Consider the following 72,089-nt stretch of genomic DNA (forward strand, 5'->3'; position numbering starts at 1 on the left):
TAAAGGAGTAATTTGGAGCCTGAACTCGCAGGCAAATCATTACATCGGGTGATTTCAGTAGAACTGCACAAAATGATCAGATGGACAGGTACTTATGCTGCTGCTATGTACTCCAAAGTTCACTCAGACAAGCATCGATGTTGACAAGAAGTGCCTATATTCATTTGAGTATCAACCGGCGTCAACCAATTGTCAAACTCCAAGTGTTAGGAGAGTGAATGCCAAAAAATATTGCTTGGTGCATAGCCCAGAAAAACGCAGTCCAGTCTTTGGTCCCAACTTGTGCCTTTTGGTTATCGGCACATATGGTAGCTAACTATATAGCATGGAGTCTAAAGATTCCAGACAAGTTGGTTGACATGTATATTCATCTCGCACTTAATCAGTCTGCACGCCAAGGATGCTCCATTTCAGTTGAACTGCACAAAAATTTGGGTGGTTCATTTTCTCAACCGCCTCCTTTCTCGTCTTCAATGTAGAATTTTGGCAAGATACAGGACCAAGATGACCCAGTAAACTGGTTGGATGAAAGTAGTGGCCAAGTTGCTCAAACCTCCCTGGGCACGAGGCCACTATTTGAGGATAAACATACAAGCAAAGTTCAGATTGTCTGTGCTGCCTCTTATGTACTCAAAAGTTTACTCGTACAAGAACTAATTTTAGTAAGAAGTACCTCCGATTGAACACCATTTACCAGTCTGTACCCTAGGTAATTAAAGTTTGGCCATGGATCATATTGGCTGTGATCTCAATCATTTGGATGCATAAACATACTGAACATGCGTATATCTGAATCTTTTTGTAAATTATGTATGAATATTATCGTGTGATCTATCAATCATTTGGATGCATAGATATGCTGAGCTTGTGTATATATGAATCTTTTGAGTTGTTGATTTTGAATGTTGGCTATGGATATGAACGTGTCCTGTGAACCTGAGTTTGATATGAATGTTTACCTTTTCTGTTGTATTTGTGTGTGAACTTGTTAGTATGCCTATTGTGGGGTATAAAACGCAGGTCTCTTATAAAAGTAATGCCGTGTCCAATTTATGTTTTCCCTTCTAACCACCGCGGCTGTGTTGCCGCGCACCCGAACCAGTGAAGTTTCCCACTCCTCTCCATCTGCGACTCCACTACAGCTTAATAAATAGTAACGTCTTCGGTTTTAGCCCGGTTTTCCGTAGATTAACAAGGAAATTCTCTTCTTCTTAATTTATCGATGAGGTAATTCTTTTGCCTCCGTTTCGAAAAAAATAGTAACGTCTAACTGAGCCAGTTAGTTAGATGCGTACACTTGGTGTAGTAGGATATTTATTTAGTTTGATGCATACACTTGTTCTTTTTTGGTAGCCCTTTTCTAATGATGGCTGATGTTTGGTTTGGAAGAGAGAGCTGCATCTTCACTCTTCTGGCCTGCTTACTGCTTCTGTTGCACCCCAGCCCTGGTTGTTGCTGCTGCTGTTTTCAATGTACAATCAGTAGTATATTTTGTCTGTTGGTTGAATAAATGTGTTGTTAGAACAACAAACACAATGTTTTGGAAGTCGTTGCACGGTTCGATCCTTTAGTGCCCCGTACCGTACGTAGCGCATACTATTTATCGTACGGAACACATTTTTTTTGAAACTCGAAACACATTTTCCACTTGTTGATAACATGCAGCCCACTGATGAAGGCCCAATAGAGAAGCCCATAATTAACTGGAAGGGAGGCTCTCACATGAATCCAGCCCAGGTACATGCTCATGGTCCCCTAAACATAAATAAGTAAATAAATAAATAAAGCTAAATGCTCATGCACCAGTTCTTTGGGTTTTGAAGAATACCCAAGCTAGGCCTATTTGTTTTCTCCGAATTACTGGGCTGCAAATCTTTCAAGATGAGGAGGGATGCATTCCGGCCTGGCTTAAGAGTATGGTCAATGTCTGTTAAAAGTAATATCAAAAGGGGTTGAAAATTCCAAAAAATTTATTGCAAATGGGATATAAGTTTCTTTTTTTGTTTTTGTTCTTCACTGATATCCTATATGTATTTCATTGGATTTAACATGACATAGTACTAATTTATTTTTAAATTTGTTTTAGTATGGCTATTAATTTTTGGATTAAGAATATTTCGTTCCCCAGCAAAAAATTGCGAATTTTCAAAATTTCCCACATATTTAGTTAATTTTTTGACCCTGGTACTGACCAGAAAATGGCCAGCAATTCTAAAAATGGAAAACAGGCTACAATAAATTCCATATGAATTAGAAAATGAGTAAAAATTATAAAAATAATAGCAAATGGGCTGTACACGCCACAAATTTCGAGGCTGACTTGTTTATGCAAGGCTTTGTCAGTGAACACACGATTCTAGCAGCAGTTAGTGTTGGATGTCCATCCAACGGCCGGCGTGCTTCTTCAATCTCTGATCTTCCTGCTCCAGCCGCCTAAACTAGCACTGGCGGGACTGCCTGCTCCCTCCTCTTGTGGCCTGCTATGATGCCGCGCAGGATTCCCCGGCCCACCCTACTCCCTCCGCTAGCCTAGCCGCACGCAATCAACTGCCTCCTTATTACGCGAAAAAAATGATTCCTCCCACTGACATCTGGGGCGCACCGGTTGGGAGGCTGACCTGTGGGCCTACTAAGTTGACGCGTAAGCAGGGCTTGTCAACTTAGTCAACAAACGATTCTAGCAGCAGTAACCGTTGGATTTGAATCGAATGGTCCTGCTACTTCTTCAATCGCTGCTCTTCTTGCACCAGCCGCCCAAACCAGCGCCGGGGAGACCGCCTGCTCCTGCCTCCAGTGGCCAGCTATGCTGCCGATGAGGCCTCATCGTCCCCTACTACTCCCACCGCTAGCCGAGCCCTGCAGCGATGGCAGCCTCACACCGCAGCAGAACCAGTGAACCCTCGTACTCCTCTCCGCGTGGGCATCCACTACCGCGTCTTCCCTGGCTCCGCGTTGTCCCCTTTATAGGCCTCGCCGCCGTCCACCGCCTTGGTGCTCTCGGCGCGGCGTGGTGAACGTGGTCAACGACATTCCATCGGAAGAGTACTATAGGTGGAGAGGCTGACAGCTGGGTCCACGACCACAGCCCAGTTTTTTTGTGATTTGCCAAGTAAGTCGCTTTGTCAGCCCTGTTGGGCTGCAAATCTTTCAAGACGAGGAGAGCTTTCATTCGGCAGGCCGAGAAAATGGCCCATCAGTAATGAGAAATGGGCTGTACATTTTTAAAACACATCAAACCAGCAATTAGTTTCAAATATCTTTTCTTCATTTCGAGATTTGAAATTACATTAATTTTTATGTGTGGAGAATTTTTTGGATTTTATATTGATATACATTTATTTTTAAAATCAGTTTGAATGTGAGTCGAAATTTCGGGATTAAAAACAGTTCGGACCGCACCGAAATATGCAAAATTTCGTATAATTTTTTAACCGTGGCCACAATATGGGCTGTAATGCTAACAAAAAGAATATGGGCTCCAAAAAAACCTTAATAATTAGCAAATGGGCTGTAAATTATTAGAAATAAGGGCAGATGGGCTGTATGCTGTTTTCCACAGATTTGAGGCTTTCCTAAAAAAAGGTTGACGCACAAGCAGTGACTGTTGGATGGCCATCCAACGGCCGTCGTGCTTCTTCAATCTCCGCTCTTCCTGCTCCAGCCGCTCAAACAGGAGCCAGCGGGACTGCCTGCTCCCTCCTCCCCGCGGCCGGCTCTGCTGCCGCGCAGGCCTCACCGCCCCACGTACTCCCATCACTGGCCTAGCCATCCCTCTACTCACTCACACCTGCTGTTATTATCCGGCGACGGTAGACGAACCAGTAAACCCTCGTATAGTCGTACTCCCCTCCGCGTGGAAAACAACTGCCGAGTCTTTCCTGCCTCCGTGTCGTTCCCTTCCTAGGCCTCGCTATCATCCACCGTCCTGGTGCTCTCGGCGCGGCCTGGTCAACGTGGTCAACGACCGACCTACATCTGAAGTGGACTTTACGTGGAGAGACCGACAGTTGGGTCCACGGCCGCACGCAAGGAAATGCCTCCTTATTACGCGCAAAATAATGATTCCTCCACCTGACATCAGGGACCCACCGAAAGGGCCTCTGTATTTCACGAAAAAACGTTACCGCCGCTGACAGCTCGGACCCACCAGCTATATCTTCGCACGCAATGAAGTGCCTCCTTATTACGCTCAAAAAAATGAATACCCCCTGCTAGCTGGGACCCACCTTGGTGGCAGGCTGACTTGTGGGCCTACTAAGTTGACGGGGACGGAGGGCTTTGTCAACTTACTCAATATGCACGATTCTAGCTCCAGTGACCGTACGATGTCCATCCGACGGTCGTAGTGCTTCTTCAACCTCTGGTCTTCTTGCTCCAGCCGCCTAAACCAGCGCCGGTCGTGCCTTGTGCTCTTGCCTCCCATGGCCGGCTGCGATGCAGCGGAGGCCTCACCGCCCCTACTACTCCCACCGCTGGCCAGGCCATCCCTCTACTCACCCACACCCCCTGTTATTCTGCGGCGACAGCAGCCTCACACCGCAGCGAACAAATGAACCCTCGTACTCCTCTGCGCGTGGGCATCCACTGCCGCGTCTTCCCCGACTCCGTGTCGTCCCCTTCCTAGGCCTCGCCTCGTCCACCGCCCTGGTGCTCTCAGCATGGCGTGGTCAACATGGTCAAGGAACGGCTTCCATCGGACGTGGACTGTACGTGGAGAGGCTGACAGCTGGGTCCATGGCCACAGCAAGGAAGTGCCTGCTTATCACGTGCAAACTAATTATTCCTCCACCTAACAGCGGGACCCACCAGATGGGCCACCGTATTTCGCCCCCTGACTGCTGGGACCCACCAGTTACATCTTCACATGCAAGGAAGTGCCTGACAGTCGGGACCCACCTGGTCGAAGCGTACGTAGCGTTGTCATTCTGGTCGCGAACGTGTACGTACATATATACTGGTCGATGTAGAGGCACGCACGTGTCGTAGTAGAGGCGGCCATGGTGCAAGAAAGAAAATACGGCCACGTATGTGTACATACGGGCGGGGTCTCGAACGCCTACTCACGCATACGTACGCCCAGGGCTCGTGTAGATGGCTGGGTTGGAACGGAGAAATAACATCGTCGTCGTGTTCATGGGGAGGCAACAGAATGCGTCATGTTCATGGGGAGGCAACGAAATGCTCGTGTTCATCGGGAGGGCTTGGACAGCAGGCGATGGAAACAAGGCCTGGCGTACCGCAGAACGGAGGAAACGGCCTTGTGTTCGACCGGCCACGTTCATCGGGAGGGGTCTGGCGTACCGCAAAACAGAGGAAACGGACCTCCTACGGTCGAAACGGGGGTCCTGTTGATCGGGAGGGGTGTGGCGTACCGCAAAACGGACGAAACGGACTTCTGTTGGAGCGCTACGGTCGAAACGGGGGTCTTGTTCATCGGGAGGGGTGTGGCGTACCGCAAAACGGGACTCCACGGGATACTGTTCATCTCCACCGTCGACCCCCTCCAGCCTCCACGAGCTACTATTCATCCACCGTCGACCTCCTCCAGCCTCCACCTGCGACTGTTCATCCATGGGCTCCTGTTCATCCAGCCTCCACCATGCGCTACTCCACCAGCTACTGTTCAACCAGCCCTCTCCACGGGCTCCTGTTCAACCACCCCTCCACGGGCTACTGTTCATCCTGCCCTCCACCTTCTACTATTCATCCTGCCCTCCACGGGGTGGTCCTGTTCATCCAGCCCTGCACGGGGTCCTGTTCATCCAGCCCCAACCGGCTCGATCGATCGGGGTCCTGTTCATCCAGAGGCAACACCACGGGGTCCTGTTCATCCACCCCCACCGGGAACTGTTCATCCAACACCCCCCCGCAACGTTCACTGTTCATCCAGAGGCAGCATCGATCGGCTTCAGTTAGCAACAGTAGCGAAGGAACCGCTCGATCGGGTTCAGTTAACAGCCATCGATCGATCGCTCGGGTTCAGTAACGCGTAGCCTGCAGTGCAATCGCCCGGGTTCAGTTAGAGCCGAACGCCTCGCTCGGGTTTAGTTAGAGCCAACGCCTCGCACACACGCGTGTACGTGTACGAGAGAAACGCGCATTGCTCGGCCCCCGCCCTCCCACCGTAACCGGGAACTCCCCGAAATTTTCCTCCCCCTCGCTTCTACCACGGTTTTTTCCGTCATGGACAGCCCCAAGAATGTCATGCAGCTGCGTCTCTGGCCCGCCCAGGACAAAAAGCCCATTTTCTGTCATGATTTTCTGTCATAGAAGTAGGAGCCCACCACATCTATGATGATACCGGGTTTTGTCACAATTATCGTCATAGAAGTGTCATATGTATGACAATTTTTTTTCATTCCGCCCAAAATGTCACAGATGTGTCTTTTTTTGTAGTGGTTAGAGTTCTCCTCGTCTCGGTTCATCGCTATCATACTTTCCCCATTCCTGTGTTTTTCAGTATCCTGCGAACAAAGAGGCCCTTAGACTGGTTTAGGTCCGGTCATTTTTTATAAACGTGTTATGTCCAAAATTTAATGAACGTGCTCCGGTTTCTACGAAAATAATCCGTTTTCATGTAGTAATTCATTTATTTATTTATTCTTTTGCGGGGGGTTTGCATGTAATTCGTGAGGTCTGAAATGTAAAGTACCCCGGCATATGCTCCGAGTCATGCATGCACTATGACCCAGATGCACTATGTCCCACATGTCGGCGAAAGGGAGCATGTGGAAATAGCCTAGGAGTACATATATGAGGATAAATGCGTGAAAAAATATGTACTATGAAGTGTAGATGTGGTTCGAAAAGGAGACCTAAAGTGACGACAGGTATAGGTCGCACGCACCCAACTAGTGGTACTAGACGTACAACTACTTTTTCCCTAAAAAAGAGGTACGAGTGCTTAGTACTCCTATTCTATCAATACGAGTCCCATATGACAACATCGTCCGTGCTATCGCTAGCTCTTCTCCCACGTTTCTCTCTTCTAATTCTAAACTCATCCGATGCGCGGTGGGCGGGGTGGGGATTTGCCGATGGTCGGTTTGCTCAACTGCGGCCCCACCTCACAGTGAAAACATTACGACTGGAATAAAAATGCCATATACTACTAATAAAACATTAAGGCGTGATGCAGTGCTAGTTACAGGAGGCAAGAAGAAAGATGCATTCATCGACAGTGTCCACCTCCTCGACTCAGGGCGCCGGCCCGCCGAACGGCAGCTAAGTAGCAGCGGGTTTCGTGGCCAGGTCGACGTGCTTCTGAACAATGGTGTCCAAAGATTCCAGCCGCTGGAAGAAGGCCAATGTATTTCTGTCCTTGCTGGCCTTGTAGTGGCCTATGTAGACGATTTCCTCATAGACGTGGATGTCCAGGTCGACGGTCTCTTGCATGGCGAGGCGCTGCACCGCGAGCGCGGCCTCGAGGTGCACATGTTGGGGAACGTAGCAATTTCAAAAAAATTCCTACGCACACACAAGATCATGGTGATGCATAGCAACGAGAGGGGAGATTGTTGTCTACGTACCCTCGTAGACCGAAAGCGGAAGCGTTAGCACAACGCGGTTAATGTAGTCGTACGTCTTCACGGCCCGATCGATCAAGCACCAAAACTACGGCACCTCCGAGTTCTAGCACACGTTTAGCTCGATGACGATCCCCGGACTCCGATCCAGCAGAATGTCGGGGAAGAGTTCCGTCAGCACGACGGTGTGGTGACGATCTTGATGTTCTACTGTCACAGGGCTTCGCCTAAGCACCACTACAATATTATCGAGGACTATGGTGGAGGGGGGCACCGCACACGGCTAAGAGATCAATGATCAACTGTTGTGTCTCTGGGGTGCCCCCCTGCCCCCGTATATCAAGGAGCAAGGGAGGGAGGCGGCCGGCCTAGGAGGAGGGCGCGCCAAGGGGGAGTCCTACTCCCACCGGGAGTAGGACTCCTCCTTCCCTTGTTGGAGTAGGAGAGAAGGAAAGAGGGGGAGAGGAACAAGGAAAAGTGGGCTGCACCCCTTGTCCAATTCGGACCAGAGGGCGGGGGGCGCCTCCTTCCTTTTGTCCTCTCTCCTCTATTCCCGTATGGCCCAATAAGGCCCATATACTCCCCGGCGAATTCCCGTAACTCTCCGGTACTCCGAAAAATACCCAAATCACTCGGAACCTTTCCGATGTCCGAATATTGTCGTCCAATATATCGATCTTTACGTCTCGACCATTTCGAGAGTCCTCGTCATGTCCCCGATCTTATCCGGGACTCCGAACTCCTTCGGTACATCAAAACTCATAAACTCATAATATAACTGTCATCAAAACCTTAAGCGTGCGGACCCTACGGGTTCGAGAACTATGTAGACATGACCGAGACACGTGTCCGGTCAATAACCAATAGAGGAACCTGGATGCTCATATTGGCTCCCACATATTCTATGAAGATCTTTATCGGTCAGACCGCATAACAACATATGTTGTTCCCTTTGCCATCGGTATGTTACTTGCCTGAGATTCGATCATCGGTATCTCAATACCTATTTCAATCTCATTACCGGCAAGTCTCTTTTACTCGTTCCGTAATACATCATCCCGCAACTAACTTATTAGTTGCAATGCTTGCAAGGCTTAAGTGATGTGCATTACTGAGAGAGCCCAGAGATACCTCTCCGATAATCGGAGTGACAAATCCTAATCTCGAAATACGCCAACCCAACAAGTACCTTCGGAGACAGCTGTAGAGCACCTTTATAATCACCCAGTTACGTTGTGACGTTTGGTAGCACACAAAGTGTTCCTCTGGTAAACGGGAGTTGCATAATCTCATAGTCATAGGAACATGTATAAGTTATGAAGAAAGCAATAGCAACAAACTAAACGATCAAGTGCTATGCTAATGGAATGGGTCAAGTAAATCACATCATTCTCCTAATGAAGTGATCCCGTTAATCAAATGACAACTCATGTCTATGGCTAGGAAACATAACCATGTTCGATCAGCGAGCTAGTCAAGTAGAGGCATACTAGTGACACTCTGTTTTTCTATGTATTCACACATGTATTATGTTTCCAGTTAATACAATTCTAGCATGAATAATAAACATTTATCATGAAATAAGGAAATAAATAATAACTTTATTATTGCCTCTAGGGCATATTTCCTTCAGTCTCCCACTTGCACTAGAGTCAATAATCTAGTTCACATCGCCATGTGATTTAACATCAATAGTTCACGTCACCATGTGATTAACACCCATAGTTCACATCGTCATGTGACCAACACCCAAAGGGTTTACTAGATTCAATAATCTATCTAGTTCACATCGGTATGTGATTAACGCCTAAAGATTACTAGGGTGTGATCATGTCTTGCTTGTGAGAGAAGTTTAGTCAACGGGTCTGCCACATTCAGATCCGTAAGTATTTTGCAAATTTCTATGTCAACAATGCTCTCCACTAAGCTACTCTAGCTAATTGCTCCCACTTTCAATATGTATCAAGACTGAGACTTTGAGTCATCTGGATCAGTGTCAAAACTTGCATCGACGTAACCCTTTACGACGAACCTTTTGTCACCTCCATAATCGAGAAACATATCCTTATTCCACTAAGGATAATTTTGACCAATGTCCAGTGATCTACTCCTAGATCACTATTGTAATCCCTTGCCAAACTCAGGGCAGGGTATACAATAGGTCTAGTACACAGCATGGCATACTTTATAGAACCTATGGCTGAGGCATAGGGAATGACTTTCATTCTCTCTCTATCTTCTGTCGTGGTCGGGTTTGGGGTCTTACTCAACTCCACACCTTGTAACACATGCAAGAACTCCTTCTTTGACTGTTCCATTTTGAACTATTTCAAAATTTTGTCAAGGTATGTACTCATTGAAAAACTTATCAAGCGTCTTGATCTATCTCTATAGATCTTGATGCTCAATATGTAAGCAGCTTCACCGAGGTCTTTCTTCGAAAAACTCCTTTCAAACATTCCTTTATGCTTTGCAGAATAATTCTACATTATCTTTGATCAACAATATGTCATTCACATATACTTATCAGAAATGCTGTAGTGCTCCCACTCACTTTCTTGTAAATAGAGGCTTCACCGCAAGTCTGTATAAAACTATATGCTTTGATCAACTTATCAAAGTGTATATTCCAACTCCGAGATGCTTGCACCAGTCCATAGATGGATCGCTGGAGCTTGCATATTTTGTTAGTACCTTTAGGATTGTCAAAACCTTCTGGTTGCATCATATACAACTCTTCTTTAATAAATCCATTAAGGAATGCAGTTTTGTTTATCCATTTGCTAGATTTCATAAAATGCGGCAATTGCTAACATGATTCGGACAGACTTAAGCATAGATACGAGTGAGAAACTCTCATCGTAGTCAACACCTTGAACTTGTCGAAAACCTTTTTGCAACAATTTTAGCTTTGTAGATAGTAACACTACTATCAGCGTCCATCTTCCTCTTGAAGATCCATTTAATCTCAATGGCTCACCAATCACCGGGCAAGTCAGTCAAAGTCCATACTTTGTTCTTGTACATGGATCCCATCTCAGATTTCATGGGCTTAAAACATTTTGCGGAATCTGGGCTCATCATCGCTTCCTCATAGTTCGTAGGCTCGTCATGGTCAAGTAACATGACCTCCAGAATAGGATTACTGTACCACTCTGGTGTGGATCTCACTCTGGTTTACCTACAAGGTTCGGTAGTAACTTGATCTGAAGTTTACATGATCATCATCATTAGCTTCCTCACTAATTGGTGTAGTAGTCACAGGAACAGATTTCTATGATGAACTACTTTCCAATAAGGGAGAAGGTACAGTTACCTCATCAAGTTCTACTTTCCTCCCACTCACTTCTTTCGAGAGAAACTCCTTCTCTAGAAAGGATCCATTCTCAGCAATGAATATCTTGCCTTCGGATCTATGATAGAAGGTGTACCCAACATTTTCTATTGGGTATCTTATGAAGATGCACTACTCCGATTTGGGTTTGAGCTTATCAGGTTGAAACTTTTTCACATAAGCATTGCAACCTCAAACTTTAAGAAACGACATCTTAGGTTTCCTGCCAAACCATAGTTCATACGGTGTCGTCTCAACGGATTTAGATGGTGCCCTATTTAATGTGAATGTAGTTGTCTCTAATGCACAACCCCAAAACAATAGTGGTAAATCGGTAAGAGACATCATAGATCGCACCATATCTAATAAAGTACGGTTACGATGTTCGGACACACCATTACACTGTAATGGTGTTCCAGGTGGCGTGAGTAGTGAAACTTTTTCACATTGTTTTAACTGAAGGCCAAACTCGTAACTCAAATATTTTACTTCTGCGATCATATCGTAGATACTTCTATTTTTGTTACGATGATTCTCCACTTCACTCTGAAATTCTTTGAACTTTTCAAATGTTTCAGATTTGTGTTTCATGAAGTAGATATACTCATATCTTCTCAAATCATCTGTGAAGATCAGAAAATAATGATACCTGCCGCGAGCCTCAATATTCATCGGACCACATACATCAGTATGTATGATTTCCAACAAATTTGTTGCTCGGTCCATTGTTCCGGAGAACGGAGTCTTAGTCATCTTGCCCATGAGGCATGGTTCGCAAGCATCAACTAATTCATAATCAAGTGATTCCAAAAGCCCATCAGCATGGATTTTCTTCATGCGCTTTACACCAATATAACCTAACCGGCAGTGCCACAAATAAGTTGCACTATCATTATTAACTTTGCATCTTTTGGCTTCAATATTATAAAAATGTGTATCACCACGATCGAGATCCAACAAACCATTTTCATTGGGTGTATGACCATAGAATGTTTTATTCATGTAAACAGAACAACAATTATTCTCGAACTTACATGAATAACCGTATTGCAATAAACATGATCAGATCATATTCATGATCAATGCAAACATCAAATAACACTTATTTAGGTTCCACACTAATCCCGAAAGTATAGGGAGCGTGCGATGATGATCATATCAATCTTGGAACCATTTCCAATACACATCGTCACTTCACCCTTAACTAGTCTCTGTTCATTCTGCAATTCCCGTTTCGAGTTACTATTCTTAGCAACTGAATTAGTATCAAATACTGAGGGGTTGCTATAAACACTAGTAAGTACACATCAATAACATGTATATCAAATATACATATGTTCACTTTGCCATCCTTCTTATCCGCCAATTATTTGGGGTAGTTCCGCTTCTAGTGACCAGTCCCTTTGCAGTAGAAGCACTCAGTCTCAGGCTTAGGTACAGACTTGGGTTTTTCACTTGAGCAGGAACTTGCTTGCCGTTCTTCTTGAAGTTCCCCTTTCTTCCCTTTGTCCCTTTACTTGAAACTAGTGGTTTTGTTTACCATCAATACTTGATGCTTTTCTTGATTTCTACCTTCGTCGATTTCAGCATCACGAAGAGCTTGGGAATCGTTTCCGTTATCCCTTGCATATTATAGTTCATCACAAAGTTATACTAACTTGGTGATGGTGACTAGAGAATTCTGTCAATCACTATTTTATCTGGAAGATTAACTCCCACTTGATTCAAGCGATTGTAGTACCCAGACAATCTGAGCACATGCTCACTGCTTGAGCTATTCTCCTCCATCTTTTAGCTATAGAACTTGTTGGAGACTTCATATCTATCAACTCGGGTATTTGGTTGAAATATTAACTTCAACTCCTGGAACATCTCATATGTTCCATGAAATTCAAAATGTCTTTGAAGTCCCGATTCTAAGCCGTTAAGCATGGTGCACTAAACTATCAAGTAGTCATCATATTGAGCTAGCCAAACATTCAGAACGTCTGCATCTGCTCCTGCAATAGGTCTGTCACCTAGCGGTGCATCAAGGACATAATTCTTCTGTGCAGCAATGAGGATAATCCTCAGATCACGGATCCAATCCGCATCATTGCTACTAACATTTTTCAACTTAGTTTTCTCTAGGAACATATAAAATTAAACGGGGAGCAACATCGCGAGCTATTGATCTACAACATAGATATGCTAATACTACCAGGACTAAGTTCATGATAAATTAAAGTTCAATTAATCATATTACTTAAGAACTCCCACTTAGATAGACATCCCTCTAATCATCTAAGTGATCACGTGATCCAAATCAACTAAACCATAACCGATCATCACGTGAAATGGAGTAGCTTTCAATGGTGAACATCATTATGTTGGTCATATCTACTATATGATTCACGCTCGACCTTTCGGTCTCAGTGTTCCGAGGCCATATCTGCATATGCTAGGCTCGCCAAGTTTAACCTGAGTATTCTGCGTGTGCAAAACTGGCTTGCACCCGTTGTAGATGGATGTAGAGCTTATCACACCCAATCATCACGTGGTGTCTGGGCACGACGAACTTTGGCAACGGTGCATACTCAGGGAGAACACTTTTATCTTGAGATTTCATGAGAGATCATCTTATAATGCTACCGTCAATCAAAGCAAGATAAGATGCATAAAAGATAAACATCACATGCAATCAATATAAGTGATATGATATGGCCATCATCATCTTGTGCTTGTGATCTCCATCTCTGAAGCACCGTCATGATCACCATCGTCACCGGCGCGACACCTTGATCTCCATCGTAGCATCGTTGTCGTCTCGCCAATCTTATGCTTCCACGACTATCGCTACCGCTTAGTGATAAAGTAAAGCATTACAGCGCAATTGCATTGCATACAATAAAGAGACAACCATATGGCTCCTGCCAGTTGCCGACAACTCAGTTACAAAACATGATCATCTCATACAATAAAATTTAGCATCATGTCTTGACCATATCACATCACAACATGCCCTGCAAAAACAAGTTAGACGTCCTCTACTTTGTTGTTGCAAGTTTTACGTGGCTGCTACGGGCTTAGCAAGAACCGTTCTTTGCTACGCATCAAAACCACAACAATAGTTTGTCAAGTTGGTGCTGTTTTAACCTTCGCAAGGACCGGGCGTAGCCACACTCGATTCAACTAAAGTTGGAGAAACTGACACCCGCCAGCCACCTGTGTGCAAAGCACGTCGGTAGAACTAGTCCCGCGTAAGCGTACGCGTAATGTCGGTCCGGGCCGCTTCATCCAACAATACCGCCGAACCAAAGTATGACATGCCGGTAAGCAGTATGACTTATATCGCCCACAACTCACTTGTGTTCTACTCGTGCACAACATCAACGCATAAAACCTAGGCTCGGATGCCACTGTTGGGGAACGTAGCAATTTCAAAAAATTTCCTACGCACACGCAAGATCATGGTGATGCATGGCAACGAGAGGGCAGAGTGTTGTCTATGTACCCTCGTAGACCGAAAGCGGAAGCGTTAGCACAACGCGGTTGATGTAGTCGTACGTCTTCACGGCCCGACCGATCAAGCACTGAAACTACGGCACCTCCGAGTTCTAGCACACGTTCAGCTCGATGACGATCCCCGGACTCCGATCCAGCAGAATGTCGGGGAAGAGTTCCGTCAGCACAAAGGTGTGGTGATGATCTTGGTGTTCTATTGTCGCAGGGCTTCACCTAAGCACCACTACAATATTATCGAGGACTATGGTGGAGGGGGGCACCGCACACGGCTAAGAGATCAATGATCAACTGTTGTGTCTCTGGGGTGCCCCCTGCCCCCGTATATAAAGGAGCAAGGGAGGGAGGCGGCCGGCCTAGGAGGAGGGCGCGCCATGGGGGGAGTCCTACTCCCACCGGGAGTAGGACTCCTCCTTCCCTTGTTGGAGTAGGAGAGAAGGAAAGAGGGGGAGAGGAACAAGGAAAAGTGGGCTGCACCCCTTGTCCACTTCGGACCAGAGGGGGGGCGCGCGCCTCCTTCCTATTGGCCTCTCTCCTCTATTCCCGTATGGCCCAATAAGGCCCATATACTCCCCAGCGAATTCCCGTAACTCTCCGGTACTCCGAAAAATACCCGAATCACTCGGAACCTTTCCGATGTCTGAATATAGTCGTCCAATATATCGATCTTTACGTCTCGACCATTTCGAGACTCCTTGTCATGTCCCCGATCTTATCCGGGACTCCGAACTCCTTCGGTACATCAAAACTCATAATATAACTGTCATCGAAACCTTAAGCGTGCGGACCCTACGGGTTCGAGAACTATGTAGACATGACCGAGACACGTCTCCGGTCAATAACCAATAGCGGAACTTGGATGCTCATATTGGCTCCTACATATTCTACGAAGATCTTTATCGGTCAGAACACATAACAACATACGTTGTTCCCTTTGTCATCGGTATGTTACTTGCCCGAGATTCGATCGTCGGTATCTCAATACCTAGTTCAATCTCGTTACCGGCAAGTCTCTTTTACTCGTTCCGTAATACATCATCCCGCAACTAACTTATTAGTTGCAATGCTTGCAAGGCTTAAGTGATGTGCATTACTGAGAGGGCCCAGAGATACCTCTCCGACAATCGGAGTGACAAATCCTAATCTCGAAATACGCCAACCCAACAAGTACCTTCGGAGACATCTGTAGAGCACCTTTATAATCACCCAGTTACATTGTGACGTTTGGTAGCACACAAAGTGTTCCTCCGGTAAACGGGAGTTGCATAATCTCATAGTCATGGGAACATGTATAAGTTATGAAGAAAGTAATAGCAACAAACTAAACGATCAAGTGCTAAGCTAATGGAATGGGTCAAGTCAATCACATCATTCTCCTAGTGATGTGATCCCGTTAATCAAATGACAACTCATGTCTATGGCTAGGAAACATAACCATCTTCGATCAACGAGCTAGTCAAGTAGAGGCATACTAGTGACACTCTCTTTGTCTATGTATTCACACATGTATTATGTTTCCGGTTAATACAATTCTAGCATGAATAATAAACATTTATCATGAAGTAAGGAAATAAATAATAACTTTATTATTGCCTCTAGGGCATATTTCCTTCAGCACATTCTTCGTCGCGAGCTCTGGCACCTGCAGGGCCACTAGGGCTGAAAGAGCTTATGACCATGGAGGCCGATGAGGGTGGCAGGCAATGAGGAGCCTGTGCACGCGGGCTGGAGGAGTATGGCAAGGTCGTCCGCGTGCTTCTTGACCGCGGTGAACTTGTAGATGGAGTGGACCATCATGTCGTCCATGCGAGAGGCGACGCTGGCGTCGGCGAGGGCTACGACACCGGCGGTTGCCAGCACCGTCTGGAAATGCTGCACGGTGCGGGGCCGCAGGCCGGCGTCTTGGATGATTTGGTACAGCTGACTGCTGCTCGTGTCCATCGCCTCCATAGGTGCTTGTTGCTTTTGGTCACTTGGTCTTGGATTGGAGTGAGCAGTGTTGCGCAGAGACTAGGAGTAGATGGATTGGAGTGGTGGGGGCGCCTTTATATGAGAGTCCAAACTCTGTTGCATTCACACCATGCTGGCTCTATTCCGCTTCTCCAAATAATTCCCTCTGCATGCTAATTGAGGATGTGTCATTGACCATTCAACGTCTCGGGAACCGCTACCCTCTCCCTCCTTGGCATTCAAGCCGTATCAATGTAAATGAGGGTCAAGAAGAGACTAGTCTACATTGTGCACCGCGACCGTGGGGTGCGACACGAACGACACAGGCATGCTGTACCCACTTTCTCGTTTTGAACTCGTGACTTGTAGTAACGTTCAATTTAGAATATACTTTATAAGTTTGGTTGTTGCGCCAATATATACAGCACTCCCTCCATATAGGTTGGGTTGCTGAGGTCAAAATTAGACACAAAACACGATGGTGATGGACCAGTCTACCTCCATCCTGGTTTATTGCTCACCTTCGTAATCTGTGCCAAATTTTGACCATAAATTTGACTAAAAAAGGTTCATGCATGTCACCAAAATTATATCATTGAAAACTATGTTCAAATACAAATCAAATGATATAATTTTTGTTGACATGCACTAACATTTTGTCAGTTAAATCTTTGGTCAAAATTTAGCACAAATTACAAAAGGGACTAATAAACCAGGACCTAGGTAGTACACCAGGTCAAAGATTGTGATACATACTAAATATAATTAATGCCAAATAAGAGCAAGTGATCACACATGTCATTTACGACTGGAATAAAAATGCCATACACTAATAGAACATTAAGGCCACAAGGCGATGCACTGCTGGTTACAGGAGGCAAGAAGAAAGATGCATCCATCGACGATGTCCACCTCCTCCACTCAGGGCGCCGGCCCACCGAACGGCGGCTAAGTAGCAGCGGCTTTCGTGGCCAGGTCGACGTGCTTCTGAACAATGGCGTCCAAATATTCCAGTCGCTGGAAGAAGGCCAACATCTTTCTGTCCTCGCTGGCCTTGTAGTGGCCTATGAAGACGATTTCCTCGTAGACGTGGATGTGCAGATCGACGGTTTCTTGCATGACGAGGTGCTGCGCGGCGAGCGCGACCTCGAGGGGCACATTATTTGTCGCGACCTCCGGCACCTGCAGGGCCACCAGTCCTTCAAAGAGTTCGTCGCCTTGGAGGCTGATGAGGGTGGCAGGCAATGAGGAGCCTGGGCACACGGGTTGGAGGAGTACGGCAAGGTCGTCCGCGTGCTTCTTGATGGCGGTGAACCTGCGGATGGAGTCGACCATCATCTGGCACATGCGAGAGGCGAAGCCGGAATCGACGAGGGCTATGACGCCGACGGTCACCAACACCGTCTGGAAACGCTCCGCGGTGCGGGGCCACAGGTCGGCGTCTTGGACGACCTGGCACAGCCGACTGCCGCACGCGTCCATTGACGCCATGGGTGCTTGTGGATTTTGGTCACTTGGTCTTGGATTGGAGTGGGCAGTGTTGTGCAGACACTAGGAGTAGATGGATTGGAGTGGTGGGGCGCCTTTGTATGAGGGTCCAAACTGCGTTGCATTCACATCGTGCTAGCTCCATTCGGCTTCTCCATTTACTTACTCCTACCTCCGCATGCTAATTGGCTGCGGATGCATCATTGACCGTTCAACATTTCGGGAACCGCTACCCTCTGCGTCGTTGGCATTCAAGCCGTATCAACGTAAATGCATGTCAAAAAGTGACTAGTTAGTAGTAGTAGTATACTCAATATTGTGCACCGCGACCAAGGCGGAGAGGAAAATGAGAGAACTACATATTTATTTACGGTGTAGGTTCACTCATTTTGCTCCATATGTACTCATTTAGAGTGTAGTCTAGTCACTTGTTGAAATCTCTAGAAAGGCAAATACTCCTTTCCGGTTTACAGGGCTATACTAGCAAGTACTACAATAGTGGGCTCACATAGCAATTTTGTCTCATGCAAGAGCCTAGCTATATGCATGATTCAAGGCTCCGCACCACGCCCCACCCCTACACAAAGAATACCACACGAGCATTCGCAACTGCCACGTTCAGGTTGTGCTTGGCTCTTCGCCTCTTCGAGAAGACGAACAATGATGTTACTACTTCTACAGTATCGAATCAACTGCTGCATGTCCGTCCACCGTGTGCGTGCGGGAGTAGTAAGCAAAAGCCTGTCCTCGTTTACGAGCCACCGCGCGCATGGGCGAGGGAGAAGGTGTGTAGTAGTAAAATCAAGCTTCTCCTCGTTGTACGAGTTGACGTGACACATCATAGCACTGGCCCCACATGCTTTCCTCTAAACTTGGCTAAAAGACCCGCAGTGTACAATATATTTGCTGCAACCTCTAGCATTTACCCCACCACAAATTAAAATATATATTCCTATCTTGACCAGATGAGCGTGCAAACTACAATCACCAGGATGACATGTAGGGCCAGAAGATTATTTTAATACAAAAATTGCTTCGAGACGGCCTCATAGCATGGAGCCGACCCCAACAATTTTAAGCTTAGAGGCATGGTACACACTATCCTAGACTACTCTACACATGAAACTGCCAGACAAGCGTCCGGGCTACGCTTGGCTCTTCTCCTCTTCGGGAAGTCAAACAATGATGGAGTACTACTGCAGTGGAGTACTGCTACAGTATGCTTCAGGCCATCTGACACCGAATGAACTGCTGCATGTCCACCGCGTGCGGGAGGGAAAGCATGTAGCAAAAGCTTCTCCTAGTCCTGCTAGCCACCACGCTCATGGGTGAGGGAGTGACGCAGCTTCATTGACTTACTGCTCCTGCCTTTGGGTGTATGACATGTGGGCCCAACTAGTGGCTGGCCCACCTGTCATACAACCAAAGGCAGGTGTAGTTAAGGCACCAGAGATCAGTCCTCGAGGGAGAGGGTGTTGTAATCAAACTTCTCGTTTTTGTACGAGTTGACGCGACACATCAAAGCACTGCACTCGATATATTTCAATAATTTGCGTTTACCGATGCATTAATTACAACGCATGCATGCATGCCGTGACTTTCCTTTTGATACTTGCATGTGTTGATTTAATGCACCTTGAAGTACTAGTATGAAGATGTGACGGTAAAACTTTGTAATGCCCCGGCCCTAAAGTGAGAGATGGTTGTGAACGAGGAGGGCGAGATCATGCCGACGGAACAGGACCCGATGATGGAGCTCTCTATGGTCTCGATGGACCTCACCTTGCTCCATTGCCCCTTGTGCCTCCGCCCCTTGAAGCCTCCAATGTATGAGGTTTGAATACACCTCGTCCGTTCAGTTGATCGAGCAAGGTGCAAGTTTCTTGATTGATGTGATGTTCGATTGATTTGTGTAGTGCAAGGGAGGGCACCTGGCCTGTGCGGACTGCCGCATCGTGCGCCCCGGGAACCAGCGGCAGTGCCAGAAGTGCGAGCGCGGCGGTGGCTTCGACGTGCGGAACACGGCGGTGGAAAACGTCCTCTCCTCGATGAGGGTGGAGTGCCCGCATGTAGGCTGTGGGCTCTACGTCACTTACCACAAGGTCGCCAGTCACCAGAGCATGTGTCCGCTCGCGCCCTGCAAATGCTCCGTGCCCGTCTACGGCTGCGAAGGCTCGCCGTCAGTGCTCTCCCACCACATCAGCATCGTGCATCCCATGCTCGTGCACAGGTTCCAGTACGTCAAGGTGCTCCAGCTGCAAGTGCCACTGTCGGAGCCACGACTCATGCTGTTCGCGGAGGAGGATGGCTGCGCATTTTTCTTAGTCGGTGGCATTCTCGACATCGGCGTACCTATCTCCGTGTTGGTCGTCTGCATCAGAGTGGGGGCGTCCCCACTACCGCACTACGTGGCCAAGCTGTGGGTGAACGACCCGCCGGGGGAGCCCAAAGGCAGGACCGACGCCGTCAAAGTGGAAATGGAGGTGACAAGTAGCAAGGATCCCGGTGACATCGCTGTGCAGGAGCTGACCTTCTTCACAATTCTGCCCAAGCTGCTGGTCGGGGCTGGGTTGTCGAGGACGGTGTCCCTCCACATTCAGATTGACAAGCTCACCTCCTAAATGATTCTACAATGCCTTCTATTTATCTTAGTAATATGATAATATAGGGGTTAGCTCGGTGTACTTTAGCTTAAGAGATGGTGGGTTTTGGTGGCAATGCAACAATTACTTCGACATCAGATCAACAGTTAAAGTAATTTCCAACAATCGAACGGATATTTTGTGTCTGTTGGATATAAAGATCCTTTGGGTAAGAAGTATAATAGCTTATATGCTTGTTTGTTCAGGAAGTGTTGCATACTTGTGCGAGTTGACACGACACATCAAAGTAGTAGCACTACTACGAGTAGTACTCCCTCCGATCCTAATTTCTATGCACATAAGTTGAGGCATAGATACCAAGGATGGCCTGGTTGTGTCTATATATACTTGGACAACTCAACCGACTGCGCACCAGGCAGACAAAGCTCGTGTCATGTGCGGCCCGCACATTAACCAAAACCTCGTGCCTCCAGCTTAGCCTCTGCGTTTTAAACTTCTCAATAGCAAGGCTAAGGAGCAATGGGAAACCTTTCATAGAGCCAATCGGATGGTCGAGAACACTACAATTCGTAGCTACAGATGCGTGTGTGAGAGGGGACGCGTGTGTGCGTGCACCTATTCCCTTCCTGTATAACGTGCTAAACTCAGAGTACAAGTGTATGTGGGTGGAATCAACTAGGGAGCTAGAGATGGTGCGTGCGAGAAGTCCTGAGAGATAGGTGTGTGCATGGGAAACATGGAGAGAGATGATATGTGTCGATGTAATGCATGTGAAAAAAGACTAGTCTATAGCTCGCCACGAGACTATTCCTGTCGAACACCCTGCTACGTCTCCAACGTATCTGTAATTTTTGATTGTTCCATGATATTATATTATCAATCTTGGATGTTTTATAATCATTTTATAGTCATTTTATATCATTTTTTGGTACTAACCTATTGACATAGTGCCAAGTGCCATTTGCTATTTTTTGCATGTTTTTTACATCGCAGAAAATCAATACCAAACGGAGTCCAAATGCAATGAAACTTTATGGAGATTTTTTATGGACCAGATGACACCTAATGGGCCAAGGCTGCGCCTGGGGGTGCTCCGAGGTGAGCACAACCCACCAAGGCGCGCCAGGAGGCCCAGGCGCGCCCTAGTGGATTGTGCCCAGCTCGGGTGCCCCCCGGACCGCCTCTTTGCTCTATAAATACCCCAATATTGCAGAAACACTAGGGGAGTCAACTAAAATCAACTCTAGCCGCCGCAGAGTCCAGAACCACCATATCCAATCTAGACACCATCACGGATGGGGTTCACCACCTCCATTGGTGCCTCTCCGATGATGCGTGACTAGTTCTTTGTAGATCTCTGGGTCCGTAGTTAGTAGCTAGATGGCTTCCTCTCTCTCGTTTGATTCTCAATACAATGGTCTCTTGGAGATCCATATGATGTAACTATTTTTGCGGTGTGTTTGTTGGGATCAGATGAACTTTGAGTTTATGATCAGATCCATCTTTTATATCCATGAAAGTATTTGAGTTTCTTTGATCTATTTTATGCATGATTGCTTATAGCCTCGTATTTTTCTTCCATATTTGGGTTTTGTTTGGCCAACCTGATCTATTTATCTTGCAATGGGAAGAGGTTCTTTGTAGTGGGTTTGATCTTACGGTGATTGATCCCAGTGACAGAAGGGGAACCGACACGTATGTATCGTTGCTACTTGATATGTCCATTTTGCATCATGCTTTTATATAGATATTTATTGCATTATGGGATGTTATTACACATTATGTCACAATACTTATGCCTATTCTCTCTTATTTTACAAGGTTTACATGAAGAGGGGGAATGCCGGCAGTTGGAATTCTGGGTTGGAAAAGGAGCAAATATTAGAGACCTATTCTGCACAGCTCCAAAAGTCCTGAAACTTCATGGAAGTCATTTTTGGAATTAATAAAAAATACTAAGAGAAGAAAATACCAGAGGGGACCCACACCCTGGCCACGAGGGTGGGGGGAGCGCCCTACCCCCCTGGGCGCGCCCCCTGCCTCGTGGGCCCCCTCGTGGCCCTCCGATGCCCATCTTTGGCTATATGGAGTCTTACGTCGAGGAAAAAATTATAAGAAAGCTTTCGGGAAGAAACTCCGCCGCCACGAGGCGGAACCAATCTAGGGCTCCGGCAGAGCCGTTCTACCGGGGAAACTTCCCTCCAAGAGGGGGAAATCATCACCATCGCCATCACCAACGATCCTCTCATTGGGAGGGGGTCAATCTCCATCGACATATTCACCAGCATCATCTCATCTCAAACCCTAGTTCATCTCTTGTATCCAATCTTTGTATCCAAACCTGAGATTGGTACCTGTGGGTTGCTAGTAGTGTTGATTACTCCTTGTAGTCGATGCTAGTTGGTTTACTTGGTGGAAGATCATATGTTCAGATCCATTATGCATATTAATACCCCTCTGATTATGAACATGAATAAGCTTTGTGATTAGTTACATTTGTTCCTGAGGACATGTGAGAAGTCTTGCTATAAGTAGTCATGTGAATTTGGTATTCGTTCAATATTTTGATGAGATGTATGTTGTCATCCCTCTAGTGGTGTCATGTGAACATCGACTACATGACACTTCACCATTGTTTGGGCCTAGAGGGAGGCATTGGGAAGTAATAACTAGATGATGGGTTGCTAGAGTGACAGAAGCTTAAACCCTAGTTTATGCGTTGCTTCGTAAGGGGCTGATTTGGATCCATATGTTTCATGCTATGGTTAGGTTTACCTTAATACTTTTATTGTAGTTGCGGATGCTTGAAATGGGGTTAATCATAAGTGGGATGCTTGTCCAAGTAAGGACAGTACCCAAGCACCAGTCCACCCACATATCAAAGTACCGAACGCGAATCATATGAACGTGATGAAAACTAGCTCGACGATAATTCTCATGTGTCCTCGGGAGCGCTTTCCTTCATATAAGAGTTTGTCCAGGCTTGTCCTTTGCTACAAAAAGGATTGGGCCATCTTGCTGCACCTTATTTACTTTTATTACTTGCTACTCGTTACAAATTACCTTATCACAAAACTATCTATTACCGATAATTTCAGTGCTTGTAGAGAATACCTTACTGAAAACTGCTTATCATTTCCTTCTGCTCCTCGTTGGGTTCGACACTCTTACTTATTGAAAAGGCTACGATAGATCCCCTACACTTGTGGGTCATCACTACTAAGGATAAAACGATGGGTTCTATCTCTCCATAGATAGACCTTGTCTACATCATGTCACTTGTTTCTATGGAACATAATCCTTTGAGGGGCTTGTTCGGGGTATCTTCACCCCAACCAGTAGAGCAAAGAGTTGCTCCTCAACCTACTGAACCTACTGAAAATGTTTACTATGAAATTCCGTCAGGTATGATAGAGAAACTGCTAGCTAATCCTTTCACACGTGATGGAACATTGCATCCCGATTTACACTTAATCTATGTGGATGAAGTTTGTGGATTATTTAAGCTTGCAGGTATGCCCGAGGATGTTATCAAGAAGAAGGTCTTCCCTTTATCTTTGAAGGGAGAGGCATTGACATGTTATAGGCTATGTGATGATATGGGATCATGGAACTACCAACGATTGAAATTGGAATTTCATCAGAAGTTTTATCCTATGCATCTTCTTCATCGTGATCGTAATTATATATATAATTTTTGGCCTCGCAAAGGAGAAAGCATCGCTCAAGCTTGGGGAAGGCTTAATTCAATGTTATATTCATGCCCCAATTATGAGCTCTCAAGAGAAATGATTGTTCAAAAAATTTATGCTCGGCTTTCTCTATGTAATCGCTCCATTCTCGATACTTCTTGTACTAGATCTTTTATGATGAAGACTACTGAATTCAAATGGGATTTATTGGAAAGAATTAAACGCAACTCTGAAGATTGGGACCTCGACGGAGGTAAGGAGTGAGGTATAACACCTATGTTTTATTGTGTTAAATCCTTTATGGATACCGATGCTTTCCATGAATTTAGCACTAAATATGGACTTGACTCTGAGATAGTAGCTTCTTTCTTTGAATCCTTTGCTACTCATGTGGATCTCCCTAAGGAGAAGTGGTTTAAATATAATCCTCCCATTGAAATAAAAGTAGTTGCACCTATTAAAGTTGAAGAAAAGACTATCACTTATAATGATCATGTTGTTCCTACTGCTTATATTGAGAAACCACCTTTCCCTGTTAGAATAAAGGATCATGCTAAAGCTTCAACTGTGGTTAACTTATTAAGACACCTAAACCCCCTGCGCAAATTAAAATTGAACCTAGTATTGCTATGGTTAAAGATCTCTTGGCTGATAATATTGATGGGCATGTTATTTACTTCTGCAATGAAGCTGCTAGAATTGCTAGACCTGATACTAAAAATAAACATAGACCTATTGTAGGCATGCATGCTATTTCTGTTAGAATAGGAGATCATTGCTATCATGGTTTATGTGATATGGGTGCTAGTGCAAGTGCAATACCTCACTCCTTGTACCAAGAAATTATTCAAGGTATTGCACCTGCTGAGATAGAAGAGATAGATGTTACAATTAAGCTTGCCAATAGAGATACTATTTCACCGGTTGGGATTGTTAGAGATGTTGAAGTCTTGTGTGGGAAAGTTAAATATCCTGCTGATTTTCTTGTTCTTGGTTCCCCACAAGATGACTTTTGTCCCATTATATTTGGCAGACCCTTCTTGAACATTGTTAATGCTAAAATAGACTGCAATAAGGATATTGTTTCTGTTGGTTTAGGGGATATGTCTCATGAGTTTAATTTTGCTAAATTTCGTAGACAACCCCATGATAAAGAATTGCCTAGTAAAGATGAAATTATTGGTCTTGCCTCTATTGCCATGCCTCCTACTGATCCTTTAGAACAATATTTGCTACACCATGAAAACGATATGTTTATGAAAGAAAGAAGGGAAATAGATGAAGTATTCTTTAAATAGGGACCTATTCTGAAACACAATTTGCCTGTTGAAATCCTAGGGAATCCTCCTCCACCTAAGGGTGATCCCGTGTTTGAGCTTAAACCTCTACCTGATACTCTCAAATATGCTTATCTTGATGAAAAGAAGATATATCCTGTTATTATTAGTGCTAACCTTTCAGAGCATGAAGAAGAGAAATTATTGAAAACTCTGAAGAAGCACCGTGCTGCTATTGGATATACTCCTGATGATATTAAGGGCATTAGTCCCACTCTATGTCAACACAAAATAAATTTGGAGAAAGATGCCAAACCAGTTATTGATCACCAACGACGGCTAAATCCTAAGATGAAAGAAGTGGCAAGAAAGGAAATATTAAAACTCCTTGAAGCAGGTATAATTTATCCCGTTGCTGATAGTCAGTGGGTAAGTCCTGTCCATTGTGTCCCTAAGAAGGGAGGTATTACTATCGTTCCTAATGATAAAGATGAATTGATTCCGCAAAGAATTATTACAGGTTATAGGATGGTAATTGATTTCCGCAAATTAAATAAAGCTACTAAAAGATCATTACCCTTTGCCTTTCATTGATCAAATGCTAGAAAGATTATCCAAACATACACATTTTTTGCTTTCTAGATGGTTACTCTGGTTTCTCTCAAATACCTGTGTCAGCTGATGATCAAGAAAAGACTACTTTTACTTGCCCTTTCGGTACCTTTTCTTATAGACGTATGCCTTTTGGTTTATGTAATGCACCTGCTACCCTTCAAAGATGCATGATGGCTATATTCTCTGATTTTTGTGAAAAGATTTGTGAAGTTTTCATGGATGATTTCTCTGTTTATGGATCCTCTTTTGATGATTGCTTGAGCAACCTTGATCGAGTTTTGCAGAGATGTGAAGAAACTAACCTTGTCTTGAATTGGGAGAAGTGCCACTTTATGGTTAATGAAGGTATTGTTTTGGGGCATAAAATTTCTGAAAGAGGTATTGAAGTTGACAAAGCTAAGGTTGATGCTATTGAAAAGATGCTGTGTCCCAAGGACATCAAAGGTATAAGCAGGTTCCTTGGTAATGCCCGTATTATAGGAGGTTCATTAAGGACTTCTAAAAATTTCCCGGCCTCTGACTAACCTATTACAAAAAGATATTCCTTTTGTCTTTGATGATGATTGTGTAGAAGCATTTGAAATACTTAAGAAAGCCTTGATTTCTGCACCTATTGTTCAGCCACCTGATTGGAATTTACCCTTTGAAATCATGTGTGATGCTAGTGACTATGCTGTAGGTCCTGTTCTAGGACAATGAGTTGATAAAAAATTAAATGTTATTCAATATGCTAGTAAAACTCTAGACAATGCCCAGAGAAATTACGCTAGTACTGAAAAGGAATTCTTAGCAGTTCTATTTGCTTGTGATAAGTTCAGACCTTATATTGTTGATTCTAAAGTAACTATTCACACTGATCATGCTGCTATTAAATATCTTATGGAAAAGAAAGATGCTAAACCTAGACTTATTAGATGGGTTCTCCTGCTACAAGAATTTGATTTGCATATTATTGATAGAAAGGGAGCTGAGAACCCCATTGCAGACAACTTGTCTAGGTTAGAGAATGTTCTTGATGACCCACTACCTATTGATGATAGCTTTCCGGATGAACAACTAGCTGTCATAAATGCTTCTCGTACTGCTCCATGGTATGCTGATTATGCTAATTACATTTTTGCTAAATTTATACCACCTATTTTCACATACCAACAAAAGAAAAAAACTTCTATGATTTAAGACATTACTTCTGGGATGACCCACATCTTTATAAAGAGGGAGTAGATGGTGTTATTAGACATTGTGTACCTGAGCATGAACAGGAATAGATGCTACACAAGTGTCACTCCGAGGCTTATGGAGGACACCATGCTGGAGATAGAACTGCACATAAGGTATTGCAATCTGGTTTTTATTGGCCTACTCTCTTCAAGGATGCCCGAAAGTTTGTCTTGTCTTGTGATGAATGACAAAGAATTGGTAATACTAGTAGACGTCAAGAAATGCCTATGAATTATTCACTCGTTATTGAATCATTTGATGTTTGGGGCTTCAATTTTATGGGACCGTTTCCTTCCTCTAATGGGTATACACATATTTTAGTTGCTGTTGATTACGTTACTAAGTGGGTAGAAGCTATTCCAACTAGTAGTGCTAATCATAAAACCTCTATTAAGATACTTAAAGAAGTTATTTTTCCGAGGTTTGGAGTCCCTAGATATTTAATGACTGATGGTGGTTCACATTTTATTCATGGTGCTTTACGTAAAATGCTTGCTAAGTATGATATTAATCATAGAATTGCATCTCCATATCATCCACAGTCTATTGGTCAAGTAGAACTTTGCAATAGAGAGCTTAAATTAATATTGCAAAAGACTGTTAATAGATCTAGAAAGAATTGGTCCAAGAAACTTGATGATGCATTATGGGCTTATAGAACTGCATATAAAAATCCTATGGGTATGTATCCGTATAAAATGGTTTATGGAAAAGCATGTCACTTACCTCTCGAACTAGAACATAAGGCATATTGGGCCATTAAAGAGCTCAACTATGACTTCAAACTTGCCAGTTGACATTAGCTCACTTGATGAATGGAGAACCCAGGCTTATGAGAATGCCAAACTGTTTAAAGAAAAGGTCAAAAGATGGCATGATAAAAGGATACAAAAGCGTGAGTTTAATGTAGGTGATTATGTGTTGCTATACAACTCTCATTTAAGATTTTTTGCAGGCAAACTTCTCTCTAAATGGGAAGGTCCTTACGTCATCGAGGAGATCTATCGTTCTGGTGCCATAAAAATCAACCACTTCGAAGGCACAATTCCGAGGGTGGCAAACGGTCAAAGAATCAAACATTATATCTGAGTTAATCCTATAAATTTTGAAACTAATGTTATTGAAACCGTAACCCCGGAGGAATATATAAGGGACACTTTCTAGAACGTTCAGACTCCGAAAAGGAATAGGTACGTGGTACGGTAAGTAAACCGATTCCAAAACAGTTCTAATGGCAATTTTTCTCCGTTTTGGAATATTTAAGAAAATAGGAAAATAAGAAGCAGACCGGAAAGGACACGAGGCTTCCACGAGGGTGGAGGGCGCGCCCCGTGCCTCATGGTCACCTCGTGTGCTCTCCGGACTCCGTTTTCTTGCATGATACTTCTTTTGGTCGGTAAAAATTCATTATATAATCTCCCTAAGGTTTTGACCACCGTATCACGCAAATATCCTCTGTTTTTGTTTCAAGTTGCTTCTACTGCATATTAGAGCAATATGTCATCCCAAGATTCAGAGGGAGAAAGCTATGTAGCTGATTACCTTGCAGATCATAAGGTCTACGGGGACTTGGAGCATTGTGGTTGGACCACGGAGGAAGAAGAAGACTATGAGCCTAAAGGAGATGATGAGACGAGCTCAGATGAAGATGAAGTCCCATTACCTCAACCTGGGGACATGCATGTGGAGTTCAAAAAGTCAAGCCTCCCCAATAGAGCAAAGAAACCTAAGATCGAGTTTATCCCTTTTCGCCTCTTGCAGGAAAACAAGCAGGAATTATGCAAAAAGATACTAAGCCTAGAGCAGGAGATCGATGACCCGAGGGATCAAAATTCTATCCTCAAGCGCAAATTAAGGAAGAAGCCTATGCCATCAACAAAACCAACACCTTCTTCACCAACAAAGAAGAACTGAGCATCGGGTATGGGCACTCCCCTTGGCAACTGCCAAGCTTGGGGGAGTGCCCCGGTATCGTATCACCATAACTTTTATCTTTACCGTTTTTCTTAGTTCGATCCTTTTGATAGTATCTTGATCTAGTAGAATAAATTTTTAGTATGATCTAGTTGTGAGTTTTGCTTTATGATCTTCCTATGTAATCGAGTCCGTAAGCTATATATAATAAAGATTAGTGTTGAGTCAAGGGCTTGATTATCTTACTATGATCTTGAGGGAATAAAATAAAGAAAAAGAAATAAAAATAAATAAAGAGATCATATGGATCTTATGGAGAGTTATGACTTCATATATAAAGAGTATGATGAATAAAAGTTGTTGAGAGTGGACAAACATAGTTTTGGTCATCATTGCAATTAATAGGAAGCAATAATTAAAGAGAGGTTTTCACATATAAATATACTATCTTGGACATCTTTTATGATTTTGAGCCCTCACTAAAGTATGATATGCTAAAGAGTTGACGTTGGACAAGGAAGACAATGTAATGGGTTATGTTTTCTTACATCTGAGATAAATTATATTGTCATGGATCATCCAACATGTTGAGCTTGCCTTTCCCTCTCATGCTAGCCAATTTCTTTGCACCAAGTAGAGATGCTACTTGTGCTTCCAAATATCCCTAATATAAACCCAGTTTTGCCATGAGAGTCCACCATACCTACCTATGGATTGAGTAAGATCCTTCAAGTAAGTTGTCATCGGTGCACGCAATAAAAATTGCTCTCTAAATATGTATGATCTATTAATGTGGAGAAAATAAGCTTTATACGATCTTGTGATGTGGAAGAAATAAAAGAGACGGACTGCATAATAAAGCTCCATATCACAAGTGGCAATATAAAGTGATGTTCTTTTGCATTAAGATTTTGTACATCCAACCATAAAAGTGCATGACAACCTTTGCTTCCCTCTGCAAAGGGCCTATCTCTTACTTTTATCTTCTACCTTATATAAGAGTCATGGTGATCTTCAACTTTCCTTTTTACATTTTATCCTTTGGCAAGCACAATGTGTTGGAAGGATCCTGGTATATATAGCTAATTGGATGTGATTTTTCATGAACTATTATTGTTGACATTACCCTTGATGTCAAAAGTTGGGAGGCAAAACTAAAAGCCCCTATCTTTCTCTGTGCCCGATTAAAACTTCATACCCACAAATATTGCGTGAGTGTTAGCAATTGTGAAAGACTAAATAATAGTTGAGTATGTGGACTTGCTGAAAAGCTCTTATATTGACTCTTTCCTATGTTATGATAAATTGCAATTGCCTCAGTGACTGAGATAAGAGTTTGTTGGTTCTCAATGAAGTTTATGATTCATACTTGAAATTGTGATTGAATTGTTACTTTAGCATAAGATATCATATGACAATATATATATATATATATGTTGCTGTTCTAAGAATGATCATGATGCCCTCATGTCCGTATTTTATTTTATTTTTATCGACACCTCTATCTCCAAACATGTGGACATATTTTTCGATTTGGGCTTTCACTTGAGGACAAGCGAGGTCTAAGCTTGGGGGAGTTGATACGTCCATTCTGCATCATGCTTTTATATTGATATTTATTGCATTATGGGCTGTTATTACACATTATGTCACAATACTTATGCCTATTCTCTCTTATTTTACAAGGTTTACATGAAGAGGGGGAATGCCGGCAGCTGGAATTCTGGGCTGGAAAAGGAGCAAATATTAGAGACCTATTCTGCACAGCTCCAAAAGTCCTGAAACTTCACGGAAGTCATTTTGGAATTAATAAAAAATACTGAGCAAAGAAAATACCAGAGGGGGCCCACACCCTGGCCATGAGGGTGGGGGCGCGCCCTACCCGCCTGGGCGCCCCCAGCCTCATGGCCCCCCTGGTGGCCCTCCGATGCCCATATTTGGCTATATGGAGTCTTTCGTCGAGGACAAAATTATAAGCAAGCTTTCAGGAAGAAACTCCACCGCCATGAGGCGGAACCTTGGCGGAACCAATCTAGTGCTCCGGCAGAGCTGTTCTGCCGGGGAAACTTCCCTCCAGGAGGGGTAAATCATCACCATCGTCATCACCAACGATCCTCTCATCGGGAGGGGGTCAATCTCCATAGACATCTTCACCAGCATCATCTCATCTCAAAACCTAGTTCATATCTTGTATCCAATCTTTGTATCCAAACCTCAGATTGGTACCTGTGGGTTGCTAGTAGTGTTGATTACTCCTTGTAGTTGATGCTAGTTGGTTTACTTGGTGGAAGATCATATGTTCAGATCCATTATGCATATTAATACCCCTCTAATTATGAACATGAATATGCTTTGTGAGTAGTTACGTTTGTTCCTGAGGACATGGGAGAAGTCTTGCTATAAGTAGTCATGTGAATTTGGTATTCGTTCGATATTTTGATGAGATGTATGTTGTCATCCCGCTATTGGTGTCATGTGAACGTCAACTACATGACACTTTACCATTGTTTGGGCCTAGAGGGAGGCATTGGGAAGTAATAAGTAGATGATGGGTTGCTAGAGTGACAGAAGCTTAAACGCTAGTTTATGTGTTGCTTCGTAAGGTGCTGATTTGGATCCATATGTTTCATGCTATGGTTAGGTTTACCTTAATTCTTCTGTTCTAGTTGCGGATGCTTGCAATGGGGGTTAATCATAAGTGGGATGCTTGTCCAATTAAGGACAGTACCCAAGCACCGGTCCACCCACATATCAAAGTATCGAACGTGAATCATATGAACGTGATGAAAACTAGCTCGACGATAATTCTCATGTGTCCTCGGGAGCGCTTTCCTTCATATAAGAGTTTGTCCAGGCTTGTCCTTTGCTACAAAAAGGATTGGGCCATCTTGCTGCACCTTATTTACTTTTATTACTTGCTACTCGTTACAAATTACCTTATCACAAAACTATCTATTACCGATAATTTCAGTGCTTGTAGAGAATACCTTACTGAAAACTGCTTATCATTTCCTTCTGCTCCTCGTTGGGTTCGACACTCTTACTTATTGAAAAGGCTACGATAGATCCCCTACACTTGTGGGTCATCACTACTAAGGATAAAACGATGGGTTCTATCTCTCCATAGATAGACCTTGTCTACATCATGTCATCGTTTTTATTGCATTACACTGTTTCTCCATGAACTTAATACACTAGATGCATGCTGGATAGCGGTCGATGTGTGGAGTAATAGTAGTAGACGCAAGCTACTAATCTTGGACGTGATGCCTATATAATGATCATTGCCTGGATATCATCATGAGTATTTGAAGTTCTATCATTTGCCCAACAGTAATTTGTTTACCCATCGTTTGCTATTTTTCTCGAGAGAAGCCACTAGTGAAACCTATGGCCCTCGAGTCTCTTTCTCATATTATTTGCCTTTGCGATCTATTTTTATTTGCCTTTTATTTTTAGATCTATTAAATCAAAAATCCAAAAATACCTTGCTGCAATTTATTTTATTTGGCGTTCGATCTATCAATATTTACAACTTTCTCCCATCCGTTTGCCAATTTCTGGTGCCGTTACCCGAAAGGGATTGACAACCCATTTTACACGTCGGGTTGTGAGTATTTGTTATTTGTGTGCTGGTGCTGTTTACGTTGTGTTTCTTGGTTCTCCTACTGGTTCAATAACCTTGGTTTCATATCTGAGGGAAATACCTACCACCGCTGTGCTGCATCATCCCTTCCTCTTCGGGGAAATACCAACTTAGCTTTAAGCGACATCAAAAGGAATTTCTGGCGCCGTTGCCGGGGAGGATCTTCCACATATACCAGGTTCCTAATCACAAATCTCATCTCCTTGCAATTTACATTATTTGCCATTTAACTCTTGTTTTCCTCTCCTCCACTTCACAAAAATTTTCCGTTTTTATTCGCCCCTCTTTTTCGTTCACCGTTTTCTCGTTGGGTCTATCCTTTTGCTGGCAATCATGAGTGATTTCGGTATGGCACCAACAGATTATGGCCTAACTCCTAAGATAGGACGTACGGGCAATATGGATGCTAAAACTTTTATCTTGGGGCAAGGGAATGTTATACGAAAGGAACGTATCCAAGAATTTTTCAATTGTGTGGGAAATCTAAGTCTTGATGATGCTCCTATACTTAGAACTACTAGATCTTATGCGCATGCTATTTCAGCACTAGTTTTGAAACTTGAAAATAAATTTATCCATACTCAACCTACTTTGCAAAGTTTGTTTTTTGAGCTTCCCATTATAAAGAATCCAAAAGCTAAAAAGTTAGCCACTTCAATTCTTATGAATGAATTTGACTACATAATATGGGAAGCTAGGGAAATCTTTGATTTTTATGGTATGAATCGTGAAAATCCTGTAATAGATGAAATTCTTTACAATAGTGATTATGCGTTAAGACATTTGCTTGGGGACAATAAGATCTTTGATGAGAACCTTAAAAAGGAAGTCCTGATCCTAGATGTAATTCAACAAGTTTTTAATAATGCTAATCAACATTATTCTTGGATTGTTGCCGGAAATCAACGTGGTTATGGTAGTGGGCAACTTAATAATGCTAAAGTTTCTATGGATAATATATTTTATGTTCTTTTTACAAAACCCCATAATGAAAACACCTCTAAGGGAATTAAGAAAAAGGGTGACAAAACTTAGATCCTTGCTTTATGACTAGCTAAGGGCGTAAAACTATAGCGCTTGTTGGGAGGCAACGCAATGAAAAAAAATTATTTATTGCTTTTTGCTTCCTGTTTTTGAGTGTTTGCACTATTAGGCTACTGTTATTATTGTGTTTTTATGTTTTAGTTAGTGTTTGTGCCAAGTAAAGCCTTTAGGATCTTCTTGGGTGATAGTTGTTTGATTTTGCTGAAAAAATAGAAACTTTTGCGCTAGCGAAAATTATTCTCATTTTTAACCAGAGAGCGATAAAATACCAATTCCTTTTGCAGTAGATCAATGTACAAATTTCTCAGGTCGTTCTAATTGTTCAGAATTTTTGGAGTTACAGAAGTATTCGAAACACCCAGATTACTACAGACTGTTCTGTTTCTGACATATTCTATTTTCTTTGCGTTGTGTGCTTGTTTTGATGGCTCTATGGTTTTCTTTGATGAGTTTTTGCCATAGAAAAGTTGGAATACAGTAGATATAATGCAAGAACAAAATATGAATGGGTTTGATACAATACTTATAGTAGTGATTTGTTTTCTTATACTAACGAATCTCACGAAGGCTTTTATTGAGTTTTGTGTGATTGAAGTTTTCAAGTTTTGGGTTATCTTACGATGGATGAAGGAATAAGGAGTAAAAATAGCTTAAGCTTGGGAAAAAAGAGCAAGCAACTAAGCTTGGGGATGCCCCCGAGTGGCATCCCCTCTTTCTTCTAACGACTATCGATATTTTACTCGAAGCTATATTTTTATTCGTCACATACTATGTGTTTTGCTTGGAGCGTCGTGTATGATATGAGTATTTTCTTGTTTTATTTTGTGTTTTAAGTCTTGATTCCTTTCGGGACACACCTATTTGAGAGAGCCAAAATTATTCCAAGACTTGTTAGAATTGCTCTCTATGCTTCACCAAAATTTTTATGAGCTATGGACTTGCTCTAGTGCTTCACTTATATCTTTTTGAGCACGGTGTGCTTAGTATTTTTGAAGAAATGCTCTCTTGCTTCACTTAGATTTATTTGAGAGTTAGTAAAATTTTCAAGAAGTTCTCTCTTGCTTCACTTAAATTTATTTGAGAGAAAGAAATGTTATGCTCATGATCTTCACTTATATTTGTTTGAGCTTATCAAAAGAAACACATGAAAATTAGTTCCAAAGTGATAGATATCCAACAAGGATATAATAAAAACTTTCATGAAGATTGGACAAAATAAACTTGATTCTTAGTAATTGTTTTGAGATATGATGATGTGATATGTGAGCTATGTTGATGGGTAATTATGCTTCAATAAGAATATTGGTGTTAAGGTTTGTGATTCCCTATGAAGCACGAAAGTCAATAACTATGCAATGAAATTATATCCTACTTGTGGTGCATTGTTCGGTATTAATTGTGCTTAGTGCTCGCTTATGAGATTATTCGTTTCTTGGTTGGTCACTTCTCAATCTTTTGCTAGCCTTCATTTTGCACTAAGTATGATCTCTACTTGTGCATCGCAATACCTTTAAACCAGTTTTGCCACATGAGTCCACTATATCTACCTATATGCGGTATTATTTAGCCGTTCTAAGCAAATTTGTATGTGCCATCTCTAATTTTCAAAATAAACTTCTCTTTTCACTACAAAAAAAGACACATCCGTGACATTTTGGGCCGAACGAATTTTTTTCTCTGTCATACATATGACACTTCTATGACGATAATTGTGACAAAACCCGGTATCATCATAGATGTGGTGGGCTCCTACTTCTATGACAAAAAATCATAATAGAAAATGGGCTTTTCTTCCTGGGCGGGCCGGAGACGCAGCTGCATGACATTCTTTGGGTCGTCCATGACGGAAAAAACCGTGGTAGAAGCGAGGGCGAGGAAAATTTCGGGGAGTTCCCGGTTACGGTGGGAGGTCGGGGGCCGAGCGATGCGCGCTTCTCTCGTACACGTACGTGAGTGTGTGCGAGGCGTTGGCTCTAACTGAACCCGAGCGAGGCGTTGGGCTCTAACTAAACCCGAGCCATTGCACTGCAGGCTATGCGTTACTGAACCTGAGCGATCGATCGATGGTTGTTAACTGAACCCGATCGAGCGATTCCTTCACTACTACTGCTAACTGAAGCCGATCGATGCTGCCTCTGGATGAACAGTGAATGTTGAGGGGGGGGGGTGGATGAACAGTTCCCGATGGGGGTGGATGAACAGGACCCCGTGGTGTTGCCTCTGGATGAACAGGACCCCGATCGATCGAGCCGGTTGGGGCTTGATGAATAGGACCCCGTGGAGGGCAGGATGAACAGTAGATGGTGGACGGCAGGATGAACAGTAGATGGTGGAGGGCAGGATGAACAGTAGCCCGTGGAGGGGTGGTTGAACAGGAGCCCGTGGAGAGGGCTGGTTGAACAGTAGCCGGTGGAGTAGCGCGCGGTGGAGGCTGGATGAACAGGAGCCCGTGGATGAACAGTCGCAGGTGGAGGCTGGAGGAGGTCAACGGTGGATGAACAGTAGCTCGTGGAGGCTGGAGGGGGTCGACGGTGGAGATGAACAGTATCCCGTGGAGTCCCATTTTGCGGTATGCCACACCCCTCCCGATGAACAGGACCCCTGTTTCGACCGTAGCGCTCCAACACAAGTCCGTTTCCTCCGTTTTGCGGTACGCCACACCCCTCCCGATGAACAGGAACCCTGTTTCGACCGTAGGAGGTCCGTTTCCTCCGTTTTGCGGTACGCCAGACCCCTCCCGAGCAACAGGACCCCGTTCCAAACATAGGAGGTCCGTTTCCTCCGTTGTGCGGTACGCCAGGCCTCGTTTCCATCGCCTGTTCCGTCCAAGCCCTCCCGATGAACACGACCACGCATTCCGTTTCGACCTAGCCGGTTGGCTCCCACGCGTTCCGTTGCCTCCCGATGAACACCACGCATTCTGTTGCCTCCCCATCAACACGATGCATTCCGTTGCCTCCCCATGAACACGACACATTTCGTTGCCTCCCCATGAACACGACGACGACGCTGTTCCGTTCCGACCCAGCCAGGTACACGAGCCCTAGCCGTACGTATGCGCGAGTAGGCGTTCGAGACCCCGCCCGTATGTACACATACGTGGCCGTATTTTCTTTCTTGCACCCTGGCCGCTGTACGTATGTGTACATGCTACATGGGCGCCTCTACTATGACACGTGCGCGCCTCTACATCGACCAGTATGTACGTACACGTTCACGAGTAGAATGACAATGCTATGTACGCTTTGACCAGGTGGGTCCCGACTGTCAGGCACTTCCTTGCCTGCAAAGATGTAGCTGGTGGGTCCCAGCAGTCAGGGGGCAAATCGTTTTTTTCCCGGACGCACTTCCTTGCATGCGAAGATGTAGCTAGTGGGTCCCAACAGTCAGGGGGAAACGTTTTTTCGTGAAATACAGTGGCCCGTCCGGTGGGTCCCAGCTGTTAGGTGGAGGAATTATTATTTTCCGCGTAATAAGGAGGCATTTCCTTGCTGCGGCCATGGACCTAGCTGTCAGCCTCTCCACGTACAGTCCACGTCCGATGGAAGTCGTTCCTTGACCACGTTGACCACGCTGCGCCGAGAGCACCAGGGCGGTGGACGACGGCGAGGCCTAGGAAGGGGACGACACGAAGGCAGGGAAGACTCGGCAGTTGTTTCACATGCGGAGGGGAGTACGACTGTACGAGGGTTTACTGTTTCGTCTGCTGTCGCCGGAGAATAACAGCAGGTGTGGGTGAGTAGAGGGATGGCTAGGCCAGCGATGGGAGTACGGTCGGGTGGTGAGGCCTGCGCGGCAGCATAGCCGGCCGCGAGGAGGAGGGAGCAGGCAGTCCCGCCGGTGCTTGTTTGAGCGGCTGGAGCAGGAAGAGCAGAGATTGAAGAAGCACGTTGATTGTTGGATGGACATCCAACAATCTATGCTTGTCCGTCAATCTTTTTTTAGGAAAGCCTCAAATCTGTGGAAAACATCATACATCCCATCTGCCATTATTTCTAATAATTTACAGCCCATTTGCTAATTCTTAAGGTTTTTTTGGAGCCCATATTCTTTTTGTTAGCATTATAGCCCATATTGTGGCAACGGTTAAAAAGTTATACGAAATTTTGCATATTTCGGTGCGGTTCGAACTGTTTTTAATCCTGAAATTTTGACTCACATTCAAACTGATTTTAAAAATAAATGTATATCAATATAAAATCCAACAAATTCTCCACGCATAAAAATTAATGTAATTTAAAATCTTGAAATGAAAAAAAAGATATTTGAAACTAATTGCCGGTTTGATGTGTTTTAAAAATGTACATCCCATTTCTCATTACTGATGGGCCATTTCTTGGCCAGCCGAATGAAAGCTCTCCTCGTCTTGAAAGATTTGCAGCCCAACAGGCCTGACAAAGCGACTTACTTGGCAAATCACAAAAAATCTGGGCTGTGGCCGTGGACCCAGCTGTCAGCCTCTCCACGTACAGTACTCTTCCGATGGAAGTCGTTCCTTAACCACGTTGACCACGCCGCGCAGAGAGCACCACGGCGGTGGACGACGGTGAGGCCTAGGAAGGGGACAACACGGTAGTGGAAGCCCGCGCGGAGAGGACTACGAGGGTTCACTGGTTCGGCTGCGGTGTGAGGCTGCCGTCGCCGCAGGGCCTGGCCAGCGGTGGGAATAGTAGGGGGCGGTGAGGCCTCTGCAGCAGCACAGCCGGCCACGAGAGGCAGGAGCATGCGACACGACCGGCGCTGCTTTGGGCGGCCTGAGCAAGAAGACCAGAGGTTGAAGAAGCACTACGGCCGTTGGATGGACATCGTATGGTCACTGGAGCTATAAATCGTTCATATTGACTAAGTTGACAAAGCCCTTCGTCCCGTCAACTTAGTAGGCCCACAAGTCAGCCTCCCAGCAAGGTGGGTCCAAGCTAGCCGGGGGAGTATTCATTTTTTGTGCGTAATAAGGAGGCACTTCCGGTGGGTCCGAGCTGACAGCGGGGGGGGGGGGGCATTTTTTTCACGAAATACGGCAGCCCGTCTGGTGGGTCCCAGCAGTCAGGGGGAAACGATTTTTTTCGCAAAATACTGGTGGCCCGTCCGGTGGGTCCCCGCTGTCAGGTGGAGGAATAATTATTTTCCACGTAATAAGGAGGCACTTCCTTGCTGCGGCCGTGGACCCAGCTGTCAGCCTCTCCACATACAGTCCATGTCCGATGGCAGCCGTTCCTTGACCACGTTGACCACGCCGCACCGAGAGCACCAGGGCGGTGGACGATGGCGAGGCCTAGGAAGGGGATGTCGCAGAGCCGGGGAAGACGCGACAGTTGATGCCCACGCGTAGAGGAGTACGAGGGTTCACTGGTTCGCTGTGGTGTGAGGCTGCCGTCGCCGCAGAATAACAGGGGGTGTGGGTGAGTAGAGGGATGGCCTGGCCAGCGGTGGGAGTAGTAGGGGGCGGTGAGGCCTCCGCCAGATCGCAGCCGACCACGGGAGCCAGGAGCACGAGGCATGACCGGCGCTGGTTTGGGCGGCTGGAGCAAGAAGACCAGAGGTTGAAGAAGCACTACGGCCGTTGGATGGACATCGTACGGTCACTGGAGCTAGAATTGTCCATATTAACTAAGTTGACAAAGCCCTCCATCCCTGTCAACTTAGTAGGACCACAAGTCAGCCTGCCACTAAGGTGGGTCCCATCTAGAAGGGGGTATTCATTTTTTTGTGCGTAATCAGGAGGCACTTCCGGTGGGTCCGAGCTGACAGCAGGGGGAACCTTTTTTTTGCGAAATACGGTGGCCCGTCGTGTGGGTCCCAGCAGTCAGGGGCAAATGTTTTTTTTGCGATATACTGGTGGGCGTCCAGTGAGTCCCTGCTGTGAGGTGGAGGAATAATTATTTTCCGCGTAATAAGGAGGCACTTCCTTGCGGCTGTCATGGACCCAGCTGTCAGCCTCTCCACGTACAATATTCTTCCAATGGAATTCGGTCGTTGACCACATTGACGACGCTGCGCCGACAGCACCACGGCGGTGGACGACGGCGAGGCCTAGGAAGGGGACGACGCGGAGCCGGGGAAGACGCGGCAGTGGATGCCCACACGGAGAGGAGTACGAGGGTTCACTGCTTCGGCTGCGCTGCCGTCGCTGCAGAATAACAGGGGGTGTGGGTGAGTGGAGTGGAGGGATGGCCTGGCCAGCTGTGGGAGTAGTATGGGGGCGGTGAGGCCTTCGCGGCAGCACAGCCGGCCACGGGAGGCAGGAGCAGGCGGCACGACCGGCGCTGCTTTGGGCGGCTGGAGCAAGAAGACCGGAGGTTGAAGAAGCACTACGGCCGTTGGATGGACATCGTATGGTCAGTCGAGCTAGAATCATGCATATTGACTAAGTTGACAAAGCCCTTCGTCCCCGTCAACTTAGTAGGCCCACTATACTGGGTCCCAGCTAGCAGGGGGAGTATTCATTTTTTTGTGCGTAATAAGGAGGCACTTCCTTGCGTGCGAAGATATAGCTGGTGGGTCTGAGCTGTCAGCGGCGGTAACATTTTTTCGTGAAATACAGAGGCCGTTTCTGTGGGTCCCAGATGTTAGGTGGAGAAAATCATTATTTTGCGCGTAATAAGGAGGCGTTTCCTTGCGTGCGGCTGTGGAACCAGCTGTCAGCCTCTCCACATACAGTCCACTTCAGTTGCATGCCGGTCATTGACCACGCTGACCACGCCACGCCGAGAGCACCAGGGGGGTTGACGATGGCGAGGCCTAGGAAGGGAACGACACGGAGGCAGGGAAGACTCGGCCGTTGTTTTTGTTTCCCACGCGGAGGGGAGTACGACTGTACGAGGGTTTACTGGTTCATCTGCCGTTGCCGGAGAATAACAGCAGGTGTGGGTGAGTAGAGGGATGGCTAGGCCAGCGATGGGAGTACGGTGGGGCGGTGAGGCTTGCATGGCAGCACAGCCGGCCGCGGGGAGGAGGGAGCAGGCAGTTCCGCCGGTGCTTGTTTGAGCGGCTGGAGCAGGAAGAGCAGAGATTGAAGAAGCACGACGGCCGTTGGATGGACATCCAACAGTATACATGCCATCTGTGGAAAGCCTCAAATCTGTGGAAAACCGCATACAGCCCATCTGCCATTATTTCAAATAATTTACAGCCCACTTGCTAATTCTTACGGGTTTTTTTGGAGCCCATATTCTTTATGTTAGCATTACAACCCATATTGTGGCCACGGTTAAAAAATTATACGAAATTTTGCATATGTCGGTGCGGTCTGAACTGTTTTTAATTCCAAAATTTCGAGTCACATTCAGACTGATTTTAAAAATAAATGTATATCAATATAAAATCCAATAAATTGTTCATACATAAAAATCAATGCAATTTAAAATCTCGAAATGAAAAAAAGATATTTGAAAATAATTGCCGGTTTGATGTGTTTTAAAAATGTACAGCCCATTTCTCATTACTGATAGGCCATTTTCTCGGCCAGCCGAATGAAGCTCTCCTCGTCTTGAAAGATTTGCAGCCCAGCAGGCCTGATAAAGTGACTTACTTGACAAATCACAAAAGAACTGGGCTAGCCATTTTCAGAAAGAAAAAAAACTACTGGGCTGGTCTGTGGTAAACATAAAAGAAAAGGCTGTCTAGACAGGCCAGAGTGTCCCGCACAGCCCAGTTGACACCCTGCTTCCGTCTCAAAACAAATTAGATAAATGCCACTCCAATTATGGCGATTCATAAAAATGCCACTGCAATTTCCAAACTTTGAAAAATGCCACTGCAATTTTTGCAAACTTTGAAAAACGCCACTGCAGTTTGCAAACTTTGAAAAACGCCACTGCAGACTTCGAAAAATGCCACTAGAAATGGCATGAAATGGCATTTTTCAAAGTTTGGAAATTGCAGTGGCATTTCTCGGATACAACAGATTTGGAGTGGCATTTATCAAATTAACCCAAAACAAAAATAACTGGGCGAGCTGCTGGGTCCCTAGTGTCAGCCGCTCATTGTGCAATTCTCTCGTTTATTGACTACGTTGACAATGGCATGGGACCCAGATGTCAGAAATCTACTAGGAGGAGCCATTTTTTATTGGCTTGAAATAAGGAGGCACTTGCTTGCGTACTGCCATGACCTTGGCGGGTCCCTGCTGTCATCCTCTCCACGTACAGTACCAGTTAGTCATGCTTCAAAACTGATCGGCACACCATTAAAAAATAAAGGTCCATGTTTCGTTGACATGTGGTCCCGTTCCAACATATCAGTGAGACGACTGCGAGTAGTAGGAGTATTTCCGAATGGACGTGTAGGCCGGGGTGCCTCTTCGTGAACCGTGGCAAACTCGCAACCGTCCACCGACTCTTCGCCTTTCCCTCTCGATTTGGAACTGCTGTCGCACGCTCTTCCTCTCCCTCCTCCATTTTCCTTCAGCCCTTCACCCTTTCTTATGCCATTGTTCGATCATCTTATCCATGGAGGGAGCAATCCAGAAATGACCCCGTTATTCTTGCCCCGATCTGAAAGATGACGTGGTGGAGGAACTCATTGATCGGTGCGACGTCATCACCTCGGCTAGCATGGCAGGTTCATTCAAGCCCATTCTCGACTCAACTAATAACATCATTACAAAGAACTCAAGATTCAAGGAGCGGTTTGATCTCCCCTATCTTCTTCGCCATGACCCTGATGACTGGCGCCGGCACGACAGAGGCCTCGCCCTGTGCAAGTTGATGCCGCTTGATAATGATATGTATGATGTTAAGATGCCATCGCTTGAGGGTGAGGCTTGGGCAGGTGCAAATGGATATTGGGTTGTTTACATTGGGTCCAACTGCGAGTGGGAACTTGTGAATGTGTACACTTGTCACCGGGTTCCACTTCCAAAAATTTCAGCACACTGCCCAGAGGTTGAGCACACCGGTAATGTATGCGCGTTCAAATACGATCATGGTGACTGTCTTCTACGGAAGATAGAAATTTGTCGAGTTCCCAACCGCTCTTGGAATTACAACAACTATGAATTTGTTGCTATCTTCGACAAGCTTGTTTCCATCCTTAGTGGTTTGACTCGATGGACATTGCTCAAAAATCAGTTTCTGTGCACGAATGAGTACTGTGATGCAATTCAATACGAGGGCCTTGTGTTTGCTGCCACCACTCATGGCACTCTTTTTGCATGGTATCCTCGTAGTTTCGGTACGTTTGTCTTCCACCGTAATTATAATTGTTTCATCCACATGCATGCGGGTTAGCAAGTTTCCCTTTACTAATTAACCTTCTTCTTGTGTTTCCAAGGTCCTGTGAACATCCCACCACCTATACTTGAAAATTTTTATAACCAAGGGGGAGATGCCAATGGTGATGATCACGAGCAGCGCCCATATACTCTGTGGCGCCTGGCAACTAATTCCGATGGATCACCTCTTCTTGTGTGTATACAACCCACTAATGATGTTACTGCTAAGGAAGTAGGTGTCTCCCATGGTCGCACTCTTCGGACCTATTCCAACACCCGTTGCATGGTATTCAGGATGGATACTAGTGTGCTCGCGCCAACTCCTTCTCCCTCACATAGAATTGATAGTCTTGGAGAAAACTCGCTCTTCCTTGGACAAAACTATCCGATGATGGTGAAAGGCGATCCAACTGCTGTTGACACATTTATGAGAAGCAACTGTGTCTATACCTCGGTCATTTGGGTGGTTCCCTACCCTGGTACTGATATAGTAGGCCACTTCAGCCTGGATGATCAGTCCTGTGTTGGTCTCCAGATCGACAACGGATGGCCCGTCCCGGAGAATCACTTGTGGTTCAAAGCAAGCGTTTCCAATCCTGCGGAATGGTTGAGTTGAAGTTCATATCATGGCTTGTTATTTGTTGTGTGGTGAAAACTTTAGTATTTATAATGTATCCTCGTTGTCGATGTGGGTTGATGACCTGTTGTATGTAATAAAATGATATGCCTGTGATAAACTTACTAAATTTATGAATGGCTTTTGAGTCGCTTCTCTGAGTGAGTGGTGCGACAAGGAAAAAAATATTTTCCGAATACATAATTGTACGTGCATTGCAACAGGTTATCAGATGAGGCCAATCAACAATAGTAGTACACTATTTGTACTAGCTTCACATGCTTCGCGCGTCGGGCGGGTGTTTTTACTGTAGCCATATGTTAATGGGTTCGCCGTACGTAACTAGCACCTCAAATCCTCGATACTAGTACTATATAGTAGGAGTAAGTAGTAGGAGTAGTAGGGTGGCATGGGCCAGAACAAGCATTCACGTCCAGGAGTATGGCACATGCCACCACCACGACATCCATCTGACACCATATTATTTCTTGGAGTCCGTGCTAGAGCAATCTCTTCAACCTCGTCGTTTCTCTAACTTCAGCCATCGCGCGGCGGGAGAGGTGGGGGTTTGCCGATAGTCAGTTTCCTTAACTGCGGTCCCACTTGTAAGGCCAACTCCAACGCACGACCCCAAACGCACCTCCGTGTTGCGCGAACTCCAACGATAATTTTGACTAGAAAAGCAAGACCAAAGAAAACAAGAACCACAAGAATACATTTTACTAGTCCTGGAAGTTGGATTAGTGCCTTCTCGATGCATTCATTGTTGATCTGCGGAGGCTCGATCTTGCGTGCTTCTTTCTTCTTCGAGTGTAAAGAAGTAGATGTTGCATCCTCGCATCTAGTCTCATGTCTAGCCTCTATTCTAGTAGGAGTATCAACAAGTGCACTAATCTCATCCGAGAGCAGAACCGAAGATTTGGTCGAGTTCTTCCTCCTTTTGCCGACACGTGGGACATCCAGCATCCAGCTCGTGTCATGAAAGAAAATAGAGTGGTAGTTGAAGCCACGAGATGTGCATCTTGGGTTAAACTGTAAATAGAATCTTACTACTCTTGAGTAACTCCAAAAGCGGCCACCGAAGATCTTTATTGGATTTGTTTTTCATCACCAGCACGTCGAGGTGAAAGATGTGCAGGTTCAATGGGTCCTCTTGCGTTTTCACTGACATGTGGGGCCGCATGTGAGCAAACAGACAATGGGCTCCACGCATCCGCTGGCTGGCTGAGAAGAGAGATAGAGGAGGATGAGCACCGACTGCAAGAAATTTGTTCTATGTACCTCGATATAGGCTCAATATAGTGGGGTGGCATGGGCCATAACTAGCATTCACGTCTAGCAGTACGGCACACGCCACCCACACGAGTCCCATCCGACACCAATTTTCTTGGAGTCTGTGCTACATCCATCTCTTCTCCCTCCTGTTTTCTCAGCCATCGCGCAGTGGGCGGGGTGGGGGTTTGCCGATAGTCGGTTTGCTCAACTGCGGTCCCACTTGTAAGTGAAAATGCAACACCGCACGCATTCCAGCTTGAGCGGCGTGCCGGACCAACCGTGTGGGGGTGCGACGCGAACATGGCAGGCTTTTCCTTTTGAACTCGTAACTTGTAAAATTTGTTTCTCCTCCATGGCGCGACCGATAGATAGAAAATAACAATTTTTCCTAGAGTAATGAGAAGTTTGGTTCTGGCGCCGTTCATGCATGGAGTATGTACGAAAATTATGAAGTTGATGTGAAAGGTAAGATAATTACTGTAGTATCATATACTACTACATGGATTTGACGGAAAGATAAAAATACATATGGATCCATCAATGTTCAATGACATCCTCACGCCCTAGTGCGCCGGGTCACCAACCGATGTGTGAGGAGTAGCGGCGTTGGCGGCGAGCTCAACGTGCTTCTGAACAGTGTCGTCCAAGGTTGCCCTGCGCTCCAAGAAGGCCAGCGTCCTATCGTCCTCCTCTTGCATGTAGTAGTCCTTGTGGACGATTTGCACGTAGACGTGGGTGATTATGTCGATGATGTCTTGCTGCGCCAGGCACTGCGCAGCGAGCGCGACCTCGAGGTGGACATTCTCCGGCGCGACGGCGGGCAGTCGCAGGGCCACCAGTGCGTCGAAGAGGTTGTTACCATAGTGGCTGTTGAGGGTGGCGGGCATCGCAGAGCCTCGGCGCGTCGGCTGGAGGCTTACGTCAAAGTCGTCCGCAAGCTTCTTGACGACGGTGAACTTGTCGAGGAAACCAATGAGGACCTTGTCGAACAAGGAGACAAAGCTGTCGTCCAAGCGGCCCTTGCCCTGGCGGCCTCAAGCAATACTACCTGGAGACGTTCCTCGGTGCCGGGCCGCAGGCCGGCATCGTGGACCATCTCGCACAGCCGGCTGATGCTCGCGCTCATCGCCTCATGGGTCTAGCGTAGCTTCTAGTCAACTGATCTTGCGATTCGAGTGATCACTCAGCCCTAGGTTAGCGTGCGTAGGTGTGTAGGATTTCGTACTACTCCTCGGCCCTCTACTGCACCTACCTTTGGCTGTATGATAGGTGGGCCAGCCAGCCCCTGGGGCCATGTTTCATTCACCCAAAGGCAGTTCCTCACAGTGAATATCCGTTGGTCAAATTATTACGTGCTCCTCCTCACAGTGAAGTGACAAGACCCTGCGCCAGAGATGACACCTGAGTATAGGCACCGTGTTCGGCATACCATAGTCAGCCTCACCGTCTGCAGTCACTATCATCATGGCTGTAGAGCTAGCCTCCTTACAACTAGCCCTATTCGACATAATTTCCCGTGCGTAGATGCCCGTGCATTGCACGGAACACCAAGATTGGGTGAGGGAGTCCTGGATTAGGGGGTGTTCGAGGAACCGGACTATACCTTCAGCCGGACTCCTAGACTATGAAGATACAAGATTGAAGACTTCGTCCCGTGTCCAGATGGGACTTTCCTTGGCGTGGAAGGCAAGCTTGGCGATGCGGATATTCAAGATCTCCTACCATTGTAACCGACTCTGTGTAACCCTAACCCTATCCGGTGTCTATATAAACCGGAGGGTTGTAGTCCGTAGGCAATCAACTCCATACACAACAATCATACCATAGGCTAGCTTCTAGGGTTTAGCCTCCTTGATCTCGTGGTAGATCTACTCTTGTACTACCCATATCATTAATATTAATCATGCAGGATTAGGGTATTACCTCCATCGAGAGGGCCCGAACCTGGGTAAAAAACATCGTGTCCCTTGTCTCCTGTTACCATCCGGCCTTGACGCACAGTTCGGGACCCCCTACCCGAGATCCGCCGGTTTTGACACCGACATTGGTGCTTTCATTGAGAGTTCCTCTATGTCGTCGCCTTTAGGCCCGATGGCTCCTTTGATCATCAACAATGATACGGTCCAGGGTGAGACTTTTCTCCCCGGACAGATCTTCGTCTTCGGCAGCTTCGCTCTGCGGGCCAATCCACTCGGCCACCTGGAGCAGATCGGAAGCTACGCCCCTCGCCATCAAGTCAGGTTTGGAAGCTTAAACTACACGGCTGACATCCGCGGAGACTTAATCTTCGACGGGCTCGAGCCACGGCCAAGCGTGCCGCACTATCTTGAGGGGCATGATCTAGCTCTGCCCCCGGACAGTGTCCTGGAGGCCGCACACGCATCGGTTCCGACCCCTAACGCGGAGCCTATTGCGCCATTTGAGGATGAGCGGTTGGACGTCATCTCGGGGGCTGCGATCCCAAAAGCGATCGAGCCGAACGCTAGCCCCGCACTCTGCACGACCCGTGACTCCGAGGATCCGGACTCCTCCCCGGACTACGAAGCCCCCGCGCCCCTGCCAATCGAATCCGATTGGGCGCCGATAATGGAGTTCACCGCCGCAGACATCTTTCAGCACTCGCCTTGTGGCGATATCCTGAACTCTCTCAAGTCTCTCTCCTTATCAGGAGAGCCCTGGCCGAACTACGGTCAGCAAGGATGGGATACGGACGATGAAGAAATTCAAATCCCACCCACCACCCACATGGTAGCCACTGTCGACAATTTAAACGACGTGCTCAACTTCGACTCCGGAGACATCGACAGCATGGATGACGATGCAGGAGATACCGACGAACCAACGCCCATAGGGCATTGGACAGCCACCTCATCTCACGATGTGTACATGGTGGATAACCCTAAAGGAAGCGACAACGAGGAAAAAGGGGATGGGACGAGAGATCGACCCCCCGAAAAGCAATCAAAGCGTCGGCGTAAACGCCGACCCAAGCCCCGCCTCGACAAAAACCCAGCCATAGAGCAGGACGAGCCGGTAGACGACGAGCAGGCCTTAGAGCAACCGTCCGAACCGGGCAACATGGATAGAGAAACCGAACATCCCTCCTCCAGCGAAAACGGCATTCCAGACGACCTCACACCGAATAAACCTATGGAGCAGAAGAATCTCCACGAGAGGATCGTTGCAACTGCACGCAGCCTAAAAAAGCAGAAGCGGAAGCTAAAAACAGCGGAAGATGCACTCCAGATTAGATGGAGCAAAGTAATCAATACCACAGATAAGTACGGTGACAGTCGCCGCACTAAAAGCTATCCGAAAAGAAGGCTACTGCCTGAATTCGACGAAGAGGCCCTAGAGCCCTCGCATTCAAAAAATGAAAAAGCCACACGGTCGGATAGACGACCCCATAAAGCGGCAAGCGGCGCCGCACCTAAATCGGCATGCGACCCACTTAAGGATTCACATCATGGCCTAGTCAGGTCCATTTATGGGCCAAGAAAGCAAGCTCTCGTAAGCAATGCTATGAAGCCATCATCAGAATCCGGCACACCCAAATACAGGGGCACCGCACACCCCCTATGTTTCACCGATGAGGTCCTGGACTATGAATTCCCAGAGGGATTCAAACCCGTAAACATAGAGGCATATGATGGAACAACAGACCCTGGAGTCTGGATCGAGGATTATATCCTCCACATACACATGGCTAGAGGAGATGATCTCCACGCCATAAAATATCTACCCCTTAAGCTTAAAGGGCCAGCCCGGCATTGGCTTAAAAGCCTTCCAGAAAACACAATTGGAAGCTGGGAAGAGCTCGAGGATGCTTTCCAAGCAAACTTTCAAGGGACCTATGTCTGTCCTCCGGATGCAGACGATCTTAGTCACATAACTCAACAACCCGGAGAATCAGCTCGGCAGTTCTGGAATAGATTCCTCACTAAAAAGAATCAGATAGTCGACTGTCCGGACACCGAAGCCTTAGCATCTTTCAGGCATAATGTCCGAGACGAATGGCTCGCCAGACACCCCGGCCAAGAAAAGCCAAGAATAATGGCCGCACTAACAAGCCTCATGACCCACTTTTGTGCAGGGGAGGACAGCTGGTTGGCAAGGTGCAGCCCCAGCGACCCAAGTACATCCGAAACCAGGGATGGAAACGGAAAACCGCCCTCCCAGGATTAAGGACCGTCGCTGGACTAAGGACAAAAGTCTGAAGAACATGGTAGTCAATGCCGGATTCAAAGGCTCACGACAAAATCAGGAAAAATCGCCCTCCCAGGATAATAGGGATGATCCATCCAACCTAAATAAAATCCTGGACAGGATATGTCAGATACACAGTACTCCCGGGAAGCCTGCTAACCATACCCACAGAGACTATTGAGTTTTCAAACAATCTGGCAGACTCAATGCCGAACACAAGGGGCTCGACACACCAAGGGAAGACGAGGACGAACCCCAAAAGCAGAGCACCAGGAAACAAAAGAACTTCCCACAAGAAGTAAAAACAGTGAACTCACTTCACATAACAAAACGTGCGGCGCCCGTAAAGGTACGCACCACACGGCCCATCCCCAAAGGGTCCTGCCATTGGTTGTCAAAACCGATCATCTTCGATCAGCTAGATTATTCTAGGAATATCAAGAATGTAGGCTGGACTGCCTTGATACTCGATCCAATAATTGACCGACTCCAGTTTTCAAATGTCCTTATGGACGGCGGCAGTGGACTAAACCTGATATATCAGGATACAATCCAGCACATGGGGATAAACCCAGAAAGAATCCACCGTAGCAGAACCTCCTTTCAAGGGGTAATACCTGGTCCGGACACCCATTGTACGGGTTTTTTCCGGCTCACAGTCACATTCGGCTCTACCGATAACCTCCGCCGCAAAAAGCTGACCTTCCATATCGTCCCGTTCTCAAGTCGCTATCAAGCACTACTGGGACGCGAAGCTTTCGCTCACTAACGCAATACCGCATTATGCATCTCTTACGCTCAAGATGCCCGGTCCACGAGGCATCATCTCTTTGAAGGGGAAGCACTAAAGTGCGCCTCCCCAAGCGGAGGACTGTGCGGCCGCTTTGACAGCCCCACAGCAAAATGGCCTCATCGGCCAATAAACTTCAAAATAGGTCATTCAAGACCACGAACGCGGATAGACGAGTTCGGTGCAAAATCATCATTGATGCAGGCCTAGAAGCCATATACCCCCGCACCAGGGGCTCCACGCATATACAATAAGAGACAATAAAGCTCAATCTCATATATCTTACTTTATACCTTGCTTATTTTAAACTTTTTCGGCGCGACCCATTTTAAACTCAGTTCCTCTCTTTTACAGATGAATGTCGTGCGGCGCCCGTCCAGGATACGGCACAACGGAGACACAGGCGCAGACGTGTAGTAGGGACCCGTCCTAAAGGATTCTTTTTAGATTAAGACCCTGTGTAAACCTTTTTTACTGTCTCTTGTTGCTACACATCCCCTGGTTTTTCTTTCTAATATAACCAAGGAGGAGGCTGGCGTCTTGGCATGTGGCCACGTCAGAATTTTTGCACGTACCTGGACACTAGGGGCTTTTTAATAAAGAGTGTTGTTTCGCCCGCACTCATAAAGACCGAACACCTTAGGGAGTGTTCGGCGTCGCGAGTTTTGGCATTATATGCATCAGCTCTGAATCATGTCTTTGGTCAAATGTTGGGTTGCCCGGCTCCTGAGTTCGGCTACCTTACGTTCCGCTCTATCGGCTAAGGTAGCACCAGGAGAACTACTGCGATTGTGCCCCCGGTTCGGCCAGGGCGAGCACCTCAGTAGAGAAAGCCGAAAACTAACTGTCATGATGTAGCTTGAGACTGGTCAGCCACTTGATGACCTATCAGAATCTATCGGATTCCTCCGCTTTAACGAAGGGCCACTTCCCGGTCAGGCACATACGCGCCCCGAACTCGGACGAGCGCAGTTGCCACCAAAGAGCTACCTAAATAGTCTCACTGTCAAACTCCTATGGCTAAGTGAAAGTGTTAAAGCATTATAGTCCGGTTGCCTGGCCCGCTGCGCTATCACCTCCTTTGTAGGACCAAGACGTTGGGTTAAGTGTGAAAATGCATCTTCTGCGAGCACCCCCGCACTATGTGCGTGGGGGCTGAAGCCAACGACTGCCATGTTTCAGATTTTGTATATATATATATATCTTAAAACAACCGCACAGGAGGAGTTCCCAATACTTGGAGGCACAAGTATAAAAAAGGCCACTACAGTTTATCAAAATATTACTTTATAAATACATATGCTATCATAACATAGCATCTTTCGGGCACTGCGTCTCTCTTACACGAGCGCCTTCAAGAACTTCCTGAAAATAGTGCTCGAAGGGTACTCGGCCTTTGTCCGAATCTCGGGACGCAACAACGGTGGTCTCCATCTCTGCCCAGTATGTCTTAACACGGGCAAGAGCCATCCTAGCGCCCTCTATGCATGCTGACCTCTTCATTGCATTTATACGCGGCACCGCGTCAAGGAATTGCTGCACCAAGCTGAAATAACTCTTCGGCTCCGATCTCCCAGGCCACAGATGACCCATGACGTACTTCATGGTGAGTCCGGACAATCTATTCAGCTCGGCCCATTGAGCCAGGTGATCGTCCACTGCCAGTGGACGCTCTGGATTGTGGAACTGTGACCAGAAAAGCTTTTCCACTTTGCGATCTTCTAGATCTCGAAAGTGTTCGGTCGCATCAGCAGCACATGCTGCCAAATCCAGATAGGTGTCCTCCACACTCCACATCCGGTCCAACGGAGCAAACTTCGGATCACAAAACTTCCTCCGCAGCATAAAGGGCTTTCCAGCCGCAATCTGTTCGGCCTGACGCAGCTCCTCTTTCGCAGCTCTCATCACAGAGCGAGCGTCCTTGGCATCGGCAACGGCCTTCTCTAAGTCCGTCTGTCTCGCCCGGTCTTCTTTCTCAAGAAGTTTGCAACGGTTTGCAGCGCTCTTTAACTTCTCGGCCATCTCGGCCATCTCTTCTTTGCTTTGGCAGTGAGCAGCCTGTTCGGCTCTCAGCTCTTCAAGGGCCTTCTCGGCAGCCGCATCGCTTTTTCTGGCTTGCTCCTTATCTCGGGCAAGTTCTGCCCTAAGATTCTCCACGGCGGCCGTACCATCTGCGTCAAGCACACACATTGTAAGACACTGGCATGAAGCTCCTCTTACCTGATGCCGCCGGAAGAATTACATACCTTGAGCCTCATCAAGCCGCTTATTGACAAGCGCGATGTCGGCATCTGCCACGTCCAGTTGCCGCTTTAGTTTGGCCACATCATCAGTTCGGCTTGATTCCGGACACCTCGCCACCTACATTCAAAGGCGACATCTTAGACCTGGGATTATGATCCTCTGCGTGCAGTCATTTCTTGACAACACGCAGAGTCTCAGTGGCTACTATCTACACAGGGCGCATCTTACCTATGCGCAACTGACAAAAGTGTACATTATCTAACGTACCTCAAAACCCGTCAGTAAACTTTTGACGGCCTCATGCAATCTGCTTTCTGCGGATGAAATCCTTTCAATCACCGTGCCCATCAATGCATGGTGCTCCTCTGAGGTAGAAGCTCACCCCAGCAGAATCTTTAGCTCCTCCGGCCGAGCACCAGACGGTGCCGGACTTGTCCTATGGCCTCTTTCAAAGGCCGGACGCGGAGAGCCTTGGCGGGCCACATAGCTATCTTCCGCCCCTGCCGGATTCAGAGAAACCCTCCGCGACGACACCTCAGGGTCGCCCGCCTCGCTAGGCGGTACGGCAGGGGGAGGCGTCCCGCTCTCCATCATCTTCGGAAGAAGATCCCCCGAAGACGAGCTCTGCTGAGAAGGGCTGAGGTCCGAGCTACAAGGTAAAATTTCGGTTAATCTTCTCAGATATAAATCAAGGATTTCTCTCATCCCTCAAAAGGAAAACCTCTCTCTACTTACGGCTCGTTGGAGGGCTGATCCCCTTGAGGGCATAGTCCGACCAAGGAACTCCCCGGCGTCGGACCCTCTCACGAGGACTTTCTCCCCCGTTTCGAAGCCATGGTTTCCGGGTCGTCAGAGGCGGCTCTCTTCTTCCCCTTAGGAGAGGAATTGTCGGTTCCTCCCTTCGGAGCAGCCTCCTTCGAGGAGGCCATAGCTTCCTTGTCCTCCCCCTCCAAAGGCATTATCTCCAGCATCCTGACCAGCACGGGATCCGGCTTGGTTTCAGGAAGGGGAGCCAGACACCTGATCAGCTTTGCCTTCGCTATCCACTCCTGTTTAAAAGGACGGCTCTTTTAGGGGCAAGTTTATGACAATTATACGGATAGAAGGTCCGGGTACAAGGTTGCTTACTTGAGTATCCGGGTGATTGCAGCTTAGGCCCGCGTCCTCGGTTAAATCCGAACAAATCTCTTGTGATCCGAAGAACAGTCTATACATCTCCGCGGGCGTTGTGCCCATAAAATTCTGGAGAGCTCGCGGTCCCTCTGGATTAAACTCCCACAGGAGAAGGGGGCGACGTTTGTCGGGCAATATTCGGCGAATCAGCATGACCTGCGTCACCTTGACCAAACTGAGGTCTCCTTCCAAGAGATCCTTAATTCGGCCCTGTAACAGGGGCACGTCTTTGGATAACCCCCAATCTAATCCTTTGTTGACCCATGATGCTAGCTGTGATGGGGGACCCGAGGGAAAGGCAGGAGGCGCCACCCACTTGGCGCTCCTAGGAGCGGTGATATAGAACCATTCTCGTTGCCACAAGCCGAGCTCCTCTTGAAAGGAGCCCTCGGGCCATGGAGCATCTGCATTCTTACTTATGACAGCGCCTCCGCACTCTGCGTGCCGTCCCTCGATCGTCTTTGACTCCACTCCAAAGGTCTTGAGCCATAATCCAAAGTGAGGAGTAACATGGAGGAACGCTTTGCACACAACGATGAATGAGGAAATATGGAGGATGGACTCTGGAGCTAAGTCATGAAATTCCAGCCCGTAATAAAACTGCAGCCCCCTCACGAAGGGATCCATCGGGAAGCCTATCCCCCGAAGGAAGTGAGACATGAACACTACGCTCTCACCGGGATGGGGACTGGGAATAGCCTGCCTTTGAGCAGGCAACCTATGCGGAATTTCGGCGGTCAAGAACTTAGCCTCTCTCAACTTTAGCACATCCTCCTCCGTGACGGAGGAGGGCATCCATCGGCCTTGAAGGTCGGAACCGGACATTGTCGAAGGTCCGAAGCGCCTGGAATCTGGAGCCTAGGGTGTTGGAACTCGAGGCGACGGGTGAACTCGTTTGAGATTGGAAAAAAGAGTAAGGCCTTGGTCTCTTTATAAGAGGTTGAATACCAGGAGCCTTCCCTGTAACCGTTTGGGACTCGCCTTTAATCGAGAAAACACGCTAACGGGCACGATTGGGTTACCCACGTCCTATTTGATGAGAATCCCGTAAAAGGGGGCACACGATCTCTGCTTTGACAAGACGTGCCAAGGAAACCGCCTCGCAAAACACGCTGAGGTGGAAAGGTGAAAACGATTCGAGTGAAGGACTTGGCCGTAGTGTGATGACGCACTGCGGAATACGTCGGCAGATTTGATTTGTGTCAATATTATTCTCTCTATGGCAATATGTGGAGAGCCGGACACTACTCTTGGTGTTTACAATCTTCCATGAAGGATTTGGAGGAGGAACTCGCCTTGCAATGCCGAAGACAATTTGCGCGCTGGACTCATCATCATTGAAGCCTGGTTCAGGGGCTACTGAGGGAGTCCTGGATTAGGGGGTGTTCGGGGAACCGGACTATACCTTCAGCCGGACTCCTGGACTATGAAGATACAAGATTGAAGACTTCGTCCCGTGTCCAGATGGGACTTTCCTTGGCGTGGAAGGCAAGCTTGGCGATGCGGATATTCAAGATCTCCTACCATTGTAACCGACTCTGTGTAAGCCTAACCCTATCCGGTGTCTATATAAACCGGAGGGTTGTAGTCCGTAGGCAATCAACTCCATACACAACAATCATACCATAGGCTAGCTTCTAGGGTTTAGCCTCCTTGATCTCGTGGTAGATCTACTCTTGTACTAGCCATATCATCAATATTAATCAAGCAGGAGTAGGGTATTACCTCCATCAAGAGGGCCCGAACCTGGGTAAAAAACATCGTGTCCCTTGTCTCCTGTTACCATCCGGCCTTGACGCATAGTTCGGGACCCCCTACCCAAGATCCGCCAGTTTTGACACCGATATTGGGGGTGGACGGCTCCGGCAGCGGCCATCGCGCCAGATTTTTCCACAGCCTTCTACTCCTAGATGTGGTGGGGAGGAGATGAGGTTGATTGTGAGAGATAAGGAGTTGTTTGTAAATACAGAACAAGTGCAAGCATCTTTTTGCAAAAATGGAGAAGCTTGGTTTGTATGTGTCAGATCTAGATCCGACGGCTATTGGTGAAAGATGGGAGGCACAACATCATCACCAACTTAGGACCTGTTTGATTCGTAGGATTTTGAAAACGCAGGAATAGGACGTGGGCTGCCATTTCATAAAGAAATGAGCTCCACCATGTACCCGCGCGGGTGTGGCTGGGCACGAAGCGTGAGTACGTGCACGGTGCACCTATTCTCTTCTTATATACGTACACCACCTACGTGGGGTTGTGTGAGAGAGATACAAACCTAGAGAGATATAGTGTGTGGGTTCTTGAGAGTTTTTTTGTGGGGGGGGGTCAATCCAAAAATTTAACATATGCAATGTGTGTGAAATAGAGTCCTGGATATAACATATATATAGAGGGGGCGATCCACGAGAAGAGAGTGGAGGTATCATCGGCTTGAGGTGTCCATAGAATCGAAGAGAGGGATGATGTGTGTGTGTGTGCGCGCGCGATCGATAAAGAGTGCCATAGAATTTGTGTGTGCCCACGTCAAAGATATAGAGTGGCTGGCCTACTGGAACGTGAGATGGGACATGTGCAGTTTGTCTCTGTGGCATGGATACCTACCTGCAGCGCTCGACTATCGGTGTGTGGTGGGGGAAGAGGGAGGCCCAATTAACTATAGAGGTACAATGGCTGGTATATGTGTGGAGGAGGAGAGAGGCCTACCTCATGTATTAAGGAGATCGATCTACCTCATGTATTAAGGGAGATCGATCGGCACCCATGCATATGTGCAGGATATGAATAAGGTTGGGAGAGAGACAGAGCTAGAGTGTTGGAGGGGGTGGTAGTGGAGTTGCTTCTAACAAATGGTGGGATAGGCTTGCCAGACAAACGGAGGGCACGCCCGCAATATCAATAAGAGAGGAGATGGCTGCTTGTTGTCTGTGCACGTGCGTGTGAGAGACGGGTCAGGAGGCATGCACGAATGATGAGGGGGGACGATGTGGCTGTGGTAAGCAGACGTAACTACATAGGAAGATCAATCGCCCTTTGTAAGAGAAAGGAGAGACATAACTTGTGAGGTACGTCGATCGATGGGGGGGGGGGTAGTTAAAGTCGATCTAGGTATATGTTGGGAGATCGATCGGTATACATGCATGTGTGTGTTAGAAGCAAATGAGGCACGAGGAGAAGGATAGACAGAGAGGGATGCATGTAGGAGGTGGTACGAGAGGCATACTATATCGAGGGGGAGGAGTGTGCGAGTACGAGAATGATGAAAAGAGTGGTGGGAGTGAGGCATGGACAATGACAAGAGAAGAGGGGAAGCTTGTGTTTGTGCCAGGCACACCTGGCTAGAGAGGCATATCGATCGATGTGTGCCGTAAAGAAGGAGCTGTGGGGCCTACACACACCGTGGGTGAACGACCTAAAGTGAAAATATGAATTTGCGCGATGGAGCTAGAGAATGCTGAGGGAGGGTGAGAGGGATGCGGACGTGTGCATGCACAAGAGAAAGTTAGTGCTAGCTACAAAGATGAGAGGGTTGTGTGGGTGTAAAAGACGAATAGAGATCATATATACTTCATTATAAAAAGCGAATTCAGATATTTCAAGAATTTATCATAGTGTTTCAAACCGACGGATGTGTGAATATATATAACGGTGATACACATGGTGTGGTTATGAACATGGTATACTACATTTAATATATTTTATCTCTACTCTTATAAAAAACGGAGTTGTTGATGATGGTGTGCCTGCCATCCTGCATTATAGGCCGTCTGATTTATATCTGGCGGATAGCAAGGAAACTATGATGGTTGAAGTTCGCAACAATCATGATTGTAGATTCTTATTGAAATAGAGAAACGAATTCAAATTTAGTTTGAATTGCAGTGGTAGTATAGACATTTGGAATGCACTAAAATGTTGGTATGAGTAGTTTACATGCATTATACAGCAAGCGAAAAATTTTAATCAGACATAACATGGATTCATACTCCCTCCTTCCATCTATATAGGGCGTAATGAGATTTTTAAGACTGCCTTTGACCATTGACAAGATTAATAGTACATGACATGCACAATGTGAAAATTATATCATTGAAAGAACCTTTCACAGACGAGTTTAACGGTGTTCTTTGTGTAAGTTGCATGTCATATATCATTGCTCTAATATTTATTCAAAGTTAGCATCGAAAAATGCATTAGGCCCTATATAGATGGAAGGAGGGAGTAGCTTTGAATAGCATTTGTATAGTAAAACGGGGCAAGACTCTCTCTTTGTGTGGTGTGAATAGTTTTATTTTTTTCATTTTCTTTTTGGTTGAGGGAAGTGCGAATTGATTTGGTACGTACAAGTACAATATTACTACACGTTAGGCTTGTCCCTAAAATTCAACCCGTGTCTTGTTATATCCCGAAAATTCAGATATCGTTCTCCCAAAACTGGCGCCTTCACAACCCGCGCCTTGCTATCCCGAAATTACGACGCGCGCGAAAACTCCCTCCAGCTGCCAAATCCCGACACGCCAAATCCCCCATCTAACCCTGAGCCGAAAGGGCCGCTAGTTTTAATCGGTGGGGGGGGGGGTACTTTTGTAACACACCCTACATTTTGGACAAGCGCATTCCTAAGTCATGCTTCACCCCCTCCCATCGCCCCCTTTTCACCATTCGAAATCCCAGACCGCCATAACCTCTCCACTCCAGCCATGAAACCCCACCCTCCTTCGTCTGCCACGTCACCGCTGCCCAGCCGGAGCCTCTTCCCCGACAATGTCGTCCACCGCAACAGCTTGACGTCCCTTGTCCACCTCCCCCGATGAGGATCTGTCGTCCATCTCACCGTCCCGCCGGTTCAGCCGCCCCGTCCTCCACCTCCAACGAGCTGCTCTGACAATCGCCTCGTCTATCGCGGCTGCTCCATCCCCACAGCGCCGCCTTAACCTGCTCCACCGGAACCGCAGCATCCTCACCGACTCCTCGAACGAAGCCGAGGCCTACTCGGCACCACCAAAGAGGTTGTACACTCATCGCACCGCACCTTCTCCTTAACTCGTCCTCCCTGCGCCGACGGTGCTCCATCCCGCACCCCCATGGAGCAGCTACCTTGAAGCCGGCACCGCGGGCGAAATCTCCACGGTAGCTCTCCCCCAGTGCGAGGCCCCTTCGGCGACGGCGTCGATACCAGCCGGATCTTCTGCTACTGCTCCAGCTCTTGCTCGATCGCTCGCTCGCCCAGCTGCCGCTGCTGCTCTCCCCCTCGCTCGTGCTGCTGCTCTGCTCCGATTAAGCCACACTTCAGTCGACTGAATCGACTTTTGGGTCAGTCGATTTTCAGGGGTTGGGGGGGGGGGCTCTCCAGAGTTAAGGAAGAACCACCCGCAGCGGGGACGGGGGCTCGCCGGAGAGGTACCCCACTATCTATCTTAGGGTTCAGGGTGGGGGGGGGGGCTAGAGGGCTGGCCGGGGCGGCAATGGCAAGTTGTTTCAAGGCGGCGAGGCGGCGCTGGGCCCGACAGTTCGGCCGGTGGTGGCTGGCGGCTCAGGGGGGATGCAGGTTCAAGATGAACTACAGGCCCTCCCTAAACTACATGTCAAGTGCCTCTCTGCTACCATTGCATTCAGTTTCGATAGTAGCATTCGGATTCCACAGTAAATTTTAGTTTTGACACTTAAGTTCAGAGTCAACAGTTGTTACCTCATCTGTTGTAGTCAGGTGGTTTTTGGTGATGTTAATTTTACATACATTTTACATCATCTATTGGAGATGCTATTAGAATCCCACTTGAGATTGACGATGTCTGTCTTGTGCTGCTTCAGCCTTGACGTCTTACGGCTCACCGGAGCTGCTCCAACGACAGAACGATCCATCACAACAGAGCAGTGCCCTGGACGCCGTCTACAGATTCCTCAGATCTTTCTCCACACCTCCGACAGCCACCTCTACCTCAACTGCTTCAGCGACCAACCCAATGATGCTGAGGCCGACACGGCTACGGCAAAGAGATTGTACACTTGTTGCATCACTTATTACTATACATTCACGTCGATCCATTAGGGCTATTTTGGTTCAACGGAAAAACATCGATCCACTGGTTGTTACCATCACTCTAAATTTCTGCATGCTCTCCTTACATAATCTCACCATATTTTTTGTATGCATGTCAGATATTGTACACAGTCATGCTGAACATGTAGAGAAAAAGAGAAGAGTTTTGCGCGGCAATACAATGTCATGCAGACATCGCTCCATGGTGGGTTCAATGGCAAACCCTCCCCACCCCTCTCCAGATTGTAATCTAGAGGAAGATATCTGTTATGAGGCGGATTCGAACGCCGCTGACCACTCCTATTTACCCCAAGGTGTTTGCTCTACCTTGGCATGATGATGTTAGTCATATCATGCATATGTTGCCTTGTAGTGCCTACTTTTGGCATCATATATGTCATCTGCTTAGTTTAGACATGTTCTGTAATGCCACCTGTTTAGTTTCTATATCATATATGGGAATTATGCAGTCTCATGTCTTTTAGCCAGCCATAATATATGTGAAATGTGCAATGCCATCCTGTTTAACCAGGCATCATATATTTGAATGATATCTTGCCCATCCTTTTCTTCATTACATTTCCATTTGTCGACAATGTTTGTACATTAAACTACTCTTCTGAATCAGCCATTTGGGTGGGAGATGGAAAAATCTGGAGTGAAAACAAGGCCTTCAGAGCAGACAGTGCTACCTGTCGAAGTAGATCTCTTGTTGGGTCTCGATAGCTCCTCAGAGATGGATTCAGAGACAGATGACCAGTCCTATTCCCCCATTGAGGTGTATGCTCTAACTTGGCACGATTATACTGCTCATATCATGCATACAGTGTCTTGCATTGCATACTTTAGACATCATATACACAATATTCAACACCATGTTCTTAGTTCAGACATCATATCGAATGCCCTCTGTTTAGCATATAAATCACATATGTGAATTAAATGGTGCAATCCTGATTACTTAGATAACATGTTGGTGAATTATGTCATGCGATCCTGTTTAGTTATTCATCATATCTTTGAATTATGTTATGCTATGCTATCCAATTTAGATAGACATCATATATGTGAAATTATGTCATGCTATCCGTTTTAGTTGAACAATATACATGTCAACTATTTCATGCCCTCTTTTTTCCACACTATCTATTGCATCTGTCTCTCATACAATGTCTATACATTCAACTATGTTTCCTGTTTATCAGCCATTTGAATTGGAGCGGGTGATGCCAGTATCTAGCAGACTAAAAACACGGTCTTCAAATAAAACAGTGCTACCTCTTGGTGGAGATACCACCCCAGTTGTACATGCACGAGAACCAACCCTACCACACATAACCCAAACTCTCGCATATTGTACCGCTACTACGATGGACAGAGAACCAGCTTCACCCAATCTAACCCCAACCCCAGCCGATAGTAACCCAGTTCCTATTGACACAGCACCATCTCCACCACAGAGCTCCCAAACAAGAGCAGTTAGTAAGGCAGCTCCAGTGCCCAAAGGGCCAGTACCATCACAGCGAACCCCAACTCCACCAGTTAGTACGCCTATTCCCGTGGAGGAAGCACAACCAGCTAGTCGTAGTTTAGCATCTATCGCATTTGATGTTGTTAAATCGTATGTGCGTATCTTCCCATCTTGGAAATATTGTATTGAAGATGAAGGAAAATGCCAGTTGCAGGTGTTTGTCCAGGAGTTATGTGTAAGTAATGTTATTCATGGCAATTAATTTGCTTCGTCCCATATATCCTACCTCCGTGATGGTTATAATACAACAAATTTTCCCATTTTTCTCTATAGAGAAGGACCGATTTGGAAACTCAGGATGAGGTAACCTGTGCTAATACCTCTGCTATCTTCAAGAATGCTTGGTGGCAGTATCGGAATTACCTGAAGAAAACGTACTTCACCGGCAAAGAAACTCATCAAATTCTCTTATGTTCTCCTGAGACACATTTACTGGACGATGACTGGGAACGCCTTGTTTTGTACTGGTCCCGAACCAAGAATGTGGTAAGGTCTATGAGCTCATTTTCTATTTTTAAGTATTATATTCTTGCGTCTTACTGTACTCTGTTCATGTAGAACAAGTGCCTAAACCTGAAGAACAACTGTTCTAATTTAAGATTCCATTGCTACCGTACGACATAGATATATGTTTGTTTGATGCTTTTATTATGTACTAGTACTTGGCAATAGAAGACTTGGTAGTTTAATCCTGTCCACCTTACTAATGAACTGGTTCACCGAAATGAGTTTCATATACTAGTACATGCTAAACTTATTATGTGTCTGCTTGTTTCTTCTTTTAGAATGCTGACAGAATATTGGGGAAGAGTGCCTTATTAAGCAATGGTAAAGGAAGTAATGCAGATAAGGTTCAGGATAGTGACACATCCTGTCTTGGTTTAGTGTTGGAGTTACTGGCCACTACCGCTTGCACAAGCTACTCAAACTCACTGTCTGAATCAGTTCGGTTTCTTGAGTCTCAACTACAAGCTGAAAGACATCGATCAGCTGTGCTGTGACAAGAAGCGGAAGGACTGCGGAAGTCCCTGGAGCATTCAGATGCATACTCTTCTGGTGCAACAGCAAGCGTTGGAGGATTTTAGCGCCAAACAGGACAAAGCTAATCAGCTTGCTAAGCTTATTGCCAGCATGGTGGATACCCAGGATAACGTTTCTTGAGCTCTTCTGAAGTTGTTTCAGTTATGCTCTTGTTTTGCTGCCGCGTTTTTTTGCACTGGTGGCCAATTTTGATGGCCAATGTATATGATATGCTGCTTTGTTCCCTATATTTGCACTGGTGGCGAACTTTGATGCCCAGTGGATGTAATATGTGTAATAGCTGTGATAGCCTAGCGTTAGTTGCTTGCTTATTTATTTCCTTGTTGTCTTGTTTATTTGTTTGCTTGTAGTCATTGCAGTTCTTTTTCCGCGGTTAACTAGTGGCTGCAATAACCTATTTTTTAAAACTAGGCCACAATAACCATGGGCTAATATTTGCTGTAGTGACACTGGGCCTCCTACGGGCCGTAGAAACAGTGGGCCTTCTACGGGCCATAGAAACAGTAGGCCTTCTACGGGCCATAGAAGCAATGGGCCTTCTACGGGCCGTATCATCAATGGGCCTTATATGGGCCGTATGATCGATTGGCCAAACATGGGCCAATAACAGGCCGCATTATGGCCATAAACGGGCTAGAGTTGGAATCGTCCATTCATGGGCCGACCGTAACGGGCCATCGTTAATAGGCCGTATTTGATGACGCTATGAAAACGGCCCAACGTATTAACGGACCACAAACTGGCTGACTGTAACCACGGGCTGAATTTGGCCCACAATTAGAAAATAACAGTAATGGGCCGTAAGTAAACGAATGCTGGAAATGAGCCCAAGAATAAATGGGCTCTGAGAAGGCCGAAAGATAACATGGGCTGGAAACGGCCCAACAGAATAACGGGCCGTTAATGGGTATAAAGTGATACACTGTTCATTACGGGCCAGTTTCACCATGGGCCGTTAATGGGTGTAAAGTGATACACTGTTCATTACGGGCCAGTTTCACCACGGGCCATTAATAGGCCAAGAGTTACATAGGGCCTCATATGGGCCGAAAGACGTCATGGGCCATACATGGGCCAGAAGTTAAAACGGGTTGGAATCATATTGGATGGCCCAGATGACGCTACTGGGCCTAATTCGGATAGGGCATAACTAGCCTTGGGTTAGCGGGCTGTAAATGGGCTATAAGTGAACAGGCCGTTAACAGGCTTTACATGGGCCGGCCCGCCACCTTTTGACCAAGTCAAACGGGCCGGCCTTTTCACATGAATGGGCCTCTGTTGGGCCGTGCCACGTGTCGACGTATCATAGGCACCTATCTGACCCACTGACGAGCTGACACGAGTTTCGTTCGGCCAATAAGAATTTTACACGTGGAAATTTCCCATTGGGCGGGGCTGTTAACGGGTTATTGGATCCAAAACCCGACCCGATAGCTTAACGGCGTTCCATTACGGTGGATGCCACGTGTCGGTCACCCTTGACGAAAGCACTTCTGTGACGTGCAATTTATCGTCATGGAAGTGGACACTTCCGTGATGATAATTTTGGTAATGTCATGGAACACTTCTACGACAGCACAGGTATGGCTATCTTGATTCTGTCATAAATTTGTCATGGATGTACATGCATGAATAAAAGCACGACCTACTGTGACAAACACGTATCATCACGGAAGTGATTTTTTTGTAGTGTTTGTGTGTTCGTTTCACTCACGGAGCGGTGAGGGGTGGCTAATATTTTCCATGCTAGATGTGTTATTCTCACGACGAGTGTTTATTCAATTGTCATTGCACGAGAGTAAGGCAAAGGTATTAGGGATGCCCTGTCCCGGAATGAAAAATGAATTTACTTTATGTTGTCAAATAATAAATTCCTTGGAAAGTGTTGGTATGGAGGGCAACCATGGATACGACTAGCCATGGAAAGTGAAAGTATGGTTGAAAAAGGAATAAACTTTATTTTCTGTTTGGGCACCGCCTATGATATATCTAGCATGGAAAGTGTTGGGAACTTTAAGTCTTTTTCGTTGGTGGGAAGGATACACCTCCCAAAATGTTTTTATCTCTAAGTTTTTCGCTTTGAGATCTGGCACCTCTACAAATGCCTACTTCCCTCTACGAAGGGCCTTTCTTTTATTTTATGCATTTTTTATTTTTGAACTCGAGTCTCCATCTTCTATTACAAAAGCACCAACTAGGAGGCACTATGATCATACTTGAGCATTGGGTCTAGTTAATATGCGAGTGTGTTTCATGAGTGGACAATGATTGAGCATTATGGGCTAGGGATAGCTTATTTTAGCGTTGATATTTTGAAAGACATGGATGCTTGTTGATATGCTTGAGTATTTAAGTTATCATGTCAAAACTAGAGTATTTTGAACAATATAAAAGTCCAAATGTCCATGCTATAAAGAAAAGAATATGATATGACATGTTAGGAAGCATTCCACATCAAAACTTCTATTTTTTGTCACGTACCTACTCGAGGACGAGTCGGAGTTAAGCTTGGGATCCTGATACATCTCCAACATATCTATACTTTTTTATTGTTCCATGCTGTTATATTATCAATCTTAGATGTTTTATAATCATTTTATAGTCTATCATTTTTTGGTACTAACCTATTGGCATAGTGCCAAGCGTCAGTTGCTGTTTTTTCCATGTTTTTTACATCGCAGAAAATCAATACCAAACGGACTCCAAATGCAACGAAACTTTACGGAGATTTTTTATGGACCAGAAGACATCTATGGTCCAAGGCTGTGCCTAGGGGTTCTCCGAGGAGAGCACAACCCACCAGGGTGCGCCAGGAGGCCCAGGCGCGCCCTGGTGGGTTGTGCCCACCTCGGGTGCCCCCGGACCGCCTCTTTTCTCAATAAATACCCCAATATTCCGGAAACGCTTGGGGAGTCGACGAAAATCAATTCCAGTCGCCGCAGAGTCCAGAACCACCAGATCCAATCTAGACACCATCATGGATGGGGTTCACCACCTCCATTGGTGCCTCTCCGATGATGCGTGAGTAGTTCTTTGTAGACCTTAGGGTCCATAGTGAGTAGCTAGATGGCTTCCTCTCTCTCATTTGATTCTCAATACAATGGCCTCTTGGAGATCCATATGATGTAACTCTTTTTGCGGTGTGTTTGTTGGGATCAGATGAACTTTGAGTTTATGATCAGATCTATCTTTTTATATCCATGCAAGTATTTGAGTTTATTTGATCTCTTTTGTGCATGATTTCATATAGCCTCGTATTTCTTCTCCGATATTTGGGTTTTGTTTGGCCAACTTGTGTCGTGGGATGTCCGCGGCCACCTATGGGACCGGGTGGCCCCTTGTTGGTTTGGCGGGGGGACGACGCGTTGTACAAAGAGCAGACCGGCGTATGACTGCACGGCAGAGAGCATACAAGAAATTTACCCAGGTTCGGGCCGCCGCGAAGCGTAAGACCCTACTCCTGCTTTGGTGGATTGATGGTGGAATGAATGTGGTGGTGCGTAGTATCTTTGCCCGGCAAGGTTTGTCTAGGGGTTGCAATGACTACGCGCGTATGGTGGCGTGGGTGTGTCAACTTTCCAACATTCTAACCCCCCTACGAGTGCTATGGGCCTCCTTTTATATATTAAGGGGTCACCACAGTGGCAAAGTGGTTATTCCATTGATATGATAGCAAACAGTGCTATCATACCTAACTCTGCGGGCTGACAGGGTGCATTAAATGTGTCGCTGAGTGTCACATCACTAGTTGCCTGGCAAGGCCTGACGGGCTATCTTGCCAGCTCCGCTCCTGTTCTCTTGACACGTTGCTCGAAGGGTGTCACCTATAGGTTTCTTTTGTAGGAAATGGCTACCATGTGGCGAACGACTGCCACTTAATCATCTTGCGGCTTGACACCGCACTGATTGACGACGTGAGTCGTGCTTGAGTGGTTGGTGGGATGATTCTGCCCCCGCGAGCCCCGGCAGGCACTACCAGGGAGCCTCGGTTGCTTACTTCTAGTGGTTGCCTTGCCCCTTGCCGGGAAAGGTAGTCCCTTCTCTTGCCGATATTTTGCTCCTTTGGTCCCTCTGAGCTGCATGTTGGTTCTTCAAATCTCTTGGTTCTCCAATCTCTGACTTAAGCTGGTGCTTCAATCTTGATCTTGTGCCTGTGCACAGTTGGTCAACAGACCCAGGGTTTGTTGTACCGACAGAAGCCCCCGAGCCTGCCTCGAACGCGCTGCTGAGCATCGTCAGGGTAGGGCCTAATAAGTGCACACGCAAGGTTGTTGAAGGGGTTGGCCCCTTACGTTTCCCGTTGCTGCTTCATCAGCCTTAATTCCAGGTGAGTTTCCGGTTTTCCTGCATGTGGGATGAAGCCAATAGTGGTGGGGCCGCTTCAGTGATGGCCCATGAATGACTTTAACACATGGGGTAGAAACTGCCAATTTACTCTTCCCACCGCATGCAATTATCCTTAGCCACATACGCAGCATGCATCGCGCGGGGTAGGTAATGGAGGCGTGTGGTGTAGGAGAGTATCTTGGAAAGGGCCCGCCCGCCTTGAATTGTCATAGGAGGGCGGTGATTACCCGTTGTCGGTGTCAAAACCGGCGGATCTCGGGTAGGGGGTCCCGAACTGTGCGTCTAGGCCGGATGGTAACAGGAGGAAAGGGACACGAAGTTTTACCCAGGTTCGGGCCCTCTTGATGGAGGTAAAACCCTACGTCCTGCTTGATTAATATTGATGATATGGGTAGTACAAGAGTAGATCGACCACGAGATCGGAGAGACTAAACCCTAGAAGCTAGCCTATGGTATGATTGTTGTTCTATATGTTGTCCTACGGACTAAAACCCTCCGGTTTATATAGACACCGGAGAGGGTTAGGGTTACACAAAGTCGGTTACAATGGTAGGAGATCTTCATATCCGTATCGCCAAGCTTGCCTTCCACGCCAAGGAAAGTCCCTTCCGGACACGGGACAAAGTCTTCAATCTTGTATCTTCATAGTCCAGGAGTCCGGCTGAAGGTATAGTCTGGCCATCCGGACACCCCCTAATCCAGGACTCCCTCAGTAGCCCCTGAACCAGGCTTCAATGACGACGAGTCTGGCGCGCAGATTGTCTTCAGCATTGCAAGGCGGGTTCCTCCTCCAAGTACTTCATAGAATATTTTGAACACAAAGATAGTGTCCGGCTCTGCAAAATAAGTTTCCACATATTGCCATAGAGAGAATAATATTTACACAAATCTAATCTGCTGACGTATTCCGTAGTGTGATGCACCACTGCCAAGCCTTTATTCGAATCGTTTTATTATCCCACCTCAGCGCGTCATTCGAGGCAGTTTCCTTGGCACGTCTTGTTAAAGCAGAGATCGTGTCCCCTTATTCCGGGATTCTCATCAATACGGGTGTGGGTAACCCAACCACGCCATTGATTACGGCGCTTGGAGATAAGCGAGTTTTACCAGGCTGGTGGGGACACGTAGTTGCGTCCACCCATATAAGGGGATAAGGATCCACCTTTTCACCTACGCCTTCTTGCTCCTTTGCCTATCCATTTTCGCGCACTCGAGCTCCAGCGCCCAAATCCGCACTCCCCACCTCAACCTTCTCCAGCCATGTCCGGAGCGGGAGGCAAGTGGATGGTCTCCTCCGTCACTGAGGGACACATCAAAAAACTGAGGAAGGCCGGATACTTGTCAAACGACATCGCGTACCGGCTTCCCGAAGAGGGGCAGCTCCTCCCCACCCCAAGGCCCCATGAGAGGGTAGTGTTCCTTCCCCACTTCCTCCGCCGACTGGGCTTTCCTATCCACCCATTTGTCCAGGGACTCATGTTCTACTACGGCCTGGATTTCCATGATCTGGCCCCGAACTTCATCCTCAACATCTCGGCGTTTATCATCGTGTGCGAGGCTTTCCTCTGCATCCGCCCCCATTTCGGCCTATGGCTCAAGACTTTCAATGTCAAGCCGAAGGTGGTGCACGGCAACCAGGCGGAGTGCAGAGGTGCCATGGTGGGCAAGATGCCCAACGTCTTATGGCTCGAGGGCTCCTTTGTGGAGACCCTGAAGGGGTGGCAATCGGGGTGGTTTTACATCACCGAGCCGCGCGACCCTGAGTGGGTCGCAGCCCCCAAGTTCCGGTTCGGACCCCCAACGCGGCTCACGTCCTGGAAAGAGACGGGCCTGTCGTGGGGTAGCAAAGGAGAGGTGACTGGACTGCAAACATGCATCCAAACCCTGGTGGACAAGCAGCTCAAGCTTGTCAACATAGTCCAGGTCATGCTCATCCGCCGGATCCTCCCGTGTCAACAACGGGCCTTCAATCTGTGGGAGTTCAACCCGGTGCAGAACCGAACTCTGAGCAGGCTCTTCGTCACGGCGTACGAAGATGCCTGGAAGGTGCTTTTCAAGGGCGCCGAGGCTCCCGCATCCGCTACCGAGGATCGCGGATTCAGCGCGCAGCGTCACGCTAGCATGGTAAATTGTTTGTACCTTTTACAGGGTATTAGTTTTTCATAGTTTAACTCTATGCGGGATCTAAGCTCCCTTACCTTTGACAGGTTTGGCAGGCGAAGTCCGGACAGATCGACTGTCCGGCTCCTTTGCTTGAAGACCCAGCCGATGCCCGCTTGGCAAAGCTGCTGGTTCCGGCACCCTATGTGGTGCCGGAGAAGAAGGCCACGAAGAAGGCCACGGGGACTCGAAAAAGTGCCCGGCTCCAGGAGGTGTTGGGTTCATCATCCGACGGCTCCAAGGCGTATTCCTCCCGTGAAGACGAGGAGGAGGAAGAAGAGACCTCGCCCCCTCCAGCGGGGGGAGATAAGAAAAGGAAGGCCGCCCTCACTGGGGAGGCCGAAGGGTCCAAGAAGGGGAAAACCCTTCCTCCCGACTACTCCACCGACGCCGATGACGACGGAGAGGAGTGGCCGCTCAGGGCCAAGCCCCTGGCGAAATCGTAAGTATCTGGATACCAGAGTAATTCATAGTATTCCTTTATTGCACAACTTTCCCTTATGTCGAATATGATTATGCAGCCCACCCAAAGACCGGCTCGATGCGTCGTCGAGCAGTTCACTGGACTCGTCGGATGTGAATTCGCTTCCGACGGCCACCTCCCCCCGCCCTACGGACGACGCCGAAGTATTGTCCCAACAGGTTCCAAGCCAGGAGGAGGTGGTCCTGGAGGCGCCGCAAGGCGACCTCCCGGACTCCAGGAGTAAAGGGGATAAAACCCCCCAGGGCTCCAAGTCCGGCCCTAGGCCGGATACCGCTCTGGAACCTTCAAGGGTTCTAGAGTCCGGCGGGCGACCTCCTTCCAAGAGGAGCAAGCCCACCGTGCCGGTGACCCCCGTCCAACTGGAGGCGCCAGACAATCTGTTGGAGGTGCTCAAAGGCGCCTCCATCGACGAGGAGCACCGCACCATTATGAGTGCGGTGGTCCAGAAGGTTCAGTCCGCCAACAGCGGACTGACTGAAGCTTGTGCTAGCCTTTTAACAGGCTTTGAGGTAAGTAAAGAATGTGTAAATAATATTACCGCATAGAGAGTAGCCCCTGATGCTCTGTTTGGCGTTCGGGAAGAAAAGCCGAATAGAGGATCAAATAAAATTCGTAGTAGTCTAACAAAAAGGAGTCAATATGCGTATGCAGGCTTCTCTGCTGGCGTCCGCTGCACTGACTGCGGAAGTGGGCACGCTAAAGCAGAACCTCGAGCAGTCCAAGCAAGAGCTCGGGCGTGCCAAGAAGTAGCTCAAGGACAAGGAAGGTAAGAAATACCTTGTTTTAAATATATATAAAAAAATACAATTGCAAAAAATGACAGGATTATCATGGCTATTGTAGGGGCCACGTCTAGGTGGCGACCCTTAAGAAAGCGCTGTTCGAGGCCGAGAAGAGGGCGGCCACGGAGCGCACCGAGCGGGAGAAGTATGAGGCCCAGGTTGGCAAGGTGCGGCAAGAGCTCCAGGCTCCCATGAAAAAACATGAGAGTTTGGAGCTGGAGTCAAAGACGCGAGCGTCCGAGATCGCGATGGCTATTGAAAATGCCAAGTCTGCCAAGGCCGAATCCCAGAAGACCCTCCAGGAGTTGGATGAGGTGAAAAAGATAGCAGCGGGTAAGGCATTCTTTATGCAAAGCAAACACATAAACGTGAGTTACTTGTTACTTACCCGAATCCGGAGCTCTCCAGGAGCGTTCACAGATCTTCCCCGTAGTGTGTCCGATGCCGCCGTATTCTATCGAGCCGAGGAGGGCAGCTCGACAGAGAAGGTGTTCTGGTCTCAGTATGCTGAGGCCGGACACCCCGTACCCCTGAGCGACCAGCTGAAGCAACTGGTCAAGCTCCACAAGGCGGCCGAATAGGCCATGAAGGGCCTCATAGTTCGGCTGTGGCCTGGAGAGGCTCTGCCGGGGAGCTATTTCGGGCTGGTGCGGCGGCTGGTGGGGGCCTGTCCAAGGCTCGAAGTCATCAAGCGCTCCGTCTGCATTGAAGGTGCCCATAGGGCCTGAGGGAGTCCTGGATTAGGGGGTGTTCGGGTAGCCGGACTATACCTTCAGCCGGACTCCTGGACTATGAAGATACAAGATTGAAGACTTCGTCCCGTGTCCGGATGGGACTTTCCTTGGCGTGGAAGGCAAGCTCGGCGATGCGATATTCAAGATCTCCTACCATTGTAACCGACTCTGTGTAACCCTAGCCCTATCCGGTGTCTATATAAACCGGAGGGTTGTAGTCCGTAGGCAATCAACTCCATAAACAACAATCATACCATAGGCTAGCTTCTAGGGTTTAGCCTCCTTGATCCCGTGGTAGATCTACTCTTGTACTACCCATATCATCAATATTAATCAAGCAGGAGTAGGGTATTACCTCCATCGAGAGGGCCCGAACCTGGGTAAAACAAAGTGTTCCCTGCCTCCTGTTACCATCCGGCCTAGATGCATAGTTCGGGACCCCCTACCCGATATCCGCCGGTTTTGACACCGACATTGGTGCTTTCATTGAGAGTTCCTCTGTGTCGTCGCCTTTAGGCCCGATGGCTCCTTTGATCATCAACAACGATGCGGTCCAGGGTGAGATTTTTCTCCCCGGACAGATCTTCGTCTTCGGCGGCTTCGCACTGCGGGCCAATTCACTTGGCCACCTGGAGCAGATCAAAAGCTACGCCCCTGGCCATCAAGTCAGGTTTGGAAGCCTAAACTACACGGCAGACATCCGCGGAGATTTGATCTTCGACGGATTCGAGCCACAGCCAAGCGCGCCGCACTGTCTCGTGGGGCATGATCTAGCTCTGCCGCCAAACAGTACCCTGGAGGCCGCAAACGCACCCGCTCTGACCCTTAATTCGGAGCCAGCTGCGCCAATCGAGGGTGAGCGGTTGGATGTCACCTCGGTGGTTGTAATCTCAAAAGCAATCGAGCCAAACACCAGCCCCGCACTCTGCACGGCCTGTGACTCCAAGGAGCCAGATTCCTCTCCGAACTCCGAACCCCTCGTGTCCCTGCCGATCGAACCCAATTGGGCGCCAATAATGGAGTTCACCGCCGTGGACATCTTTCAGCACTCGCCCTTTGGCGACTTCCTGAATTCTCTAAAGTCTCTCTCTTTATCAGGAGAGCCTTGGCCGGATTACGGTCAGCGAGGATGGGATACGGACGATGAAGAAATTCAAAGCCCACCCACCACCCACTTGGTAGCCACTGTCGACAATTTAAACGACGTGCTCAACTATGACTCCGGAGACATCGACAGCATGGATGACGATGCAGGAGATACCGACGAACCAACGCCCATAGGGCATTGGACAGCCACCTCATCTCACGATGTATACATGGTGGATACCCCTAAAGGAAGCGATAACGAGGAAAAAGGGGATAGGACGGGAGATCGACCGCCCGAAAAGCATTCAAAGCGTCGGCGTAAACGCCGACCCAAGCCCCGCCTCGACAAAAACCCAGCCATAGAGCAGGACGAGCCAGTAGACGACGAGCAGGCCTTAGAGCAACCGTCCGAACAAGGAAACATGGATAGAGAAACCGAACATCCCTCCTCTGGCGAAAACGGCATTCCAGACGACCTCACGCCGAATAAACCTATGGAGCAGAAGAATCTCCCCGAGAGGCTCATTGCAACTGCACGCAGCCTAAAAAAGCAGAAGTGGAAG

The 72,089-nt window shown here is 46.9% G+C and overlaps 1 protein-coding gene across 1 annotated transcript; it reads left to right on the forward strand.

Moving 5' to 3' along the window:
* The first annotated feature begins 19,498 nt into the window (after positions 1 to 19,498).
* On the forward strand, positions 19,499 to 20,420 carry LOC147964619 (E3 ubiquitin-protein ligase SINA-like 10). The gene is made up of 2 exons (XM_087530064.1): positions 19,499 to 19,633; positions 19,716 to 20,420. The coding sequence occupies exons 1-2, from the start codon at positions 19,499 to 19,501 to the stop codon at positions 20,418 to 20,420; spliced, it is 840 nt and encodes a 279-aa protein (XP_087386190.1).
* The last annotated feature ends 51,669 nt before the right edge of the window (positions 20,421 to 72,089 follow it).

Source organism: Triticum urartu, chromosome 6A, assembly GCF_056163025.1.
Source record: "Triticum urartu cultivar PI428250 chromosome 6A, HENAU_Tu73, whole genome shotgun sequence".
In the NCBI taxonomy this organism is placed as follows: Eukaryota; Viridiplantae; Streptophyta; class Magnoliopsida; order Poales; family Poaceae; genus Triticum; species Triticum urartu.

What these genes read in the sequence shown, in the direction of transcription:
- LOC147964619 (XM_087530064.1), top strand. Translation starts at nt 19,499, where the DNA reads ATGGTTGTGAACGAGGAGGGCGAGATCATGCCGACGGAACAGGACCCG. An exon ending in TGAAGCCTCCAATGTATGAG is followed by an intron (nt 19,634 to 19,715) that starts GTTTGAATACAC and finishes TGATTTGTGTAG; the next exon opens with TGCAAGGGAGGGCACCTGGC.